Here is a 58,660-nt window from a genome sequence, read left to right as displayed (position 1 = left end):
TCCTTTCTGAATTGTTACATGTATTTTTGTGGTTGTCTTAAGCAGCCCACTGCCTCTGCTGGACCAGCACAAAAGGTTGTGGAACAACCTGCTGCTGCTTCTGGAACAGCAAAGAAGGCCATGGAGCAGAGTCAGCCTGGCCCCCAGTCCCATCTCCAGCCCCAGCCTCATCCCGACCCCCAGCCCCAGCCTACTGCACCTGTAGTAAGAAGAGCACCACATTTGCCAATGGTAAAAGAATTAAAACATTTTTTAAGCATTGAAGTATAAGTTCAGTTCAAATCTGAGGAAGTATAGAAAGTCAGAAGAAAAAAATAAAAGCAAGAAGATTAGAAGTGTTGGCTGTGACCTGCTAAATTTCACACCTTTTGAACAATGGGGGTAGCTGTAGTCTCCTGATTGGTCAGTTTGAATGTCTAAGATTTGGTTTTAGTCACATGGTCAAGGATAAAAGAATGTAACCTGTGTGCTTTCTCTCTTTCATCTTTGGCCTATACTTTTGGATTGTCCTCTCTTCCTCTCTAACTGAGCTCTGCCTGGGTTGAAGGTCACTGAGATAGACTCATGGCATCTCTCTCTATAGTTTTCATGTGTTAAAGCTACATTTTCTTTTTTCCATTCTCTATCTCAGGTAACATTCCACATATACACTGGCTGTTATTAAATTTTACACATTTTAATATTTATTCCATAATGCAAACACTTTGTATTTATTTTTAAGATTAACCTAGGTCAATACTGCTAATAAATAATAATTCCTCTTATAAGAACTACACTATCATTCAGAAAGTTTTTTTAAAGGCTCCATTTATTTAAAATAGTAATATTTTTTAAAATTATTAGTTTAAAATAGCTTTAGTTTCATAGATTTCTATGTAAATGATTTGTAAAATGTAATTTATTTAGTAATGTTCAGTATCATGACTACTTTTCCTATCCTATTCAAACACATTTTGTACTTTCACTAAAATGCCTATTTTCTTGACCCCTTTTTAGTTTACCAAACCAAGATTTACTGGTTCTCACATCGCTGCAGCAAAGCCAAATCTTAGTGTGGCTAGGAGACCTTCTCAGGTTGGACACCAGCCCAGCGCAGCAGTGTCTAGTGCCTCTACACCAAGCACCACTGTCACTGTAAGTAATGGCATAATTCACATTGTATTCTATGACGACACTTTCCATGTTCTGTCACATCCAAATTATTACACTTTAAAAAAATATTTTTTTAATATCACAAAACCATTTTAATGAAGAAAAGTGATATTATATAGAATAAACAGAATTCATACACACTACCATTCAAAAGTTTGGGGTCAGTAAGTGTTTTTGTTGTTGTTTTTAATAATACTTTTATTGAACAGGATGGCATTCTTCAAAAATCTCAGTAAAAACATTTAATGTTACAAAAAATTTCTGTTTGGCATTACAGTTTTTTACAGACGCTAGGACACATTTCTCAATACTTAGGTCACTTTTGCAAAACTCTTCACACAATTCTCCTAACCGACTTTCAGCTTGGCAAAGCAGTTCATTTCACATTCAAAATGCACTACAACTACCAAAACACTTTATTCAGGTCTCAAATAAACTCATTCTTCCAGAACACTAGCAAAGGTTGACAGCCGACAAACACACTTTGTCACTCACAAAACAATGAGCTAAAAAAACACTAACAACATGTAGCATTACACACTGTTTTCTTGTGTAAAACAAGAACACATCTGTTTATAATTGCAATATATATTGTTTATAACTGCAATATATGTTACTGAAATGAATCAGACATGATGCAGAATTTGTCAATATTTTATGTTGTTTATTTATTTTTATTTTTTTTGCACAAAATACAAGAATTTGTATACACACCATCCACTGATACAGATAAAATAGTACTGCTAATGTACTCGCATTTTTAGATTTGAAATATGTTTCAATAAAATATTGCTGTTGAATGTTGCTGTCTTATTCAGTTTTGCATTATGTTATTGTTTTGAACATGAGTTTAACAGTTTTGAAAACAGTATGTAAGCATGTGCAAAATGTCCTGTACGTACAAAGATTTTTGTCAGTTGTTGTGTCTGAGTGAGAAAAGAATTCATGAAATTTGAGAGATGTAGTCATTGAATGCATTTTGTGCCAAAACAATGATAATTGATCCTCAGTTTAGCTCACATAGACTTCTGTTGTGCTCACTGTGTGAAGAGTTTTGCAAAAGTGACCTAAGTATTGAGAAATGTGTCCTAGCATCTGTAAAAAAACTGTAATGCTGTCCTTCAAACTTAATTCTGAAAAACTCAAATGATGCAGTTTTATTAGGCATTAGCCATTTTCTTTCTTTTCTACTTCATTTTTGTTTATTGTGAACATTCATTTGAGTACAATCATATAGCATATTTCAAGCTATATGCAATGCTCGATGCAGCCATAGAGTATCTTTACAATATGTAGATATGTACAATTATTTATTTTAACTATAAATTATATTTTGTAAATATGTTTAAAAACAATATATTTAAAAAAAAAAAAGAAAAAGAGGGAGGTAACTATATATCCTATATATCTATATATCCTAATTTACTTTTATCCAGAACAACCTCAAATGAACTTCATTATGTACATAGATGCTGAGTACATGCATATTTGCAAACAAATATAAATATATAATCATCTTCTATTTATTTGTAACAACAAAATCAGACCTTCTTTATACATATTCAACCCATTTCCTCCACTTTCCCAGAAACACATCCTTCTTTAAATTAACCAAAAAAAAACTTTAAATCTTTCCATCATTTCCATCAAATAATGTAAGAAATCTTTTCCAATATCTTTTCGATCTATGGTCACATCTATCAATTATCTAAAGTTGGTCTCTCTTGTAACCATTTATGTGAAGCATTTTCAACTAATAGGAATAAATGTTTATTTTCATTAAAAATATTTTTTGAAGGATCATGTAACACTTAAGACTAGAATAATGCTGAAAATATGCTCTTGCCACGACAGAAATAAATTACATATATGTATACATTTATGTGTGCATTTAAGTTGCTGTAATGTTGTGTATTAAAAAAATCAATTATATTTCACTTCATGATTGTACAGACACAAGATCCTCACATTCCAGCCCCTGTCCACAAAGCCACTGCAGATGTGACCAGTGCCGCGGAGCCATGCAGTATTGTCTCAGTAAGTAGATTCATATTCTGTTGGTCTAAAAATGTCAATTAATCAGCTGTCACCAGCTAGGTGAAAAAAATCCTAACACTTTGGAAATAAATTTATTTATTCTGTTTTTTTCACTTAAAGTATGTCTAGAGATGTGAAAAGGCTCACATGCCCTGAATTTTTGAATATGACTTTTGGTTACACAAGGTGTCCTTGTTACACGTTACATGTATTTACTATTATAATAACAATTAATTACATGCAAGTGACCCTAAATCAAACCCTAACCCTATAGTAAATACATGTAGTTAATTTATATTACTTAGTACTTAAATGTGTAATTACACTGTAACAAGGATACCTTAAAATAAAGTGTAACTCTTTATTTTAAGGTGTCTTTGTTACAGTGTAATTATACATTTAAGTACCGAGTAATATAATATAGTTTCCTATATGTTCTTACTATATGTTAGGATTAGGGTTTGTTTTAGGGTTACTTGTTATTATAATAGTAAGTACATGTAACATGTGTCACAAGGACACCTTAAAATAAAGTGTTACCTGACTTTTTAACCAGTAGTTTCTTAAAACACATTCAAGCTGAAAAAACAACAACAATGAAACTATGGTAATAATGTCAATTGAGCTGACTTAATCCTAATTTACTAATGATAAACAATTTATAGATGTTAACATTCATGTGTCAAAATAAAGATAGATTGTTTGTAAAATGTATTCTTTTTATATATCAAGCAAGATTTCAGAATATTTTATATTTCATTCCTTTTTTTGGAAGACAGCAATGGGTAATATAAAGTTATCAGTTTCATTGTCATAATAATCATTGTAATACAAAAGGTATTTAAAAGAAAACAATAATTGTAATGATCATTTTATGTAAAAGTAGCCATGCCTAAATAAAATGCTTATTAAATCAATAAGCTTACTTGACTAAATGGTTTGTCTTTTTTCCTTTACAGACGGTTCCTTCTGGGACATTATTGCAAGCTCCATCTGCAGTTCCACTTCCTCGTTTGTGGTCAGAGACCTTGCCACCAGAAGATCACAAGTGGATTGGCAAAAGGCTTTTTAAAATGGGGTCCAAGGGAAAGCCAGAGCTCCGTGATGACCTCCAGCTCTGGTATTACCCACCACAGCCAGCACTTACCTACAATCAGGCTCCAGCTCCAGACAGATTCTTTTGTCATGCACTTCTGCTGTGGATGCCGTACAAGCTGTGGAGGGTCAAGATTCTCTGTCCCAATCCTGCCTGCGGACAGCATCAGCTGACAGGAGGTGGTCTGCACAAAAGGGCACGGCAGGTTCTGGACATCGACAGAATGTACAGCATGGTCACAGAAACCCTCATCTGTACCAAGTGTAGAGCCTCGCATGTGTCCTGGAGTCAGACAGTCCTGCAACAGCTAGATCTGGGTCATCGCTCTGAGTTTCGGGTCATCCTCACGCGGAAGTAAGCACACTTTCATTCTGCATCCTGTTGTTAGGCCATCATCACATACATATGCAAATACTTTACAAATCAAATAAGTAAAATATATGAATGTGTGCATTTTGCTTTTTCTAAGGTATGCCTGTGATATGCGGGTCATCCGGCTACTGCGTGAGCGTAGCTTAGGCAACAGCCCCACGCGAGTGATAAAGCAGCTGCGTGAAAACCACAGCGAGGAGTGGCTCCAGCGTCTGGCCCGATACACCACCCAGTGTGTTGACTTCCTAAATCGACCCGGAGTGTTGCCAGTAAAATTCCAGGAACCCCCACAGCCTACAGTGGTGCCAAGCTGCAAGTGGCTACTCACCGTGTACAGCCAAGACATCCTAACAAGGCTGGATGAAATCCATGCAAAGATAACATCCACCTATGGCTCTGTCTTGAAGATGGATTCTACTAAAAAGGTTAGTTGTGGATTTTTGTTTATTAATGCTGTTGTTTATACACACAACACAGCACTATATCTGTATTTTACATGGTGTGATGTTTGATTGCATTTTCAGCATGTTTCATATCATGTCTTATTACAGATAACCAAGAAGCTGGCTGGGACAGCGAGGGGAACGGGACTCTGGCTTACCTCTGTTGGCAATGAGTTTGGTCAGGTGCTCATAAGTGTGCTGACAGCCCAGGAAGGAGCAGGACTGGATATGATGGTAGACGGTCTGGTGAAGAGATACCAACAGGCTGGTGTGGATCCACCTGCTGTGTTGTACGTGGACTGTGGGTGCTGCACCGAGGTGGGCGAGACCAAGCTGAAAAACAGATTCAGAGGTTGGCCAGATCTCATGATACGCTTGGACATCTGGCATTTTATGCGCAGGATTGCCTTGGGGTGTACAACTGATGCCCATCAGCTGTACCCCATCTTCATGTCACGGCTATCAGCGTGCATCTTTGAATGGGATGCGGCTGATCTCTCTGTGCTTCGCAAAGCAAAGAGAGCTCTGTTGATGTCCCAGGGTTGGCCTTCGCTGGCAGATGAAGATGTCAACAAGCATCTTACCAGGGATGAGCTGGCTCTACATTGCCGGAGGAGGACCCGTGGAGAGGAGACTACCATCCTTCTCCTTGAACGGCTGTTTACAGAGCTCCTGAGCAGGAAGGGCAATGACTCCCTGGGTGTTCCTCTCCTGGACCAAAAAAGGATGGAGCACATCTGGAGTGTCCAGAAGAAGCATGTTAAGTGCATCCAAGACCCCCCTGGTGTTGTGCTCTATATAGAGACAGGGAGCTTGACCAAGGGAGGTGTGCTTCTAAAGACATACAGATGTGCCAGAGGCTCCACTTCTCTCGAGTCCTTTCACCTACACCTGAACCGTTTCATCCCAGGTATGTCTCTGTCACACTCACTGTGCATATATATATAAAAAGCATTACATGTCTTTGTGTGTTTCTTTAACACTCACCTTAACACTGTTGTGTCCATTTACAGGGACCAGTGCAAACAGTCTGAACTTTCAGATTTATCTGTTGGAGGGACTACACCGGTGGAACCAGGACAGGGAGTCTGCTTCATTGTCAGCAGAACCATCAGCTTTATGCAGCTACACAGGAGAACTTGTTCACTGTGTGAACAGCAACTATGAAAAGCTGTTTGGCAAGAAAGTGGTTCCAACATTTTGTTCCCCTGCATGCTACACCGGTAAGAAAAATTGTTATTGTTAATGAACTTAGAATTTCTGTGTAATCTCAGTCTATGTATTTAACTCTACAAAGTCTACTGTCATGATTGATATGCAAATTTCTAAGGCTTCTAAATTATCGACATTATCCAAACTTTATTGATAGTTTATACTTTTCATCAAAAAAGGCATTAAGAAAATCATGTTGCATGTAAGTATCGGATATGATACAATAGGTATTTGAGGAATATTTATTTGTACGTCTCTCAATTATCATTTGTATTGTATTGCATTATGTGTTTTTGCATATGTTTTTTCCTCCTCAATGATTCAACATTGTATTTAATTCCTGTTTGTTTATTATTTTTATTTCAGGTGAGCTCATTGGAGTCCAGTATCTGTTTCAGCAGACAGGTCAGGCACTGCAGGACATGAATCCAGACTCCGAGCAGAACGCAGAGCTCATTGAAGACCTCAGTGTGGAGGAGCGAGATGAAGATGAGGGCTTCTGTGACATCAGCGAGGATCAGACCATTACTGATCTGGAGGCTGACTTGTCACCACCCTCTTCCACACTGACACTTAGTGGTACTTCTGTACTGGGCTCTCCATCCCCTTCACCAGTCCCTGACCCCACACAAGGCCTCTCACAGTCTCCCACATCACCTGGACCCTCAGGGACTGCTGTCTCACCTGTCCCATCTGAAACATCTGTTTCACCTCTTCCCTCAGAGCCAGAGGATGCTGGTCAGGAAGATGATGAAGAGATGGTAAGTGCAAGATGAAACAACATTTAAAAGAATCAAAGTCATTAGTAAGCAGCAAATACACATCAAGTCAAGTCAGCTTTCTTTCCATTGTGCTTTATACTATAAAGAATGTGCCAAAGCAGCTTCACACTGATAAAAATTATAATAATCTGTTATGGAATTGTACATCAAACAAATATGATAATGTAATAATTGTACCACGTTTTGGTGTTTTTTAATAGGCCGTTGACAGCCAAAATGTCCCTGGTTATCAACATGTGGACAGATTGGCAGAATATCTGGTGGATCTCCGTGGTCACACAGCCCTCAGCCTGACCAACCAGGAAGCCAACACCATAATTGCACTTTGGCAGAACCTGGATGACCAGGACAAGCAACGGGTGGTGTATGCAGCTCGACATCAGAAGAGACTGCTGAGTGGACGCTTCAGAGTACCTAAGAGGCCCACTCAAACCCCTGGAGTAGAGAGCACCACCAGATGTGTGCTGGGTGCAAGCAGCGCACCTGCACAATGGCCTGACTGTTGCCGCCTGGTGGAGACCATCTTCATCAGGCTTTGCACTGCTCACCCAAGCCCCAAAAGAAAAGGCAAGGGAGCACTGTCAAGATGGTCTCTGATCCTTCAAGACTACAGAAGGATAAGGCAGCTTGTACTGGGCAACAGCTTGGTGATGGGAGGAACATCACTGCAGCTGGTGGAGGTTAACCAGAACACACTGATTCAGTGGCACAACAACAGACAGAAAAAGCAGGAGCTGTCTGTGCTGCTTCAGGGCATTCAGTTGCCTCAGCCCCTCCCTGAAGCTCAGGAGCCTCTCCAGGCTGCCAAACGTCTACGGACTGAGACAGAACAACCAGCGGAGCAGCACCAGTACAAGCTACCAGAGAGCACAGCAGGTCAGGCAAAGCAGAGGCAGACTTCTTTTGGACGACCCCCTCTCAGACCCAAGGCACCAGCACAGAGTCCTGTGTCAGTTACGCCATCAGCACCTGGAGTATCAGTGCAGATGGTACCCAACATAGTCGTATCAACAGGACCAAGTTTTCAGGGAGTGCCAATGCTTCAGGGTGTGCCAGTGCTACAGGGTCTGCAAGTGGTCCAAAGACTGCCAATGGTCCAGGGAATGGCGATGGTCCAGGGTATGCCGATGGTTCAGGGAATCCCATTGGTCCAGGGGATGCCAATAATTCAGCCTACAGTTGTGCAGGGTACCAGTTCACAACCTGCTGCACCAACTGCCAGTCCGCAAACCATGCCCAAGAGACCCTACAGGAGAACTGTAGAAGCAAACACTTGTAAGAAGTGTGGGCAATTTAAAACAAGTGCAACGGGGCATAGCCAGTACAGGGGCAGGGTGTACTGCCCACAGACTGAAACTGTTACAAAAGAACAGTGGCTGGAGGAAATGCGGAAAACCCTTCCCAAATAACGTACATATTTGTGTGTATGTGGTGTATATAGGGAAAAGAGTTCACTATTGTTAATATTTGTGTAAAAAAAAAAATTGTGTTTTCAACTTTTTATAGTTTTTTTTAACTATTATTTAATATTTTATTAAACTTTTTATTTCTTGTTTTTGAGAACTTAACTTTTCATTTAACTTATTTATTGGTTTTGAAAACTTAATATTTGTAATTTTATTTCCCTTTTAATTTATTGTTCTTTGAATACTTATTTAATATTTAATTTTATTTATTTAATATTCATTACCATTCTGTTGGCACAATTGCAAAATAAAAACAAATTGGCAAATGATTGCTTTTTGTTTTTTACTTTTATTTTCATTTTATTTGCCTTTGCATTTATTGTTGTTTGAAAACGTATTTAATATTTAATTTTATTTATGTAATATTCATTACAGTATTTTTGGAATAATTGCAAAATAAAAACAAACTGGGAAGTTATTGCTTTTTGTTTTTTACTTTTATTTTCATTTTATTTACCTTTTCATTTATTGTTGTTTAAAAACTTATTTAATATTTAATTTTATTTATTTAATATTCATTATTGTATTGTTGGAATAATTGCAAAATAAAAACAAACTGGGAAATGATTGCTTTTTGTTTTTTACTTTTATTTTCATTTTATTTCCCTTTTCATTTATTGTTCTTTGAATACTTTTTTATTTTTAATTTTATTTATTTACAGTTTTTTTCAGTCGCTAACAAGCGTTTGTCCAACCAGTTGTCACATTTTCAAAACTTTAAACACAATTAGCACAGCATCGGTCTTTTGTGGCCATACCATTCACACATTTCATGTCGTTTTCACCCAATATGCAGTCAGTGAACACCTTTTCACAATGCTTACATTTTCTTAACAGACAAGCTATACCTCCCAACAAAATTATGGATCATTTTTGTAGTATTTACGAATGTTACCACACAACATCCCACAATAGCAAAAACAATATTCCAAACTTTAGATACAGTATAAAAACCTCTGCTTCTGCAATGATATCAGTTCAAAAACAATATCAATATATCTCAGCTGATAATAAACAAACAATTGAATAATTGACACCCAGCTGATTTATGTTGGGTTAACTGGGCCAACCACAGCTGATTCCAGTCTGGACTTTGAGGAGTGATGTTTTTGGAAACAGAAACAGAAAAAGACAAATACTGTAATGTCTGGATGAGGAAGAGTAAGAGCAAGGGGCCCGGGGAGAAAAGCAGGCCCAGTGAGAGGAGCAGGAGCAGTGAGAGATGCAAGAGCAGTGAGAGATGCAGTGAGAGATGCAGGAGCAGTGAGAAATGCAGTGAGAGATGCAGGAGCAGTGAGAGATGCAGTGAGATATGCAGGGGCAGTGAGAGATGCAGTGAGAGATGCAGTGAGAGATGCAAGAGCAGTGAGAGATGCAGTGAGAGAAGCAGTGAGAGATGCAGTGAGAGATGCAGTGAGAGATGCAGTGAGAGATGCAGGAGCAGTGAGAGATGCAGTGAGAGATGCAGTGAGAGATGCAGTGAGAGGAGCAGGAGCAGTGAGAGATGTAAAACTGAAAATACAGTTAGCTACACTTGTTAGCAATTGAAAAAAACTGTAATATTCATTACTGTATTGTTGGAATAATTGCAAAATAAAAACAAACTTGGAATTTTGTTTTTGAAAGAGCAGTGAGAGATGCAGTGAGAGATGCAGTGAGAGATGCAAGAGCAGTGAGAGATGCAGTGAGAGATGCAGTGAGAGATGCAGTGAGAGATGCAGTGAGAGATGCAGGAGCAGTGAGAGATGCAGTGAGAGATGCAGTGAGAGATGCAGTGAGAGATGCAAGAGCAGTGAGAGATGCAGTGAGAGGAGCAGGAGCAGTGAGAGATGTAAAACTGAAAATACAGTTAGCTACACTTGTTAGCAATTGAAAAAAACTGTAATATTCATTACTGTATTGTTGGAATAATTGCAAAATAAAAACAAACTTGGAATTTTGTTTTTGAAAGAGCAGTGAGAGATGCAGTGAGAGATGCAGTGAGAGATGCAAGAGCAGTGAGAGATGCAGTGAGAGATGCAGTGAGAGATGCAGTGAGAGATGCAGTGAGAGATGCAGGAGCAGTGAGAGATGCAGTGAGAGATGCAGTGAGAGATGCAGTGAGAGATGCAGTGAGAGATGCAGGAGCAGTGAGAGATGCAGTGAGAGATGCAGTGAGAGATGCAGTGAGAGATGCAAGAGCAGTGAGAGATGCAGTGAGAGATGCAGTGAGAGATGCAGTGAGAGATGCAGTGAGAGATGCAAGAGCAGTGAGAGATGCAGTGAGAGATGCAGTGAGAGATGCAGTGAGAGATGCAGTGAGAGATGCAAGAGCAGTGAGAGATGCAGTGAGAGATGCAGTGAGAGATGCAGGAGCAGTGAGAGATGCAGTGAGAGATGCAAGAGCAGTGAGAGATGCAGTGAGAGGAGCAGGAGCAGTGAGAGATGTAAAACTGAAAATACAGTTAGCTACACTTGTTAGCAATTGAAAAAAACTGTAATATTCATTACTGTATTGTTGGAATAATTGCAAAATAAAAACAAACTTGGAAATGATTGCTTTTCTCCTGTTTCTCCTGTTAAAAACGTATTCAATATTTAATTTTACTTATGTAATATTCATTACTGTATTGTTGGAATAATTGTAAAATAAAAACAAACTGGGAAATTATTGCTTTTTGATTTTTACTTTTATTTTCATTTTATTTCCCTTTTAATTTATTGTTGTTTGAATACTTATTTAATATTTAATTTTATTTATGTAATATTCATTACTGTATTGTTGGAATAATTGCAAAATAAAAACAAACTGGGAAATGATTGCGTTTTGATTTTTACTTTTATTTTCATTTTATTTCCCTTTTCATTTATTATTCTTTGAAAACTTATTTAATAGTTAATATAATTGTATTTATTTAATATTCATTACTGTATTGTAAATCAAAATATTTCAGCATATTAATGACTATTTTATTCTAATTATCACTAATAATCTTTTTTCATTACAAATAACAGATTTGTAAATGTCTTGAATGAATGTAACATACAAAACTCCTAATCAGAATAAGTAATATCAATTAAACAAAGAATAATAATAATAATATGCTTAATCAGAATAAACAGTATTAATACAACAAATACAAAATAAGTAATAATAACAACAACATCAACAATACCACAGTTCCATTGGTATTCTTTATTTTTCATGAAAGAATTGTACATATGTACACTTTATTAACCTTAAAAATTGCATTTATTTAATTAAATTAACAATATAACAATAACAATACAAAAAGTTGCCTTTAGCTGGATTCGAACCCCGGTCTTGGTGAGCGCCTGCAATAGGAAACAGTGTAATATAAATGCGCGATTTTCACGCACAAAGAAACCGGAAAATGTATCGTAGCGCGCATTCTAATGAAGTATTATGTTTAAACGTCACATTTCACCCTTTCTTTTCATCATTTTTTCTCTTTCTTCTTCCCTTTCTCCTTTTCTTCCTTCCCCCTTTTCTTCCCTTCTTCCCCGTCTTTGACGGACTATTGTTCCCCAGCTTGAACGCAGCGCCTTAGACCGCTCGGCCATCCTGACACGCTTGCGTGGTGGGAGCTGACCCGTTACGGCTACACCCAGCTTGTGGTCTGAATCCCTAACGAAATGTTGATTCGATTCAAATATAGCTCCACATGTTCTGCCAAGCGCTGAAGACTGTAGCTGTTATCCGAAGCCAAAGGACAAAGGACAGTTCTGTCGGAAAAGTGGGATTCGCACCCACACCTCCAGAGGAGACTGCGACCTGAACGCAGCTTTTGGATCTACGCCCTGCAGGCAGGCACCGACACGCTAGCGCTTCGCATTTCAGACCGGTCATCCCGCCGGCCTCGTTGGCGCAGTTAGGCAGCGCGTCAGTCTCATAATCTGAAGGTCGTGCCTCACACGGGGCAGCGTGGTGCCTTTTGATAGCTGAGAGCGCTTACACGACAGAGCGGGCTTCTCTGTTCCCGTCCGCCTGCTTGTCTCCTTCGCCTGAGGGAAAAAGGCCACAGCTCATCTGAAGGGTGGACGACACGACATTGCGGGAGAAACTGTGAGTTTCCAGGTAAATTCCCTAAATACCATCCAGCGACATTGCATTCAGTCCTAGGCCACCCTTTGACATGCAATATAATCGAAATTCAGTGTTCACGCTGGGCTAATGCTGAATGAATGCAGGAATACCATCCCTGTCGTATTCATGTAACATGTGGCGGTGTTCTTGTGAGGTTTTCTTAAGGGTAATATCATGCTGGCATTGGAAATGAAATTCCCTATTAATGGGAAGGCAAGCTTTCGTGAACCTTAAAGCAATGTTGCCTTCATCTTAAGGAAATATTGACTCGATTCTATTACGACTTGACATAGTCTTTCAAGGCATTCTTTAAAAGTGCCTGCAACTTGGTATCGGGGAAGGAGTGATGTCGCACAAACGATAAAACGGAGTAATTCTCAAGTTTAACGGAACGCCCGTCGGCGTTACTGCCACTTTATACTAATTCTGACGTCGACTGAAATGTGGTGCTTTGGCAAAGTTAATGCCCTGACACAAGGCAAAGTTGGCAAAGTTACAGCCTTGCGGCTGAAGACCGTAGATGTTGTCCGTAGCCGAAACTTAAGTCTGTCAGAAGTGGGATTCGAACCCACGCCTCCAGGGGAGACTGCGACCTGAACGCAGCGCCTTAGACCGCTCGGCCATCCTGACACGCTTGCGTGGCGGTAGCTGACCCGTTGCGGCTACACCCAGCTTGTGGTCTGAATCCCTAACGAAATGTTGATTCGATTCAAATATAGCTCCACATGTTCTGCCAAGCGCTGAAGACTGTAGCTGTTATCCGAAGCCAAAGGACAAAGGACAGTTCTGTCGGAAAAGTGGGATTCGAACCCACACCTCCAGAGGAGACTGCGACCTGAACGCAGCTTTTGGATCTACGCCCTGCAGGCAGGCACCGACACGCTAGCGCTTCGCATTTCAGACCGGTCATCCCGCCGGCCTCGTTGGCGCAGTTAGGCAGCGCGTCAGTCTCATAATCTGAAGGTCGTGAGTTCGAGCCTCACACGGGGCAGCGTGGTGCCTTTTGATAGCTGAGAGCGCTTACACGACAGAGCGGGCTTCTCTGTTCCCGTCCGCCTGCTTGTCTCCTTCGCCTGAGGGAAAAAGGCCACAGCTCATCTGAAGGGTGGACGACACGACATTGCGGGAGAAACTGTGAGTTTCCAGGTAAATTCCCTAAATACCATCCAGCGACATTGCATTCAGTCCTAGGCCACCCTTTGACATGCAATATAATCGAAATTCAGTGTTCACGCTGGGCTAATGCTGAATGAATGCAGGAATACCATCCCTGTCGTATTCATGTAACATGTGGCGGTGTTCTTGTGAGGTTTTCTTAAGGGTAATATCATGCTGGCATTGGAAATGAAATTCCCTATTAATGGGAAGGCAAGCTTTCGTGAACCTTAAAGCAATGTTGCCTTCATCTTAAGGAAATATTGACTCAATTCTATTACGACTTGACATAGTCTTTCAAGGCATTCTTTAAAAGTGCCTGCAACTTGGTATCGGGGAAGGAGTGACGTCGCACAAACGATAAAACGGAGTAATTCTCAAGTTTAACGGAAGTTACTGCCACTTTATACTAATTCTGACGTCGACTGAAATGTGGTGCTTTGGCAAAGTTAATGCCCTGACACAAGGCAAAGTTGGCAAAGTTACAGCCTTGCGGCTGAAGACCGTAGCTGTTGTCCGTAGCAGAAACTTAAGTCTGTCAGAAGTGGGATTCGAACCCACGCCTCCAGGGGAGACTGCGACCTGAACGCAGCGCCTTAGACCGCTCGGCCATCCTGACACGCTTGCGTGGTGGGAGCTGACCCGTTGCGGCTACACCCAGCTTGTGGTCTGAATCCCTAACGAAATGTTGATTCGATTCAAATATAGCTCCACATGTTCTGCCAAGCGCTGAAGACTGTAGCTGTTATCCGAAGCCAAAGGACAAAGGACAGTTCTGTCGGAAAAGTGGGATTCGCACCCACACCTCCAGAGGAGACTGCGACCTGAACGCAGCTTTTGGATCTACGCCCTGCAGGCAGGCACCGACACGCTAGCGCTTCGCATTTCAGACCGGTCATCCCGCCGGCCTCGTTGGCGCAGTTAGGCAGCGCGTCAGTCTCATAATCTGAAGGTCGTGCCTCACACGGGGCAGCGTGGTGCCTTTTGATAGCTGAGAACGCTTACACGACAGAGCAGGCTTCTCTGTTCCCGTCCGCCGGCTTGTCTCCTTCGCCTGAGGGAAAAAGGCCACAGCTCATCTGAAGGGTGGACGACACGACATTGCGGGAGAAACTGTGAGTTTCCAGGTAAATTCCCTAAATACCATCCAGCGACATTGCATTCAGTCCTAGGCCACCCTTTGACATGCAATATAATCGAAATTCAGTGTTCACGCTGGGCTAATGCTGAAGGAATGCAGGAATACCATCCCTGTCGTATTCATGTAACATGTGGCGGTGTTCTTGTGAGGTTTTCTTAAGGGTAATATCATGCTGGCATTGGAAATGAAATTCCCTATTAATGGGAAGGCAAGCTTTCGTGAACCTTAAAGCAATGTTGCCTTCATCTTAAGGAAATATTGACTCGATTCTATTACGACTTGACATAGTCTTTCAAGGCATTCTTTAAAAGTGCCTGCAACTTGGTATCGGGGAAGGAGTGACGTCGCACAAACGATAAAACGGAGTAATTCTCAAGTTTAACGGAAGTTACTGCCACTTTATACTAATTCTGACGTCGACTGAAATGTGGTGCTTTGGCAAAGTTAATGCCCTGACACAAGGCAAAGTTGGCAAAGTTACAGCCTTGCGGCTGAAGACCGTAGCTGTTGTCCGTAGCAGAAACTTAAGTCTGTCAGAAGTGGGATTCGAACCCACGCCTCCAGGGGAGACTGCGACCTGAACGCAGCGCCTTAGACCGCTCGGCCAACCTGACACGCTTGCGTGGTGGGAGCTGACCCGTTGCGGCTACACCCAGCTTGTGGTCTGAATCCCTAACGAAATGTTGATTCGATTCAAATATAGCTCCACATGTTCTGCCAAGCGCTGAAGACTGTAGCTGTTATCCGAAGCCAAAGGACAAAGGACAGTTCTGTCGGAAAAGTGGGATTCGCACCCACACCTCCAGAGGAGACTGCGACCTGAACGCAGCTTTTGGATCTACGCCCTGCAGGCAGGCACCGACACGCTAGCGCTTCGCATTTCAGACCGGTCATCCCGCCGGCCTCGTTGGCGCAGTTAGGCAGCGCGTCAGTCTCATAATCTGAAGGTCGTGAGTTCGAGCCTCACACGGGGCAGCGTGGTGCCTTTTGATAGCTGAGAGCGCTTACACGACAGAGCGGGCTTCTCTGTTCCCGTCCGCCTGCTTGTCTCCTTCGCCTGAGGGAAAAAGGCCACAGCTCATCTGAAGGGTGGACGACGCGACATTGCGGGAGAAACTGTGAGTTTCCAGGTAAATTCCCTAAATACCATCCAGCGACATTGCATTCAGTCCTAGGCCACCCTTTGACATGCAATATAATCGAAATTCAGTGTTCACGCTGGGCTAATGCTGAATGAATGCAGGAATACCATCCCTGTCGTATTCATGTAACATGTGGCGGTGTTCTTGTGAGGTTTTCTTAAGGGTAATATCATGCTGGCATTGGAAATGAAATTCCCTATTAATGGGAAGGCAAGCTTTCGTGAACCTTAAAGCAATGTTGCCTTCATCTTAAGGAAATATTGACTCGATTCTATTACGACTTGACATAGTCTTTCAAGGCATTCTTTAAAAGTGCCTGCAACTTGGTATCGGGGAAGGAGTGACGTCGCACAAACGATACAAGGAGTAATTCTCAAGTTTAACGGAACGCCCGTCGGCGTTACTGCCACTTTATACTAATTCTGACGTCGACTGAAATGTGGTGCTTTGGCAAAGTTAATGCCCTGACACAAGGCAAAGTTGGCAAAGTTACAGCCTTGCGGCTGAAGACCGTAGCTGTTGTCTGTAGCCGAAACTTAAGTCTGTCAGAAGAGGGATTCGAACCAACGCCTCCAGGGGAGACTGCGATCTGAAAGCAGCGCCTTAGACCGCTCGGCCATCCTGACCCGTTGCGGCTACACCCAGCTTGTGGTCTGAATCCCTAACGAAATGTTGATTCGATTCAAACATAGCTCCACATGTTCTGCCAAGCGCTGAAGACTGTAGCTGTTATCCGAAGCCAAAGGACAAAGGACAGTTCTGTCGGAAAAGTGGGATTCGCACCCACACCTCCAGAGGAGACTGCGACCTGAACGCAGCTTTTGGATCTACGCCCTGCAGGCAGGCACCGACACGCTAGCGCTTCGCATTTCAGACCGGTCATCCCGTCGGCCTCGTTGGCGCAGTTAGGCAGCGCGTCAGTCTCATAATCTGAAGGTCGTGCCTCACACGGGGCAGCGTGGTGCCTTTTGATAGCTGAGAGCGCTTACACGACAGAGCGGGCTTCTCTGTTCCCGTCCGCCTGCTTGTCTCCTTCGCCTGAGGGAAAAAGGCCACAGCTCATCTGAAGGGTGGACGACACGACATTGCGGGAGAAACTGTGAGTTTCCAGGTAAATTCCCTAAATACCATCCAGCGACATTGCATTCAGTCCTAGGCCACCCTTTGACATGCAATATAATCGAAATTCAGTGTTCACGCTGGGCTAATGCTGAATGAATGCAGGAATACCATCCCTGTCGTATTCATGTAACATGTGGCGGTGTTCTTGTGAGGTTTTCTTAAGGGTAATATCATGCTGGCATTGGAAATGAAATTCCCTATTAATGGGAAGGCAAGCTTTCGTGAACCTTAAAGCAATGTTGCCTTCATCTTAAGGAAATATTGACTCGATTCTATTACGACTTGACATAGTCTTTCAAGGCATTCTTTAAAAGTGCCTGCAACTTGGTATCGGGGAAGGAGTGACGTCGCACAAACGATAAAACGGAGTAATTCTCAAGTTTAACGGAAGTTACTGCCACTTTATACTAATTCTGACGTCGACTGAAATGTGGTGCTTTGGCAAAGTTAATGCCCTGACACAAGGCAAAGTTGGCAAAGTTACAGCCTTGCGGCTGAAGACCGTAGCTGTTGTCCGTAGCAGAAACTTAAGTCTGTCAGAAGTGGGATTCGAACCCACGCCTCCAGGGGAGACTGCGACCTGAACGCAGCGCCTTAGACCGCTCGGCCATCCTGACACGCTTGCGTGGTGGGAGCTGACCCGTTGCGGCTACACCCAGCTTGTGGTCTGAATCCCTAACGAAATGTTGATTCGATTCAAATATAGCTCCACATGTTCTGCCAAGCGCTGAAGACTGTAGCTGTTATCCGAAGCCAAAGGACAAAGGACAGTTCTGTCGGAAAAGTGGGATTCGCACCCACACCTCCAGAGGAGACTGCGACCTGAACGCAGCTTTTGGATCTACGCCCTGCAGGCAGGCACCGACACGCTAGCGCTTCGCATTTCAGACCGGTCATCCCGCCGGCCTCGTTGGCGCAGTTAGGCAGCGCGTCAGTCTCATAATCTGAAGGTCGTGCCTCACACGGGGCAGCGTGGTGCCTTTTGATAGCTGAGAGCGCTTACACGACAGAGCGGGCTTCTCTGTTCCCGTCCGCCTGCTTGTCTCCTTCGCCTGAGGGAAAAAGGCCACAGCTCATCTGAAGGGTGGACGACACGACATTGCGGGAGAAACTGTGAGTTTCCAGGTAAATTCCCTAAATACCATCCAGCGACATTGCATTCAGTCCTAGGCCACCCTTTGACATGCAATATAATCGAAATTCAGTGTTCACGCTGGGCTAATGCTGAATGAATGCAGGAATACCATCCCTGTCGTATTCATGTAACATGTGGCGGTGTTCTTGTGAGGTTTTCTTAAGGGTAATATCATGCTGGCATTGGAAATGAAATTCCCTATTAATGGGAAGGCAAGCTTTCGTGAACCTTAAAGCAATGTTGCCTTCATCTTAAGGAAATATTGACTCGATTCTATTACGACTTGACATAGTCTTTCAAGGCATTCTTTAAAAGTGCCTGCAACTTGGTATCGGGGAAGGAGTGACGTCGCACAAACGATAAAACGGAGTAATTCTCAAGTTTAACGGAAGTTACTGCCACTTTATACTAATTCTGACGTCGACTGAAATGTGGTGCTTTGGCAAAGTTAATGCCCTGACACAAGGCAAAGTTACAGCCTTGCGGCTGAAGACCGTAGCTGTTGTCCGTAGCAGAAACTTAAGTCTGTCAGAAGTGGGATTCGAACCCACGCCTCCAGGGGAGACTGCGACCTGAACGCAGCGCCTTAGACCGCTCGGCCATCCTGACACGCTTGCGTGGTGGGAGCTGACCCGTTACGGCTACACCCAGCTTGTGGTCTGAATCCCTAACGAAATGTTGATTCGATTCAAATATAGCTCCACATGTTCTGCCAAGCGCTGAAGACTGTAGCTGTTATCCGAAGCCAAAGGACAAAGGACAGTTCTGTCGGAAAAGTGGGATTCGCACCCACACCTCCAGAGGAGACTGCGACCTGAACGCAGCTTTTGGATCTACGCCCTGCAGGCAGGCACCGACACGCTAGCGCTTCGCATTTCAGACCGGTCATCCCGCCGGCCTCGTTGGCGCAGTTAGGCAGCGCGTCAGTCTCATAATCTGAAGGTCGTGCCTCACACGGGGCAGCGTGGTGCCTTTTGATAGCTGAGAGCGCTTACACGACAGAGCGGGCTTCTCTGTTCCCGTCCGCCTGCTTGTCTCCTTCGCCTGAGGGAAAAAGGCCACAGCTCATCTGAAGGGTGGACGACACGACATTGCGGGAGAAACTGTGAGTTTCCAGGTAAATTCCCTAAATACCATCCAGCGACATTGCATTCAGTCCTAGGCCACCCTTTGACATGCAATATAATCGAAATTCAGTGTTCACGCTGGGCTAATGCTGAATGAATGCAGGAATACCATCCCTGTCGTATTCATGTAACATGTGGCGGTGTTCTTGTGAGGTTTTCTTAAGGGTAATATCATGCTGGCATTGGAAATGAAATTCCCTATTAATGGGAAGGCAAGCTTTCGTGAACCTTAAAGCAATGTTGCCTTCATCTTAAGGAAATATTGACTCGATTCTATTACGACTTGACATAGTCTTTCAAGGCATTCTTTAAAAGTGCCTGCAACTTGGTATCGGGGAAGGAGTGACGTCGCACAAACGATACAAGGAGTAATTCTCAAGTTTAACGGAACGCCCGTCGGCGTTACTGCCACTTTATACTAATTCTGACGTCGACTGAAATGTGGTGCTTTGGCAAAGTTAATGCCCTGACACAAGGCAAAGTTGGCAAAGTTACAGCCTTGCGGCTGAAGACCGTAGCTGTTGTCTGTAGCCGAAACTTAAGTCTGTCAGAAGAGGGATTCGAACCAACGCCTCCAGGGGAGACTGCGATCTGAAAGCAGCGCCTTAGACCGCTCGGCCATCCTGACCCGTTGCGGCTACACCCAGCTTGTGGTCTGAATCCCTAACGAAATGTTGATTCGATTCAAACATAGCTCCACATGTTCTGCCAAGCGCTGAAGACTGTAGCTGTTATCCGAAGCCAAAGGACAAAGGACAGTTCTGTCGGAAAAGTGGGATTCGCACCCACACCTCCAGAGGAGACTGCGACCTGAACGCAGCTTTTGGATCTACGCCCTGCAGGCAGGCACCGACACGCTAGCGCTTCGCATTTCAGACCGGTCATCCCGTCGGCCTCGTTGGCGCAGTTAGGCAGCGCGTCAGTCTCATAATCTGAAGGTCGTGCCTCACACGGGGCAGCGTGGTGCCTTTTGATAGCTGAGAGCGCTTACACGACAGAGCGGGCTTCTCTGTTCCCGTCCGCCTGCTTGTCTCCTTCGCCTGAGGGAAAAAGGCCACAGCTCATCTGAAGGGTGGACGACACGACATTGCGGGAGAAACTGTGAGTTTCCAGGTAAATTCCCTAAATACCATCCAGCGACATTGCATTCAGTCCTAGGCCACCCTTTGACATGCAATATAATCGAAATTCAGTGTTCACGCTGGGCTAATGCTGAATGAATGCAGGAATACCATCCCTGTCGTATTCATGTAACATGTGGCGGTGTTCTTGTGAGGTTTTCTTAAGGGTAATATCATGCTGGCATTGGAAATGAAATTCCCTATTAATGGGAAGGCAAGCTTTCGTGAACCTTAAAGCAATGTTGCCTTCATCTTAAGGAAATATTGACTCGATTCTATTACGACTTGACATAGTCTTTCAAGGCATTCTTTAAAAGTGCCTGCAACTTGGTATCGGGGAAGGAGTGATGTCGCACAAACGATAAAACGGAGTAATTCTCAAGTTTAACGGAACGCCCGTTGGCGTTACTGCCACTTTATACTAATTCTGACGTCGACTGAAATGTGGTGCTTTGGCAAAGTTAATGCCCTGACACAAGGCAAAGTTGGCAAAGTTACAGCCTTGCGGCTGAAGACCGTAGATGTTGTCCGTAGCCGAAACTTAAGTCTGTCAGAAGTGGGATTCGAACCCACGCCTCCAGGGGAGACTGCGACCTGAACGCAGCGCCTTAGACCGCTCGGCCATCCTGACACGCTTGCGTGGTGGGAGCTGACCCGTTGCGGCTACACCCAGCTTGTGGTCTGAATCCCTAACGAAATGTTGATTCGATTCAAATATAGCTCCACATGTTCTGCCAAGCGCTGAAGACTGTAGCTGTTATCCGAAGCCAAAGGACAAAGGACAGTTCTGTCGGAAAAGTGGGATTCGAACCCACACCTCCAGAGGAGACTGCGACCTGAACGCAGCTTTTGGATCTACGCCCTGCAGGCAGGCACCGACACGCTAGCGCTTCGCATTTCAGACCGGTCATCCCGCCGGCCTCGTTGGCGCAGTTAGGCAGCGCGTCAGTCTCATAATCTGAAGGTCGTGAGTTCGAGCCTCACACGGGGCAGCGTGGTGCCTTTTGATAGCTGAGAGCGCTTACACGACAGAGCGGGCTTCTCTGTTCCCGTCCGCCTGCTTGTCTCCTTCGCCTGAGGGAAAAAGGCCACAGCTCATCTGAAGGGTGGACGACACGACATTGCGGGAGAAACTGTGAGTTTCCAGGTAAATTCCCTAAATACCATCCAGCGACATTGCATTCAGTCCTAGGCCACCCTTTGACATGCAATATAATCTAAATTCAGTGTTCACGCTGGGCTAATGCTGAATGAATGCAGGAATACCATCCCTGTCATATTCATGTAACATGTGGCGGTGTTCTTGTGAGGTTTTCTTAAGGGTAATATCATGCTGGCATTGGAAATGAAATTCCCTATTAATGGGAAGGCAAGCTTTCGTGAACCTTAAAGCAATGTTGCCTTCATCTTAAGGAAATATTGACTCGATTCTATTACGACTTGACATAGTCTTTCAAGGCATTCTTTAAAAGTGCCTGCAACTTGGTATCGGGGAAGGAGTGACGTCGCACAAACGATAAAACGGAGTAATTCTCAAGTTTAACGGAAGTTACTGCCACTTTATACTAATTCTGACGTCGACTGAAATGTGGTGCTTTGGCAAAGTTAATGCCCTGACACAAGGCAAAGTTGGCAAAGTTACAGCCTTGCGGCTGAAGACCGTAGCTGTTGTCCGTAGCAGAAACTTAAGTCTGTCAGAAGTGGGATTCGAACCCACGCCTCCAGGGGAGACTGCGACCTGAACGCAGCGCCTTAGACCGCTCGGCCATCCTGACACGCTTGCGTGGTGGGAGCTGACCCGTTGCGGCTACACCCAGCTTGTGGTCTCAATCCCTAACGAAATGTTGATTCGATTCAAATATAGCTCCACATGTTCTGCCAAGCGCTGAAGACTGTAGCTGTTATCCGAAGCCAAAGGACAAAGGACAGTTCTGTCGGAAAAGTGGGATTCGCACCCACACCTCCAGAGGAGACTGCGACCTGAACGCAGCTTTTGGATCTACGCCCTGCAGGCAGGCACCGACACGCTAGCGCTTCGCATTTCAGACCGGTCATCCCGCCGGCCTCGTTGGCGCAGTTAGGCAGCGCGTCAGTCTCATAATCTGAAGGTCGTGCCTCACACGGGGCAGCGTGGTGCCTTTTGATAGCTGAGAGCGCTTACACGACAGAGCGGGCTTCTCTGTTCCCGTCCGCCTGCTTGTCTCCTTCGCCTGAGGGAAAAAGGCCACAGCTCATCTGAAGGGTGGACGACACGACATTGCGGGAGAAACTGTGAGTTTCCAGGTAAATTCCCTAAATACCATCCAGCGACATTGCATTCAGTCCTAGGCCACCCTTTGACATGCAATATAATCGAAATTCAGTGTTCACGCTGGGCTAATGCTGAATGAATGCAGGAATACCATCCCTGTCGTATTCATGTAACATGTGGCGGTGTTCTTGTGAGGTTTTCTTAAGGGTAATATCATGCTGGCATTGGAAATGAAATTCCCTATTAATGGGAAGGCAAGCTTTCGTGAACCTTAAAGCAATGTTGCCTTCATCTTAAGGAAATATTGACTCGATTCTATTACGACTTGACATAGTCTTTCAAGGCATTCTTTAAAAGTGCCTGCAACTTGGTATCGGGGAAGGAGTGATGTCGCACAAACGATAAAACGGAGTAATTCTCAAGTTTAACGGAACGCCCGTCGGCGTTACTGCCACTTTATACTAATTCTGACGTCGACTGAAATGTGGTGCTTTGGCAAAGTTAATGCCCTGACACAAGGCAAAGTTGGCAAAGTTACAGCCTTGCGGCTGAAGACCGTAGATGTTGTCCGTAGCCGAAACTTAAGTCCGTCAGAAGTGGGATTCGAACCCACGCCTCCAGGGGAGACTGCGACCTGAACGCAGCGCCTTAGACCGCTCGGCCATCCTGACACGCTTGCGTGGCGGTAGCTGACCCGTTGCGGCTACACCCAGCTTGTGGTCTGAATCCCTAACGAAATGTTGATTCGATTCAAATATAGCTCCACATGTTCTGCCAAGCGCTGAAGACTGTAGCTGTTATCCGAAGCCAAAGGACAAAGGACAGTTCTGTCGGAAAAGTGGGATTCGAACCCACACCTCCAGAGGAGACTGCGACCTGAACGCAGCTTTTGGATCTACGCCCTGCAGGCAGGCACCGACACGCTAGCGCTTCGCATTTCAGACCGGTCATCCCGCCGGCCTCGTTGGCGCAGTTAGGCAGCGCGTCAGTCTCATAATCTGAAGGTCGTGAGTTCGAGCCTCACACGGGGCAGCGTGGTGCCTTTTGATAGCTGAGAGCGCTTACACGACAGAGCGGGCTTCTCTGTTCCCGTCCGCCTGCTTGTCTCCTTCGCCTGAGGGAAAAAGGCCACAGCTCATCTGAAGGGTGGACGACACGACATTGCGGGAGAAACTGTGAGTTTCCAGGTAAATTCCCTAAATACCATCCAGCGACATTGCATTCAGTCCTAGGCCACCCTTTGACATGCAATATAATCGAAATTCAGTGTTCACGCTGGGCTAATGCTGAATGAATGCAGGAATACCATCCCTGTCGTATTCATGTAACATGTGGCGGTGTTCTTGTGAGGTTTTCTTAAGGGTAATATCATGCTGGCATTGGAAATGAAATTCCCTATTAATGGGAAGGCAAGCTTTCGTGAACCTTAAAGCAATGTTGCCTTCATCTTAAGGAAATATTGACTCGATTCTATTACGACTTGACATAGTCTTTCAAGGCATTCTTTAAAAGTGCCTGCAACTTGGTATCGGGGAAGGAGTGACGTCGCACAAACGATAAAACGGAGTAATTCTCAAGTTTAACGGAAGTTACTGCCACTTTATACTAATTCTGACGTCGACTGAAATGTGGTGCTTTGGCAAAGTTAATGCCCTGACACAAGGCAAAGTTGGCAAAGTTACAGCCTTGCGGCTGAAGACCGTAGCTGTTGTCCGTAGCAGAAACTTAAGTCTGTCAGAAGTGGGATTCGAACCCACGCCTCCAGGGGAGACTGCGACCTGAACGCAGCGCCTTAGACCGCTCGGCCATCCTGACACGCTTGCGTGGTGGGAGCTGACCCGTTGCGGCTACACCCAGCTTGTGGTCTGAATCCCTAACGAAATGTTGATTCGATTCAAATATAGCTCCACATGTTCTGCCAAGCGCTGAAGACTGTAGCTGTTATCCGAAGCCAAAGGACAAAGGACAGTTCTGTCGGAAAAGTGGGATTCGAACCCACACCTCCAGAGGAGACTGCGACCTGAACGCAGCTTTTGGATCTACGCCCTGCAGGCAGGCACCGACACGCTAGCGCTTCGCATTTCAGACCAGTCATCCCGCCGGCCTCGTTGGCACAGTTAGGCAGCGCGTCAGTCTCATAATCTGAAGGTCGTGAGTTTGAGCCTCACACGGGGCAGCGTGGTGCCTTTTGATAGCTGAGAGCGCTTACACGACAGAGCGGGCTTCTCTGTTCCCGTCCGCCTGCTTGTCTCCTTCGCCTGAGGGAAAAAGGCCACAGCTCATGTGAAGGGTGGACGACACGACATTGCGGGAGAAACTGTGAGTTTCCAGGTAAATTCCCTAAATCACATCCAGCGACATTGCATTCAGTCCTAGGCCACCCTTTGACATGCAATATAATCGAAATTCAGTGTTCACGCTGGGCTAATGCTGAATGAATGCAGGAATACCATCCCTGTCGTATTCATGTAACATGTGGCGGTGTTCTTGTGAGGTTTTCTTAAGGGTAATATCATGCTGGCATTGGAAATGAAATTCCCTATTAATGGGAAGGAAAGCTTTCGTGAACCTTAAAGCAATGTTGCCTTCATCTTAAGGAAATATTGACGCGATTCTATTACGACTTGACATAGTCTTTCAAGGCATTCTTTAAAAGTGCCTGCAACTTGGTATCGGGGAAGGAGTGACGTCGCACAAACGATAAAACGGAGTAATTCTCAAGTTTATCGGAACGCCCGTCGGCGTTACTGCCACTTTATACTAATTCTGACGTCGACTGAAATGTGGTGCTTTGGCAAAGTTAATGCCCTGACACAAGGCAAAGTTGGCAAAGTTACAGCCTTGCGGCTGAAGACCGTAGCTGTTGTCCGTAGCCGAAACTTAAGTCTGTCAGAAGTGGGATTTGAACCCACGCCTCCAGGGGAGACTGCGACCTGAATGCAGCGCCTTAGACCGCTCGGCCATCCTGACCCGCCTGCGTGGTGGGAGCTGACCCATTGCGGCTACACCTACAGGCAAGGACAGAGAAGCTAGTTCTTCGTTGTTCAGACCGGTCAACCCACCGGCCTCATTGACGCAGTTGGGCAGCGTGTCAGTCTCATAATCTGAAGGATCCCTTCCGCCTGATTGTCCCTTTTCTCCCGAGTCAAAAGGCCACAGCTCCTCTGGAGGGCGTGCGACATGATGTTTTGTGAGAAACTGTGAGGTTCCAGGTAAATTCCCTGACTCCCACCCAGTCCTAGACCAACCGTTGATATACAGTGTAATCGAAATTCAGTGTTGATGCTGGGCTAATGCTGAATGAATGCAGTAATAGCATTCATAATCATGTAACATGTGGCCGTGTCCTTGTGAGGCTTTCTTGAGGTTAGTATAATGCTGGCATTCGATGAAATGAAATTACATGTCATTGGGAAGACAAGCTTTCGTAAACCTAAAGGCCCGGACACACCAAGCCTAATAGTCTGTGGCCTTCATCCTGTAGTGCCACAAACTGTAAGCAGACAGAGAATGCACATTTTCTGCTGTCATGCAGGTGGCCCGGATAGCTCAGTCGGTAGAGCATCAGAGTTTTAATCTGAGGGTCCAGGGTGATAAGCTGTCAGTTTGCTGAGGCCTCCCCTCATGACCTGAATAAAGTAGCATACTTTGCAGGCATCCTATCATATGCACACTGCTGGTATGGATACAGTCAGTTTTGACTGCAAGAGATGAGGTAATTTGATGTCTTTGATTGTTTACGGCACTCCCATTTTCCTGTTTCAGCATAAAAGCGGCATTTTGCTTGTCAGAAATACATGCTCTGTTTTAATGTTACTTTAAATTGGGGTAGAACTAAATGAATGGCAAAGCTCAGCATTTTTTTGGCAACTCCCTTCCGTCACCTCGCATACCCCAGTTTGAGAACAAGTGCTATAGAGTGTCCCACAAAAGTGAGTACACCCCTCACACAAATTTAGTATATTGTCTTAAGGGATAATACTATAGAAATTTAACTTGGATATATTTTATAGTCAGTGTGCAGCTTGTATAGCAGTATAGATTTACTGTCCTATGAAAATAACTCAGCATACAGCCATTATTGTCAAAATAGCTGGCAACAAAAGTGAGTACACCCTAAGTGAACTTGTCAAAACTGTGTCCAAAGTGTCAATATTTTATGTTAGCACCATTGTTATCCAGCACTGCCTTAATCCTGCAAGGCATGGAATTGACCAGAGCTGCACAGGTTGTTGCTGGGATCCTCTTCCATATAATGGCATCACATAGCTGCAGTACATTAGACACATTGTGCTTCTCTACCTTCCATCTGAGGATGCCCCACAGGGTTCAGGTCTGGAGACAAACTTGGCCACTCATTCACCTTCAGCTTCCTCAGCAAGGCGGCTATCATTTTGGTGGTGTGATTGGGATCGTTATCATGGAAAACTGCCGATCTGCCTGGTTTCTGGAGGGAAGGCACCGTGTTCTGCTACAGAATGTACAGTACATAATGGACTCCATGTTTCCCTCAATGAACTGCAACTCCCCAGAACCAACAGCACTCATGCAGCCCCAGACCATGATGCTACCACCACCATGCTTGACTGTAGGCAAGACACAGTTTTCTTGGTACTCTTAACCAGGGCATCACCACACATGCTGGACACCATCTGAGTTGATCTTATAGTCTCATCAGACCGCAGAACATGGTTCCAGTAATTCATGCTCATGGACAGGTTGTCTTCAGCAAACTGTTTGCGGGCTTTCTTATGAGCCAGCTTCAGAAGAGGCTTTCATGTGGGATGACGCCTGTGCAAACTGACTTTTAGCACTGTGCAGCGTATGGTGTGAGCACTGACAAACTGACCTTTTACTTCTGCAACCTTTAAAGCAAAGCTGGCAGCACTCATGCATCTGTTTTTTTTTTTTTTTTTTTTTTTTTGAAGCCAGGTTCTGCACTTGATGCACAGAACAGTCAAGCAGACAAAAACATAAACATAATGAATAGGACATGTGGCTTTACATGGCTAAACAACATACTGCTGTTATCACTTAGGGTGTACTCACTTTTGTTGCCAGCTATTTTGGCAATAATGGCTGTATTTTTAGAGGACAGTAAATCTATCCTGCTATACAAGCTGGACACTGACTACTCTAAAATATATCCAAGTTTCATTTCTATAGTATTATCCCTTGGGAAGATATACTAAAATGGTTGCTGAAATGTAAGAGGTGTACTTACTTTTGTGAGATACTGTATGTTTCTCATCCCCCACCCAATTTTTGTATTATTGTTTGTTGACAATGAAACAGAAAAAGGGGGTTTGGAGCGTTTTGGGATTTTTAAAATCCAAATACTGGTTAATGGCTGGTAAGCAATATTTTGGCCTGTGCATTTTCTCAGTTCGGTTGCTGTTGGCAAGTGATTTTTTTGTAATCTTGTTTGCTTTCCTCCTGCTTTGTTGTTCATGTCTTACTTTCTTTAATCGTAAAGAAATGTTTTTTGAGGAAAACATTTCAGGATTTCTCTCCATATAGTGGACTTCTATGGTGCCCCCAAGTTTGAACTTCCAAAATGCAGTTTAAATGTGGCGTCAAAGGGCTTTTAATGATCCCAGCCAAGGAAGAAGTTTATTATCTAGCGAAACGATCAGATATATACTTTTTAATCTCAAATGCTTGTCTTGCTGAGCTAGACAAGACTTTGAGGTTAAAAAGTATATAAATTGTAATTTTTTTTTTTTTTTTTAGAAAATAACATTGTTTGCTAAATAAAACCCTTCTTTCCTTGGCTGCGATCATTTAGAGCCCTTTGAAGCTGCATTTTAGAAGTTCAAACCATATAAATCCTGAATGCTTTACTCAAAAAACATAATTTCCTTACGACTGAAGAAAGAAGGACATGAACATCTTGGATGACAAGTGTGTGAGTACATTATCTGTAAATTTTTGTTCTGAAATGTGCATTTCTCAAATCTCTCACAATTGTGATTTTCATGCTGCCCAAATGTGGTTTACATACATGACACTATTAATCTTAGTTAAAAATTACAGAAGTTTCCCCCAAAATCCCAAGCATACCTTTACGTCTATGTAATGCTGCATTTAAAAAAAAAAAAAACCTTGATTCCAAGTTTTCAATGAGGAATTAAAACAGTAGTCAAACATCAAACACTTCAAACATCCCCAGTAGAACACATTTTGATGTTTTCACATATCCAAGACTTTCTATAAATGTAAACTGGGGTGTCAAGCTCAGCTCTGCAGAGTTTAACTCCAATTCTAACTGAACACACCTGAATCATGGTCTTCAAGGTTAACTTATTAGAGGTGTGTTGGAGCTTTACTCTGCAGGACTGTGACTCCAGAATAAATGCCAGATCTGGGCCATTGTTGCACTCTGTTCTACTGTTGCTTTTAAACAGGGGTTAACTTGTATTTGTCTCTTTTTAGAACTGATGGTGCCGAGAATGGAGAGTGAAGTACTAGATGAAATACAAGATGAAGATCAGTATTTTATAACTGAATCAATTAGTTGCCCTCAGACAGAAAATACTTCAAGTAAAACTCATTTCACCTGCCAGTATTGTGGAAAGAGTTTCAGTCAACATGGAAACCTTATAGTCCACTTGAGGATTCACACTGGAGAAAAGCCTTTCTCCTGCCAACAGTGTGGAAAACATTTCAGTGAACATGGAAATCTTAAAGTCCACATGAGGATTCACACTGGAGAGAAGCCTTTCACCTGCCAAGAGTGTGGAAAATCTTTCACTAAAAAAGCAGCCCTCAAAAGCCACATAAATGTCCACACAGGTGAAAAGCCCTACACATGCCCTCTGTGTGGAAAACATTTCAGTCAACAAGGAAGCATTAACAGGCACATGAGAACTCACACTGGAGAGAAGCCGTACCTCCCCAGAGGAAAGGAAAATCAAACATGAGATCTCCTTCTCAACTCACATCTTTCTCCTAGACAGAAATGAGATCAAGTGAACATCAAACTGAGACATAAGGCTAAGTCTCCTGCTTCTCACATGTTTCTCCTGAGACAAAAAATGACATTCTTTCATGTTTGTCTCCTCTAAAGCTTCATAAGAGATCTCAGCTACATCACTCACTGTGCTCAGATTATTCTCCTTAGATAGAGACACTCACATTCTCACATTTATCTCCTCTAAAGCTTCATAAGAGATCTCAGATACATCACTCACTGTGCTCAGATTATTCTCCTTAGATAGAGACACTCAAATTCTCACATTTATCTCCTCTAAAGCTTCATAAGAGATCTCAGCTACATCACTCACTGTGCTCAGATTATTCTCCTTAACCAGAGGCACTCAAATTCTCACATTTATCTCCTCTAAAGCTTCATAAGAGATCTCAGCTACATCACTCACTGTGCTCAGATTATTCTCCTTAGATAGAGACACTCACATTCTCACATTTATCTCCTCTAAATCTTTATAAGAGATCTCAGCTACATCACTCACTGTGCTCAGATTATTCTCCTTAGATAGAGACACTCAAATTCTCACATTTATCTCCTCTAAAGCTTCATAAGAGATCTCGGCTACATCACTCACTGCGCTCAGATTATTCTCCTTAGATAGAGACACTCACATTCTCACATTTATCTCCTCTAAATCTTTATAAGAGATCTCAGCTACATCACTCACTGTGCTCAGATTATTCTCCTTAGATAGAGACACTCAAATTCTCACATTTATCTCCTCTAAAGCTTCATAAGAGATCTCGGCTACATCACTCACTGTGCTCAGATTATTCTCCTTAGATAGAGACACTCACATTCTCACATTTATCTCCTCTAAAGCTTCATAAGAGATCTCAGCTACATCACTCACTGCGCTCGGATTATTCTCCTTAACCAGAGGCACTCAAATTCTCACATTTATCTCCTCTAAATCTTCATAAGAGATCTCAGCTACATCACTCACTGTGCTCAGATTATTCTCCTTAACCAGAGGCACTCAAATTCTCACATTTATCTCCTCTAAAGCTTCATAAGAGATCTCAGCTACATCCCTCACTGTGCTCAGATTATTCTCCTTAGATAGAGACACTCACATTCTCACATTTATCTCCTCTAAAGCTTCATAAGAGATCTCGGCTACATCACTCACTGTGCTCAGATTATTCTCCTTAACCAGAGGCACTCAAATTCTCACATTTATCTCCTCTAAAGCTTCATAAGAGATCTCGGCTACATCACTCACTGTGCTCAGATTATTCTCCTTAGATAGAGACACTCAAATTCTCACATTTATCTCCTCTAAAGCTTCATAAGAGATCTCGGCTACATCACTCACTGTGCTCAGATTATTCTCCTTAGATAGAGACAATCACATTCTCACATTTATCTCCTCTAAATCTTTATAAGAGATCTCAGCTACATCACTCACTGTGCTCAGATTATTCTCCTTAGATAGAGACACTCAAATTCTCACATTTATCTCCTCTAAAGCTTCATAAGAGATCTCGGCTACATCACTCACTGTGCTCAGATTATTCTCCTTAGATAGAGACACTCACATTCTCACATTTATCTCCTCTAAAGCTTCATAAGAGATCTCGGCTACATCACTCACTGTGCTCAGATTATTCTCCCTAGATAGAGACACTCAAATTCTCACATTTATCTCCTCTAAAGCTTCATAAGAGATCTCAGCTACATCACTCACTGTGCTCAGATTATTCTCCTTAGATAGAGACACTCACATTCTCACATTTATCTCCTCTAAAGCTTCATAAGAGATCTCGGCTACATCACTCACTGTGCTCAGATTATTCTCCTTAGATAGAGACACTCACATTCTCACATTTATCTCCTCTAAAGCTTCATAAGAGATCTCGGCTACATCACTCACTGTGCTCAGATTATTCTCCTTAGATAGAGACACTCACATTCTCACATTTATCTCCTCTAAAGCTTCATAAGAGATCTCGGCTACATCACTCACTGTGCTCAGATTATTCTCCTTAACCAGAGGCACTCAAATTCTCACATTTATCTCCTCTAAAGCTTCATAAGAGATCTCAGCTACATCACTCACTGTGCTCAGATTATTCTCCTTAGATAGAGACACTCACATTCTCACATTTATCTCCTCTAAAGCTTCATAAGAGATCTCGGCTACATCACTCACTGTGCTCAGATTATTCTCCTTAGATAGAGACACACTCACATTCTCACATTTATCTCCTCTAAATCTTTATAAGAGATCTCAGCTACATCACTCACTGTGCTCAGATTATTCTCCTTAGATAGAGACACTCAAATTCTCACATTTATCTCCTCTAAAGCTTCATAAGAGATCTCGGCTACATCACTCACTGTGCTCAGATTATTCTCCTTAGATAGAGACACTCACATTCTCACATTTATCTCCTCTAAAGCTTCATAAGAGATCTCAGCTACATCACTCACTGTGCTCAGATTATTCTCCTTAACCAGAGGCACTCAAATTCTCACATTTATCTCCTCTAAAGCTTCATAAGAGATCTCGGCTACATCACTCACTGTGCTCAGATTATTCTCCTTAGATAGAGACACTCACATTCTCACATTTATCTCCTCTAAAGCTTCATAAGAGATCTCAGCTACATCACTCACTGTGCTCAGATTATTCTCCTTAACCAGAGGCACTCAAATTCTCACATTTATCTCCTCTAAAGCTTCATAAGAGATCTCGGCTACATCACTCACTGTGCTCAGATTATTCTCCTTAGATAGAGACACTCACATTCTCACATTTATCTCCTCTAAAGCTTCATAAGAGATCTCAGCTACATCACTCACTGTGCTCAGATTATTCTCCTTAGATAGAGACACTCACATTCTCACATTTATCTCCTCTAAAGCTTCATAAGAGATCTCAGCTACATCACTCACTGCACTCGGATTATTCTCCTTAGATAGAGACACTCACATTCTCACATTTATCTCCTCTAAAGCTTCATAAGAGATCTCAGCTACATCACTCACTGTGCTCGGATTATTCTCCTTAACCAGAGGCACTCAAATTCTCACATTTATCTCCTCTAAAGCTTCATAAGAGATCTCGGCTACATCACTCACTGTGCTCAGATTATTCTCCTTAGATAGAGACACTCACATTCTCACATTTATCTCCTCTAAAGCTTCATAAGAGATCTCAGCTACATCACTCACTGCGCTCGGATTATTCTCCTTAACCAGAGGCACTCAAATTCTCACATTTATCTCCTCTAAAGCTTCATAAGAGATCTCAGCTACATCACTCACTGTGCTCAGATTATTCTCCTTAGATAGAGGCACTCACATTCTCACATTTATCTCCTCTAAAGCTTCATAAGAGATCTCAGCTACATCACTCACTGCGCTCGGATTATTCTCCTTAGATAGAGACACTCACATTCTCACATTTATCTCCTCTAAAGCTTCATAAGAGATCTCAGCTACATCACTCACTGCGCTCGGATTATTCTCCTTAACCAGAGGCACACAAATTCTCACATTTATCTCCTCTAAATCTTCATAAGAGATCTCAGCTACATCACTCACTGTGCTCAGATTATTCTCCTTAACCAGAGGCACTCAAATTCTCACATTTATCTCCTCTAAAGCTTCATAAGAGATCTCAGCTACATCACTCACTGTGCTCAGATTATTCTCCTTAGATAGAGACACTCACATTCTCACATTTATCTCCTCTAAAGCTTCATAAGAGATCTCAGCTACATCACTCACTGCGCTCGGATTATTCTCCTTAACCAGAGGCACTCAAATTCTCACATTTATCTCCTCTAAATCTTCATAAGAGATCTCAGCTACATCACTCACTGTGCTCAGATTATTCTCCTTAACCAGAGGCACTCAAATTCTCACATTTATCTCCTCTAAAGCTTCATAAGAGATCTCAGCTACATCACTCACTGTGCTCAGATTATTCTCCTTAACCAGAGGCACTCAAATTCTCACATTTATCTCCTCTAAAGCTTCATAAGAGATCTTGGTAACATCTTGCACCATGCTGAGCCCTTACGAAACAATAATACATGGGAATATATTGAAAAATATATAATGTGACATATTACATAATACATTTTCAAATATTATACCCGATGCTAATATTTTCACTATACATCAATATATGGGCGTTTCTTCAACTAGGTGCACTTTTAGCCTTGAGAATTTTAAGAAAAAAAAATTTGTTCAAAAGTCACATAACAGTCTCATAAGTTTAAATAATTTGTCTAGTTTTAAGGTCTGTAAGAGGACAAACTTAGATTACAAGAGAAATAGTTAATATTTTACTTTTTATTTTTGACCTGCAATGAACAAATGTGCATCTCAATATACAGCTGTTATTTAAAAAATAGAATAACTTTGGTTTTTATATTAAGTAGAGCATGGTTCATAAATTGTGGATAATTTTTTTAATGTGTGATAAGAACCTTTTAAATATTTTTTTTAAAATGTGTGTGGAAATGACATGGTGGTGGTGGAAATGACAGCGTATTGTGGAAATGACAAGAAATTAAGGTAAATATAGAAAAGCTTTGTCCCTATGCTGGAAGATGACTGTTTCTGGATTGAAACATTTGCAGATCATGCAAATCTATTTTCACAATCCATATAAATTGTACTTTGTAACCATAAATGTCATTTCCACCACAGAGGGCAGTGTGGTGGAAATGACTGTGGTGGAAATGACATTTCTGTAGTTTTTTGTGAAAAAATGGAAGATAGCTTCACTGACTGGCTTTGAATTATTACTTAGCATTTTGTGTATGTAAAATAATCTTATTTAACTTAAAATTAAGTTAATTAAATTAACTTTTTAATAACACCCTTGATGGTACAGTATGTGTATGAAGGCAAATCAATGACATTAATAAACGAGCGCACCACTGATGCTGTCGCGCGCAGTAAATCACATACGCGAGAGGAAAACAGTTCTACGCACGGGGAAACGGGAACCGCGAGCTCGTTTCAAACCTGCGCGCGCACACGACATATTCTCTGAGCGCAAAACAAGTCCTCGCGCGCGCGCTATCTTTCCCACATCCTCGCGCTCGATATTCTCTCACCTGCTCGCGCGAACACTTTTATTTTTGTAAATCGTGGGGCGGGACTTGCTGATTTAATTTTAATCTCAAACGCCATTGGTTACCTCCTCTATTCCGGAAGTCAGTCACGTTAATATAGCCTTAAAAGCTTAATGTTGCATGAAATTTAAAATATAACTTTTAACCATGCCAATAACCGTAGAAAAGTGTCATTACAACCTAAGAAAAGGGTTTATGTCCTGGGTTTATGGGTTATTAGTTATTATAGAAATTAATACGATATTAAATGATTATATTAACAATATGCCATTTTGTGTACACGAGTCTGTGCCCGATGTAGCATTCAAAATAAGTTAATAATAAATATTACATGAAGTACATCAAATAAAATAAGCCTACAATAAACATGTCATGCATCCCACTAGGGCTGTGCAATATATCGAACGATATTGTGAGGCGCGTTTAGTCAATGAAGCCGGTGCTTTGATTAGTAGTAAATCTCCATCACGTGCGTTCCGCTCAGGTTCCGCTGTAGCACAGAGACGTAAATCTCTGACAAGCTACGCCATATCAAGCTAAATATATGGCGTAGCTTGTCAGAGATTTACGTCTCTGTGTATCAATTGCCGCTACAGCGGAACCTGAGCAGAACGCACGTGATGGAGATTTACTACTAATCTAAGCACCGGCTTCATTGACTAAACGCGCCTCACAATATCGTTCGATATATTGCACAGCCCTACATCCCACAGTCTTGTAAGTCCAATAACAAACACTCTTTTCTGTAATATTTGTATCATTCGTTTATATTCGTTATTTTTTCCTTCATTTCGATCTCTTTACTTAAAGTTTTGAATGTAAATGATACAGTAAATGATCGACATGCCAGTAAAGTTTTAATTATGCTATATGACTGGGATTTTTACTGGAATGCAGTTTAAAGGTGGAATTTAAAATATTAAATTTTATTTCGTCTAATTAATAACTATAAACTATAAATATGGTGTCTTATTGAAGAGTGAATTATTCACGTTTCATTTGTAAATAAAAACACTTGCATAAATACAATCATAAAGTCCAAACTTTATCGGCATAAATATTTTGTTTTGAGTTTAGAAATTATTATATAAATTATTATAGAAATTAATACATTATTAAATGATTATATTAACAACAGGGGATGCTGTATATGTGAATGCTGTCTGTGCCCGATGTAGACAGCATTCTAAAGAAGTTTATCATGAATAAATATTACCTAAATTATATCAAATAAAATAGGCCTACAAGACATTTTTATCCATCCTTCTATTCACTGATCGTCTTTTTTTCCACATTATTATTATTATTATTATTATTAGCCTATTATTATTGGTCATATTTTTATTTTCGTTTAAATTCGTTCCCCCCTTCATTTAATTCACTTTACTTAACGTTCTATATGTAAATGATACTGTAAATGCTCGACATATGTTATATGACTGTGATTTTTACTGGAATGCAGTTTAAAGGTTGAATTTAACATATTTGATTTTGTTGATTCACTGAGAAATTAATGATTTACGTAGTTTCATTTGTAAATTTGTAAATGAAAACATGCTTATTTATCGTCACACGGGCATGAATACTAATAAATATATAATATATACATAAATAATATTAATAATATGGAAAAAAGACGATCAGTTAATAGAAGGATGGATAAAAATGTCTATTGTTAAATTTCTATTAAATGGCCTATTTTATTTGATGTACTGTGACAATAAAATGATTTACAAATGAAACTACGTGAATAATTCACTCGTCAATGAAATACTATATTTATATAGGCTAGTCTATTAATTAGACGAAATAAAACTGAATATATGTGAAATTCAACCTTTAAACTGCATTCCAGTATAAATCACAGTCATATAGCATAATTAAAACTTTACTGGCATTTTGATCATTAACAGTATCATTTACATTCAAAGATAGAAATGAAGGAAAAAATAACGAATATAAACGAATGATAAAAGAGTGTTTGTTAATGGACTTACAAGATCGTGGGATGCATGACATGTTTATTGTAGGCTTATTTTATTTGATGTACTTCATGTAATATTTATTATTAAGTTATTTTGAATGCTGTCTACATCACGCACAGACTCGTGTAGACAGCATGGCATATTGTTAATATAATCATTTAATATCGTATTAATTTCTATAATAACTAATAACCCATAAACCCAGGACGCGCAGGTTTGAAATGAGCTCGCGGTTCCCGTTTCCCCGCGCGTAGAACTGTTTTCCTCTCACGTATGTGATTTATTAATGGCATTGATTTGCCTTCATATATGTGGTGGAAATGACGTAGAATAAATATATTCACTGATCAAGCAATATTTACTTAGATTTTTCTTCATTTGTTGTTGATGAAAATTTAAATTCCCTCCATGTCCAACATGTGCTCTGATGTCCCTGAACATTTCCATTGAAACCACCTAAAAAATCTTTCACACAAACTTTTTAAAGATACATTACAGTGCTGTGGTGGAAATGACACCAATACTGTGCCACAGCTATATTTTGTATAAAAAGAAATATTGATAGAGGTCTCACATTAAACACTATAATGTATTTTAATTATTTTACTAGTGCTTAATTCAGGTACATTAATAGTTACCAGATAAGTCATATTTTTAAACTCTATTTTCATTGTTGAAGTTTAAAAGTCTGGGTGTGCGACAAGGAGAAAACAGTGATTTTGACACCTATAAGAAGGTTGAAAAGTATGAAAAAATCATAATAGAAAGGTAGTAATTTTTTTAGGTTGGTTTTATTGTTAGCTTGACAAATAAAGAGGAATTTGTCCAAAATTGTATGTATTTTTAAAAATATGACCAAAGTACATAAAAGTGCCCATAGTCTAAGAATCACCCATATGCATTGCCAATATAGTATGTATTGAACATATAAATATATTTAGAATCAAAGACTGAAATAAATCTCAGATTTGATCTTTTAATGTGTAAATTGCATATAGAGGTTTCCACATAAATGTGAATTAATTTATACACATACATAGATATAGACTTATTCATGGAATGAGTCAATGCAGATTGCATGATTTGCATGAAAATGAATTTAGGGGGAGATCTGCTAGTATTTATTGTTGTATTACTTTGAATTTTAGAAGGCTTTGTGGTGCGTGTATATTCATGGAGTTACCATGGTGCTGAAGAGTAGAGTCTGTATATAGAATAACGATTGGACAAACACTTGTAAGATATGATATGTTTAAAAAGTAATGGCTGGACATTTCACAGTGATTCCCTAAGTGCTTTAGTATAAGCATGTGTGCTATTTTAAACTATATATGTTCGAAAATATAAAAAATGTATGCAACAGTTCGTAGAGATGGGAAGGAGGAGGCAGGAACTGGCGAACATTTAAAGACTTAAAATAAACAAACTGAAAATAATGCGGCAAGCCCCTCACGGACGACTGCCATGCGCACACGTAATAAAAGATAAACAAAACACAACACAACACAACTTCAAATCCAGGCCTGGTCCTCTCTCGTCCTTGACTGGTGTCGCTCGTCCTTATATGCCTCCAAGCTCCCTCATGAGAGGACTCAAGACTCCTGTTTAATTGCACTGCTTTTTTTTATAAATTAGCCAAACACATCTGACATTGTTAGCTAAAGTATTTTGCCTCACTGGGCAGTATAGGTGTTGCACTGATTACATCAGGTGTGCAGTTCACCTGTGAGCAATGATTGCCATGAATGTCACGGTGCGCTTAAGTAGGAGATGGTTCAAACCATAGATACAAATAACTATAAACACAACATTTATCTTGCCCATTTGAAAAAACTGTGCATTTTACCACCAAGTGTAATGGCACTAAACAGTGAGGGAAGCAGAAAGAGAAGGTAAGTAGCCCACAAAGTTTTTTTTTTTTTTATTAGGCATGGTTTATGGTACTGAGAATTTGTTTCTTATAATTTGGTCTTGTCCACAGAACAGAGATCAGTGTGATGGAGATACCTAAAAGAATCCGTTACCCAATCTGAAAAACAAAGGTCAGTGAGCCAGCCACTGCCCTACAAAATGAAGAACGAGAAGGTAAATAAGTTTAATAGTTTTGACAGTCAATTGTAGAGGGCAAGACAATTTTGGAGAAAAGTAAATTAAATGGAATACTAAGTAAGTTCCTAAATCCTTTTTATCAAATGTGTCAACTTCATGTTCCATACATTTAATCTAATGTTTGGTTAGTTATAGGCACAATGGGATTAAAAGTATAGTTACAGTATTTCTCTTGACCAGTTCATGTAACATTTCTCTTTTTTCCCCAATTGTAGCTCATGTTATGAGCTGCGGCAAATGTCATGGATGGAAACCAGTTGAAAAGTCAAAGCTGAAGAAAGCCCTTATAAACAAGTGTCGCATGAGATCAACTTAAATGTTTATGTAATTGTAGTGTTACATCAATGATGTTGTGTCATTTACTGGTCTTTTATTTTGCTGTTTCTGTATTTAAGTATCTATATGTAGCTGTGCTGCAGTCTAGTCTAGACATTTTTTTTAAATGCTGCTTATAAAGTGTAAAAAGAAAATGTATATATTTTAGTTTGATATTGTAGCAAATTTGCTTCTCTATGATTAAAATATGTTTCTTTACAGTGCTTGCAAAGTATGAACATAGCTCATGTGCAGAATCTAACACTATTTAATTTCTGTATATTTATTTATTTTAAGTGCCTTGTTAAAGATTTCCATATTTTCATATTTTCTTGCCATTGTATTAAGCGTGTAAAATGAAACTTGAAACCTACATGAGTAAAGAAAATGTAAACCTCATACTGAGCACAGTAAAAGCAGCCTAACTTCTGAGCAATAAAACTTTCTGCAAGACACTAAAGAGCTCTCCCATCTTCATTTTAATACAGTCTCATGGATGTCTTGTCTTCTCCAAATTTACTTTAGTCTCATTTATGTCTATTTGTATGTTCCCTGGGCAATTTTATGAGTAAAATGTGAAGTCAAATCTGAAACCTAAAGTGGACACATATGAGAATCACAACCATAAATGCTGAGCTTAGTAAGAGCAATCTCTGAGTGAAAACACTTTCTCTAATGAGTCTTGAAAGAGATTACAGCAAGACAATAAAGAGAGTTTTAGAAAAAACATCTGAGACACTGCTGATACTACAACAAGAGCTAAATAAGAATCTCAATTAAGTCTCAGATATTTCTCATGTCTCAGTTGTGACTACTCTTATTTCTCCTAATGGCTTTTAGGAGAAACATCTGAGACACTGCTGATACTACAACAAGAGCTAAATAAGAATCTCAATTAAGTCTCAGATGTTTCTCATGTCTCAGTTGTGTCTACTCTTATTTCTCCTAATGGAGTTTAGGAGAAACATCTGAGACACTGATGATACTACAACAAGAGCTAAATAAGAATCTCAGTTAAGTCTCAGATGTTTCTCATGTCTCAGTTGTGTCTACTCTTATTTCTCCTAATGGAGTTTAGGAGAAACATCTGAGACACTGATGATACTACAACAAGAGCTAAATAAGAATCTCAGTTAAGTCTCAGATGTTTCTCATGTCTCAGTTGTGTCTACTCTTATTTCTCCTAATGGCTTTTTAGGAGAAACATCTGAGACACTGCTGATACTACAACAAGAGCTAAATAAGAATCTCAGTTAAGTCTCAGATGTTTCTCATGTCTCAGTTGTGTCTACTCTTATTTCTCCTAATGGAGTTTAGGAGAAACATCTGAGACACTGCTGATACTACAACAAGAGCTAAATAAGAATCTCAATTAAGTCTCAGATGTTTCTCATGTCTCAGTTGTGTCTACTCTTATTTCTCCTAATGGAGTTTAGGAGAAACATCTGAGACACTGATGATACTACAACAAGAGCTAAATAAGAATCTCAGTTAAGTCTCAGATGTTTCTCATGTCTCAGTTGTGTCTACTCTTATTTCTCCTAATGGAGTTTAGGAGAAACATCTGAGACACTGATGATACTACAACAAGAGCTAAATAAGAATCTCAATTAAGTCTCAGATATTTCTCATGTCTCAGTTGTGTCTACTCTTATTTCTCCTAATGGATTTTAGGAGAAACATGGGAAGACAAAGCTGACACCTAATTTAGACAATAAAGAGATAATTCAAGCTTCTCTCACCACAATCTCAGTTTTGACTCTCTTAGACATTTCTCATTTGCGTCTATATTTGTTTCTCCTAAGGAATTTTAGGAGAAACATCTGATAAACAGCTGACACTTAATCAAGAAACATAGGAGAATCACAACTATGTCTCCTGAGCTTAGAAAAAGCAACCAATGAGCAAACAGTTTTTCCTCTGGGATGGCTCATTATAAGATTTCTAACAGTCACTCATTTTTTATGTTGGTATTTGACATGATGCCATGTTTTTAAACAAGACCTCCAGCAGAAATACTGGCCAACAACATCAAAACTACAGCAGTAAATTTCATTGTACACATGGGGAACTGTTTATCCCTGTGTTTACCAAACCCATCTTGAGTGTTTGCTGCTTAAAGCTCATTTCATCTGACCATAGAAGCCAGCCTCTTAAAGTTCCAGCCGTGTCTGATAACTGATTATGCTGGAATTTGTTTTGGGTGAGCAAGGAGAATTTTTCTTGAAACCCTCCCGAACAACATGGTGATGTAGCTACTGTTTTCCGATTAATTGCGATTGTTTTACGACTGTTTTTAAGGTTTTCTGACCCCGAGACTCAACTATTTTCTGCAATTCTCCAGCTGTGGTCCTTGGAGAGTCTTTAAGTCAAGTCAAGTCACCTTTATTTACATAGGGTTTTTAACAATTCAGGTTGTGTCAAAGCACTTAACTGACACTCTGTCCTCCAATTTGATACTGCTATGTATAATGAAAAGATTAAACACTCCATTTTCAGTTAAAGTACTAGAGACCTTTAATTTGGAGCAAGATAAATGGGAGAGTGACTTCTTTTTTTGTCAGATGTGTCATTTTTCTCACATCTGATTAGACCAATTTCAGTTTGAGATCTCTAACTCAGAACATACAAGTGCTGGTAATATCATTAGAATATCTTCAAAAAGATGATTTATTTCACTAATTCCATTTAAGCGAAACTTGTATAATGTATACATTACATTCATTCCACACAGACCGAGATATTTCAAGTGTTTATTTCTTTTCATTTTGATGATTGTAACTAACAACTAATGAAAACCCCAATTCAGTATCTTAGAAAATTAGTGTATTGTGAAAAGGTTCAGTATTGAAGACACCTGGTGCCACACTCTAATCAGCTAATTAACTCAAAACACCTGCAAAGGCCTTTAAATGGTCTCTCAGTCTAGTTCTGTAGGCTACACAATCATGGGGAAGACTGCTGATTTGACAGTTGTCCAAAAGATGACCATTGACTCCTTGCACAAGGAGGGCAAGACACAAAAGGTCATTGCAAAAAATACTGACTGTTCACAGAGCTCTGTGTCCAAACACATTAATTGAGAGGTGAAAGGAAGGAAAAGATGTGGTAGAAAAAAAAAGTGCACAAGCAATAGGGATAACCGCTACCTGGAGAGAACTGTGAAACAAGACCCATTCAAAAATGTGGGGGAGATTCACAAAGTGTGGACTGTAGCTGGAGTCAGTGCTTCAAGAACCACTACGCACAGACGCATGCAAGACATGGGTTTCAGCTGTCGCATTTCTTGTGTCAAGCCACTCTTGAACAACAGACAGCGTTAGAAGCGTCTCGCCTGGGCTAAAGACAAAAGGACTGGACTGCTGCTGAGTGGTCCAAAGTTATGTTCTCTGATGAAAGTATATTTTGCATTTACTTTGGAAATCACAGTCCCAGCGTCTGGAGGAAGAGAGAAGAGGCACAGAATCCACGTTGTTTGAGGTCCACTGTAAAGTTTCCACAGTCAGTGATGGTTTGGGGTGCCATGTCATCTGCTGGTGTTGGTCCACTGTGTTTTCTGAAATCCAAGGTCAACGCAGCTGTATACCAGGATGTTTTAGAGCACTTCATGCTTCCTGCTGCTGACCAACTTTATGGAGATGCAGATTTCATTTTCCAACAGGACTTGGCACCTGCACACAGTGCCAAAGCTACCAGTATCCGGTTTAAGGACCATGGTATCCCTGTTCCTAATTGGCCAGCAAACTTGCCTGAACTCAACCCCATAGAAAATCTATGGGGTATGTGAAGAGGTATATGCGATATGCCAGACCCAACAATGCAGAAGAGCTGAAGGCCACTATCAGAGCAACCTGGGCTCTCATAACACCTGAGCAGTGCCACAGACTGATTGACTCCATGCCACACCACATTGCTGCAGCAACTCAGGCAAAAGGAGCCCCAACCAAGTATTGAGTGCTGTACATGCTGCTCATACTTTTATACAGTTATAATCATCAAAATTAAAAGAAAGACTTGAAAAATATCAGTCTGTGTGGAAAGAATGTATACATTATACAAGTTTCACTTCTTAAATGGAATTAGTGAAATAAAACAACTTTTTGAAGATATTCTAATTATATGACCAGCACCTGTAGATTGATGTATGTTTTTCTCCGTTCACAAAAGCACTGCATGTGCGTGATGTGACCATGTGAATACTCAGGTTCAGTTGTTAATGCAGTTTTTTTTTTTTGTTGCTTGTATAAAATTAATACTTGGAAAACCAATGTAGGTATTTTAAATGGATCACAGTGTAGAGAATTAAGCTCAAAAGGAAAATTTATATAAATAATTACAATTAATTACGATTAACTACAATTATTTATATTAGTCGCCAGTAGTAACTGTAGCGGGATTAACTCGCCATCGACTATCCATTCGTCCAGCGAACATTCAGGGTAACTTCATATCAATTTCATATTGGCCACAGAAAAATAACATTCTTACAGTATTAATGCATTAGAGCATGTAGCTTAATCGTAAATCATAAAGGGACATTAATTTGCAAGGCAGAATCAGAGACTCATGTAATTCATGCACAAGAGTTTTATTAACGAAGGACTAACATATAACTAGTCTAAACGAACACGTACACATGCAAATCACACATACATGGTACCTAGGAAGGGCGAGAGGTGATGGCTAGAAACAGACAAGGAAAGGGGTATGAGGCTGAGTTGACCATCTGAAAGAACCATCAGTTTCTAACTCAAAGCACAGTATACGATAGCTTACACAAAACCTCTGTTTAGTAGAAGGAATGATACTTGCATTTGACTTAGCTGTTAAACTAGAGTCTCGTGAAGCCTCTGAAGTAGTTCTGGATGGTTCTATTAGATGGCCGAAGTTGCAATCAAGATTTTTCAGAAGAGACAGGCGGAACTGTGGAGCATGGTTCGAATGGTTGTGGCATTTTATATTCGGATTAAAGTACGAACACACATGGCATTCTATGAGGAGAAGGCGTATACCAAAGTGTGCATCATTAAATGCATTAATTTGATAGGAGACACATAGTTATAGGAGGGGTTACATTGACTAGTACTTCACACATTAAGCATGCATAAAAATTTTTTTAAAAAGTCAAGAGACATTATACAAGACATTTATAGTATGGTGGTGACAAAATGACCTAAAGGATATGTGTGTTCATTCAAATAAGTTTTTCTTTGAATTAGGGACAAGTCCATTTCTATGGGCATAAAGTCTTTCCTATAGGAAAGGAGTAGGAAGAGTGTTTCTGCCTGCATTCCTTTGGGTCGTAAAACTGTGATCAGATGGCTGCCCTGGCAACTGAGCTCCTTTTGGATGTTAGTTGCTTTCAGGGGTTGTTTCCAGAATTCCAACATACAGTATAGCTGGCTTGTTGGTTTTAAAAATTATTTGTTATAGGTAACAAATAGCCGCTTGTCTGATTGGTCCAAACACTACAACAGCCACATAATTTCATTTTAATTAATTAGAAAAATAACTTCACCTGTTTATGTATATTGCTAAATAAATAAATAATAAATTGTAAGTCATGAGTTTTAAGTACGCCTATAAAATTAAATAATAGTCTATATAATACAGTTTTGTTTCAAGCCTATGTATTTTGGACAATAGGTTAAATTATTAACGGAAACAGCTATGCAACAAGTGCTTTTTTTTTAGGGATATCGTCATCCCGCACACATTTTTTTATTGGTAAAAAGCCAGTTGGATGGAGACAGCAAATTTCAGTTTTTGTATGCATATTCTCTTTGTCGATCACAAAACATTGCAAAAAACTGGATGGAAACTTGCCTATTGGGCGACAAAGTTGTTGTCAGCTTAGTGTTAGCAGTAGTGTGTGACCCACTGTTGTGGATCATTTACATTGTGTCACGTAGTGTGAACAGCACAATGACCTAAAGAAAGACAGGAAGACATGTAGTTTGAACAGCACAGTGTTTCGCCGATTAAGTCGTAGGTATGCCTCAACTGTGAGAGACAAAACCTAAAAAAATTATTTACCTAAAATCTAATTTTATGATTTTTAAATAATTAATTTCCATTTTATAGCATGAAATAAGTATTTGATAACCTACCAACCAGCAAGAATTCTGGCTCTCACAAAACCTGATTGTTTGTCTTTAAGAAGCCCTCCTATCCTCCACTCATTACCTGTACTAATTGCACCTGTTGAACTTGTTACCTGTATAAAAGACACCTGTCCACTCACTCAGTCAGACTCCAACCTCTCCACTATGGGCAAGACCAAAGAGCTGTCTAAGGACACTAGGGACAATCAATGATCCTGAGAAAGGTGAGAGATCTCCCTAGAACTAAATGGTAGGACCTGGTCAATGACCTGAAGACAGCTGGGACCACCGTGTCAACATTTACCATTAGTAACACACTCCACGGTCATGGATTAAAATCCTGCAGCGCACGCAAGATCCCGCTGCTCAAGACAGCACATGTCCAAGCCTGTCTGAAGTTTGCCAAAGACCATTTGGATGATCCAGAGGAGGCATGGGAGAAGGTCATGTGGTCAGATGAGACCAAAATAGAACTTTTGGTAAAACATCCACTCGGCGTGTTTGGAGGAAGAAGGATAAGTACAATCCCAAGAAAACCACCCCAAACGTGAAGCATGGGGGTGCTTTTCTGCAAAGGGGACAGGACGACCGCACTGTATTGAGGGAAGGATGGATGGGGCCATGTATCACAAGATTTTGGGCAACAACCTCCTTCCCTCAGTAAGAGCCTGTTGTCCAGCTACAGTCCCAAAACCTGAAAGATCTGGAGAAGTCCTTTATGGAGGAGGGGGCCAAAATCCCTGCTGCAGTGTGTGCAAACCTGGTCAAGAACTACAGAAAACATCTGACCTCTGTAATTGTAAACCAAATATTAAGTTCTATTTTTCTAGTTTGTCAAAGACTTGTTTCATGCAATAAAATGGTAATTAATTATTTAAAAATCATACAATGTGACTGGATTTTTTTTTGTTGATATTCTGTCTCTCACAGTTGAGGTGTACCTACGATGAAAATCACAGATTTCACCATTCTTTGTAAGTGAGAAAACTTGAAAAATCGCCAGTTTATTAAATACTTATTTGCCCCACTGTACTTGTTGAAATTCATGCCAGACTTGTTAGCCCATCTTTTCTTGGCACAAGTGGACAGTTCAGTAAGAAGGAACTTGTACGTACACACAACATAACTCACTTGAGAATTTATATTTAATATTTGTCAACGTTTCAGTCAATAATTTCAGCCTTCAAAATTATTTTTGCTATTTCAGTCAAAAAAATTACTTTTTTTATTCTGGTGCCATTTTATACTGCAGAACTATTTGAAACTATTTACGTACAAAAAACAGAAATACGGTCTGGTACATACAAGTATATACATATAAAATTGCTCCTTCTAAACTTGTCAGTGTCTTTCCAGAATGCGTTTGCAAATGATCTGTCAGGTTTCTCTGATTGTGAAACTAAGGTTGCAGAAGGTCTGTCTCCAGTGTGAAGCTTCATGTGAGTGGTAAGGTTTCCTTTAAGTGTGAAACTCTTTCCACATGAAAGGCAGGTAAAAGGTTTTTCTTCGCTGTGAACTCTCATGTGAGCCCGAAGGTTTCCTCTAAATCTGAAAGTCTTTCCACAATAAGGGCAGATATAATCCTTCTCTCCAGTATGAATTCTCATGTGAAGATTTAAGTTTGTCTTGTTTGAGGAAGTCTTTCCACAGTGATTGCACATGAACGGCTTCTCTCCAGTGTGAGATGTTACATGATTTTTAAGGTGATCACTGTCTGAGAAACTCATTCCACACTGATGGCATATAAAACTGAGAGAGGGAGCTCTTGAGTGAACCACCATGTGCTTTTTAAGGGTTCCCTTATGACTGAACTTCTTTTCACACTGATCACATGCATACGGCTTCTCACCAGTGTGAATGTTCATGTGATACTCAAGGTTTGGTTTGGTTGTAAAACCTATTCCACAAAGTTTGCAGAGGTACGGCTTCTCTCCAGTGTGAGTTCTCATGTGCCTGTTAATGCTTCCTTGTTGACTGAAATGTTTTCCACACAGAGGGCATGTGTAGGGCTTTTCACCTGTGTGGACGTTCATGTGGCTTTTGAGGGCTGCTTTTTTAGTGAAAGACTTTCCACACTCTTGGCAGGTGAAAGGCTTCTCTCCAGTGTGAATCCTCATGTGGACTTTAAGATTTCCATGTTCACTGAAATGTTTTCCACACTGTTGGCAGGTAAAAGGCTTCTCTCCAGTGTGAATCCTCAAGTGGACTATAAGGTTTCCATGTTGACTGAAACTCTTTCCACAATACTGGCAGGTGAAATTAGTTTTACTTGAGGAAGTATTTTCTGTCTGAGAGCAACTAATTGATTCTCGTCCAGTTATAAAATACTGATCTTCATCTTGCATTTCATCTAGTACTTCACTCTCCATTCTCGGCACCATCAGTTCTAAAAAGAGACAAATACAAGTTAACCCCTGTTTAAAAGCAACAGAAGAACAGAGTGCAACAATGGCCCAAATCTGCCATTTATTCTGGAGAGCCACAGTCCTGCAGAGTTTAGCTCCAACACACCTCTAATAAGTTAACCTCACAAAAGTACACCTTTTACATTTCAGCAAACAATTTAAGTATATCTTCTCAAGGGACAATACTATAGAAATGAAATTTGGATATATTTTAGAGTAGTATAGCAGTATAGATTTACTGTCCTCTAAAAATACAGCCATTATTGAAAAATAGCTGGCAACAAAAGTGATAACAGCAGTATGTTGTTTTGCCATGTAAAGCCACATGTCCAATTCATTATGTTTATGTTATGGTCTGCTTGACTGTTCTGTGCATCAAGTGCAGAGCCTGGCTTAAAAAACAAAACAAAAAAACATATGCATGAGTTCTGCCAGCTTTGCTTTAAAGGTTGCAGAAGTAAAAGGTCAGTTTGTCAGTGCTCACACCATACGACTAAAAGTCGGTTTGCACAGGCGTCATCCCAGATGAAAGCCTCTTCTGAAGCTGGCTCATATGAAAGCCTGCAAACAGTTTGCTGAAGACAACCTGTCCATGAGCATGAATTACTGGAAGCATGTTCTGTGGTCTGATGAGACTATAAGATCAACTCAGATGGTGTCCAGCATGTGTGGTGATGCCCTGGTTAAGAGTACCAAGAAAACTGTGTCTTGCCTTCAGTCATCATGGTAGCATCATGGTCTGGGGCTGCATGAGTGCTGCTGGTTCTGGGGAGCTGCAGTTCATTGAGGGAAACATGGATTACATTATGTACTGTACATTCTGTAGCAGAACATGGTGACTTCCCTCTAGAAACTAAGCTGAATGGCAGTTTTCCAACATGATAACGATGAATGAGTGGCTAAGTTTGTCTCCAGACCTGAACCCTGTGGGGTATCCTCAGGTGTAAGGTAGAGAAGCACCATGTGTCTAATGTACTGCAGCTATGTGATGCCATTATATGGAAGAGGATCCCAGCAACAACCAGTGCAGCTCTGGTCAATTCCATGCCTAGCAGGATTAAGGCAGTGCTGGACAACAATGGTACTAACATAAAATATTGACACTTTGGACACAGTTTTGACAAGTTCACTTAGGGTGTACTCACTTTTGTTGCCAGCTATTTTGACAATAATGGCTGTATGCTGAGTTATTTTCAGAGGACAGTAAATCTATACTGCTTTACAAGCTGCTCACTGACTATAAAATATATCCAAGTTAAATTTCTATAGTATTATCCCTTCAGACAATATACTAAATTTGTGTGAGGGGTGTACTCTATAGCAGTTTTTCTCAAACTGGGGTATGCGAGGTGACGGAAGGGGGTTCGCGAACAAAATGCTGAGCTTTGCCATTAATTTGGTTCTACCCCAATTTAAAGTAGCATAAAACAGAGCATGCATTTCTGACAAGCAAAATGCCGCTTTTATGCTAAAACAGGAAAATGGGAGTGCCGTAAACAATCAAAGACATCAAATTGCCTCATCTCTTGCAGTCAAAACTGACTGTATCCATACCAGCAGTGTGCGTATGATAGGATGCCTGCAAAGTATGCTACTTTAGCAAACAGCGCTGCATGTACTTAAGTGTCTTTTAAGTATATTTGTAGCACTTAATAGCAAAGAACAAATATTGACACAGTCTGTACAAAGACTGATACAGAAACAACACTTTTCATGTTTAAAATATGAGTACTGATATGAGTCCTTACTGAATGAATGAAAGACGCTTCACTTATTAAGACCACTTACTGCCACCTACTGGCGATTTTAGTTATTTATTGCCAGCCTAGGCTGGTTGGTTGGTTTTAGAGGGATTTTGGCCATTTTTCCAGGCTGGTCTTAGCTGGTCAGGCTGGGAAACCAGCTACTTCCATCTTAAACCAGCTACAACCAGCCTAGGCTGGTTTTAGCTGTTTTTTTGTTTGTTTTTTTGTTTTTTTTTTCCAGCAGGGATGTTAGTATGTTTTTTTTTTTTTTTTAGTATACATTGCCCTGGACCCATACAATGTATTTTTGGCCATTGCTACAAATATAACTGTGCTACTTAAGACTGGCTTTGTGGTCCAGGGTCACATATTAATAATACACTTAATAGAATGTTAAGAATATGACATAAAAGATCCTTCTATAAAAGGTAAAAATTCATGTGTTAATCAATATAAAGGGGTAAATTATATCCCTTAATTATTGAGAGGTACTTAAAAGAATGTGAAATGCCCCACAGGGTACACCACTGTAAAAAGTTTGAGAACCTACTATACAGAAATTGATTAATCAATAAAAATAAAGCACAGCATAGAATTCAGAGAAAGTTATGAACAACATTCAGTGAAGACCAGTGTTGAGCAAGACTGACAGGAGACTGTATATATCAGCTTCATGATTTGACTGATTTAGATGTTATGTAGAAAGATCGACAGCTCAACGCATTAAAGGAAAGGAATATTCATGTTTTCATAACCACTGACCAAAAATAAAACTAAAAATAATAAATTTTTGATGAATTTTGCGAATAGGGAGGATTGGGTTCACTCACGTAGCTAGTCTAGTCTAGTTAATAAAATGTTATTAGTAAGAATTTTGAGCTTCTATATCACCTAAAAAAAAGTACAAAATATAGCAGCATGTATTGCATTGTTTTTAACAATCAAACTAAGAAATTAATCAAATAGTTCTCTGCTGCACATTAGTATGTGTCTGGTCATTTGATCTCAACATATTTTTGTCCAAATGAAGTTCCATTTTTAAATAAAACCACCGTAATAATGACACTCTTTATAATAAAAATATTATTAATGAGAATAAAAACAAACCTGTTTCTTCCTCGTCATCTTCTTGTTTCACAATGAATACTTCTTCAATCTTTATGTCTTCATCCTCCTCTTTAATAAGTGCCATCTTTATAACAGTGCCTCACGGGGATCTCAGTTGATTCAGCAGGAGTTTTTCTGTCTGTTTGGACAATCAGTCATAATTAAGATCAGAACAATTAACAGAAATTAATGCAAACTAAATCTGGGTTCATCTCAGTCAGAGTACAATAGTTAAAGGAGTAGTTCACTTCCAGAACAAAAATTTACAGATAATGTACTCACCCCCTTGTCATCCAAGATGTTCATGTCTTTCTTCATTTGTAAGGAAATTGTTTTTTGAGGAAAATATTTCAGGATTTCTCTTCAATTAATGGACTTCTATGGTGCCCCCAAGTTTGAACTTCCAAAATGCAGCTTAAATGCAGCTAAATGATCCCAGCTGATGAAGAAGGGTCTTATCTAGCGAAACGATCGGTTATTTTACAATTTACTTATTTTTTAATCTCTACACAGAGCTAGACAAGATGAGCATTTGAGGTTAAAAAGTACATAAATTGTCTTTTTTTTTTTAAAGAAAATAAACAATCGTTTTGCTAGATAAGACCCTTTTTTCATCAGCTGTGATCGTTTAGAGCCATTTAAAGCTGCATTTTAGAAGTTCAAACTACACTATATGGAGAAAAATCCTGAAATGGTTTCCTCAAAAAAAAAAAAAAATTCCTTACAACTAAAGACAGGAGAACATACATAACAAAAATCAGAACAATGTCTAAAAGCTGCTATTAAATAAAGGTGTACAGTAAACAAGCTAAAAACCACAGAACTGTGTTTTTATAAGCTGTCGACCTAAAAAAACAGAGTTTAAAAACAAGAACAAAAGTAGAGAGCAATGTGTCTTACTACTAATTGGTCAATGTCAGTGCACCTTTTCCTTACCTTGCTTTGTTGGAGAAACGATCCAACTGAATGGCCCAACATGAAATACCCTGACATCTACAACTATTTGTGTTTTTTAGGTCAAGAGCTTATAAAAACGTAGATTGTTTTTTAGCTTGTTTACGGTACACCTCGACTCAGAACAGCTTTTACACCTTGTTCAGTTTTTTGTTAGAAGTCAGAAATGACAAGGAGTCCTCTTCCCGCAATACAAAGTCAATGAGGAGCATGAGAATGATGGTGGTTTTCCAGGAAAAGGGAAACCAGCTAAAAACAGCTACTTCCATCTTAAGCCAGCCTACCAGCATAGGCTGGTTTTAGCTGTTTTTTTCAGCAGGGTAATCATTTCAGAAAATGTACAAATTTAGATCATTTTACAGACAATTTTTAAATTTTTACACTCATTTTGCCAGCACAGGTCCCATAAGACTACATTAACCCTTGTGTGATCTTATGGACATTTTTGTCCATTTCAGTTTTGTTTTTTGTCATAAGTGTGCCTGTGTTAATTCCATCTGCATACATTTTGGCTCAGGTGTTTATTTTTATTGAAATTTTAATACTTAACCATCATTTCCTTCAAAAAAATAAATTTTACTCTCTGTACCATACTCACACTCAGGACCTTAAGGACAAAAATGTCCACATTGAAACCCATTAAAACTGCAACTGTTTAACCCAGGGCCATTTGACTATAAAATTATGCTAATGTGCATTCATTCTATCGACAAGGCTTCACATTTAGAATTTAGAATCTAATAAGCAAAGAAAAAATTCTGCTCAGCATTTAGTACATGGAAATTACTATTTTTCATTTTTTCATAAAAAAAAAAACACCTGTGGCATTATGCAAACAAACCAGCATTTAAAGAGTTACAATACGGAAAATGAATGAATATTTGGTATCTATGGTTAGAACATATGTTGGTTAAAAAATAGACATAAGTGAAAGTGGAAAAAAATATTAATAAATCAAATTTATTATAACAGTTTTTGGACATGGACAGTTTTGTCCATTTTGCACCTATGTGTACATTTTTTTTAACTCACAAGGGTTAAATGTGAAGATATACCCAATTGTAGCAGTTTTTAGTAACGTGAACGCAATGCCTCAGAAAATCCCATCTGCCTGTTTACATGACAGTCGCATTGGCACATATCCGATTTATATCTGATTTATTTCCACATATGAATGAGGACTGAAACTGATCTCGAAATATCCGAATGCATGCGGTTTTCCCCGTTTACACATTTGCATGTTTAGTTTAAATTAATTCAGATATAGAGCGCGAAATGAGACGCAGCATCTCTATTTATCATGAGCAGAAGCGCTTCACTCGCGAAAATAACGTTCTTTAACCCTAGATGAAGTATTAAACTGCTATATTAGATAAAATGATTACTTTACAGTTATTTAAAAGCTGTAACATATACGGAAATATTTGCATCTATTTAAACACTTTGAATGTGGAAAAACACAAACCTTTCTAGAGTCAAATCACAACAGATGCACGAGCGCCGCGCAGACTCATGATGTCATCGTCAGATCAAATAAAAGTCATGCTGTCTAAAATCACTAAAGTGCAGAAAGAAAGGTAACCAGATTTCTCAAATGGAAACCATGGAGATTTCTTACTTGAGTGGTTAAAATATCCCTGAAATATCATTTGTTATCATCTATTTAACAAAACAAGGACAATATTTTTAATGTTTTCAATTGTTGTGATAAAGGTTACTATTTAAGTTAATAATTACTATGTTCAAGATTATTATTCATTTTTTAGTCTGGTTTTAACACAGATCAGCAAAAAACACACTATAAAAACAGTTAACTGCAGTAACCACTGTAAATAGCAAGCAATTCAAAACAATATTTTAACATGATTTACAAAAACCTTACAAAAATAAAATTAAATATGGAAAGAGTAATAAGTAAAAGTGCCTTTTCCAACTGTATTTAATATTTCAATACTTTTTTTATGTTGATGCTTGGAAATGACTATTACTATCCTTGATTAGGCTTATTATTTAGCATTTTTGGATTTTATTCACAGAGTATGTGTGCTCTGTAAATGTAATTGTTGCATGTAATTATTTAGGTTTTGTTTAATCATTTGTTCATATTGGGGTGTACCTTCATCACATGACATAGTTAAGAAATGAGTAACTTACTGTTGTGGTGTTAAAACTTGGGGATGTTTAAAAAATGTTTGCAAAAATCCCCTAAAGTTATTTTTCACAGGAATTTATATTTAAATATATTTAGTCTGCTGAAAATATTAAAAACTACAAATAAAAGAGTTTGAGATTCTATTAAAAGGGCAAAATTACAATGTTTGGGTGCAGAAACCATACCAGGATTCGGGAACCTTTTAGGAAAAAAAAATAGAAAATAATTTTTTTTCATATTTTTTTATTCTTCCTTATCTTTTTTTTTCTCCATTTTATTATTTTGTACAAGCGCAAAACGTACATGTTAGTATGTTTTTATTTATGCTGAAACATACAATTTAGATGTAATTCAATGTTTAAAACGGTACAAATCGCCAGAAAAGTAATTTATGCATATTTTATATCATTATGCATATGCATTTTTATCAATAAACGATTTAGATATTTAGATCCCTTAACCTACTCCCAAACCTAAACCTACCCATTTTATAGTGAATATAAAAAGATATAAAACGTTATTCACCCAAATATGCAGGAAATAACCATTTTAGTAACAATATGGCATAAATGGCTAATCCCACTCCTACATCTAAACCTAACCATAACTATCTCTGTACAATATGAGAAAAAAATGACAGGCAGATAAGGAAAGGAGGTGACATGAGGCCATGTTTGGTGACTAGGAATTTGTGCTCTGCATTTAACCTGTCCAAGTGCGCACACACACACACAGTAGTGAACACACACCCGGAGCAGTGGGCAGCCATTACTGCGGCGCCCGGGGAGCAGTTGGGGGTTTGGTGTCTTGCTCAAGGGACTCACCTCACTCATGGTATTGAGGGTGGAGATTCAATCCCCCCACCTACAATCCCTGCCAGACCTGAGACTTGAACTAGCAACCTTTGGGTTACAAAGTCCAACTCTCTAACCATTAGGCCACGGTGCAATCACAATCATGTATTTATTGCAAAAATGTCAAAATCAGTACCAAAAGTAATCCAAATGGCAGTTCGCTGCAGTCGCAGTCCTCTCTGGTGGAATACATAAGATTTGTGTGAGGTGCAGAGCAGAATTTAAGTTGTTAACACTCTGATCAATTTGACATTTTTTCTTAGTAACTGAGGTTCTTAAATCATGTTCTCTACATTTTATTTTGTAATTAAATTACACAATGCCATTACATGTAACTAGTTACTCCACAACACTGGTTAAAAATATATTTTTTGTGACCAGTTTTCACAGATGTGAAATAAATCTGCAATTTGCAGCTAAATTTTAGAATACTTTTTGTCAATGAACACACATGTAATTGAGAGAGCATAAAACATAACTTTGAAAAGCTATTATAAAAACGCAAGTGAGAATTCAACAGAGCAGAGCACTTTATATTGAAGATTCTTTATTTTCTGAAGTGACAGACTAAAACAGCATTTGTTGTCTCTTGCTCAGCGTAATACAAACATAAAGTCCTTTTTAAAATTTCACTTGTCAAACAGGGGAAATACAATTCCAAAGATGTACTTTATCGCATATATTTACTGTCTTCAGACAGATATCTGTAATTGATGAGGTTGAGTTGAATTACATGAAATTTCATGGACTTATTGGAGTCACAGTCATTATTTCTTGTCAAGATCAGTCTTTCCCGACCGTTTGCCTTTCCAAAAGGGTTCCGGTTTATATTCAGCTGCAGAGAGTAATTTCAGTGATGCTGTCTATGGCTTTGGCAGCAAGGGATGCACATGGCTGGCCACATCATTGAAGGAGAGCGGGAAATAGCTGGGAACATCTCCAGGGAAAGACACAAGCTGGGCACCCTGACGATTGACCTCCTCGTATAGCACCCAGACACCACCTTTCACTTTGTGGGAGGAAGCGATGTCACTGAAATCAATGTCTTGAAGACTGGTTTCTTTGCGTAGGGTCACGCTTCTTCCTTGATAGTTGACATGCTCAAACAGCTGGATTTCAGGGTTGTCCAGGTCATCTGTGATGATCTTGAGGGAAGAAAACCTTCCTTTGTCAAGAGTAGCATACTCTCCTTGTTGAAACACCCGCTGCTTTCCAGCAAAATTCTTGTCATAGTACGCTACCCATGGTGCACCAATAACTTTGATAGATGAGATGACATTGCTGAAGCCCTTTTCTTCTAAGTTGCGGACATTGTTTTCAAATTCAGCTCTTCTGCCCTGAAAGCCCTCTTCTGTAAAAACAACAATCTTGCTCAATTTGAACAATGACTGGAGCAGATTAGAGGCTGGAGATTGCAAGTGCTTCTTTATCAGCGTCTCGTGGCTCTGCCAGGAAAAGTGAGTGGAATGGTGTGCAGAGCTGCCTTTTTTAAACCACAATTACACCAAAGTGGGTGTTGACAAAGATATGCCAGTACATGTAGATCTGGCAGCTGAGAAACACAAGTTGCATGCAAAATCTATATGGTAAAAGCAAACAGATTTTTGATGTGGAAAGTTTACTAGCACATGTCAAGTCAAGTCAAGTCACCTTTATTTAAATAGCGCTTTTAACAATACAGGGTAGCATTGGGTAGTATACTGTGTCTGCGTTCTGTTATAGACTAGTCATAGCGCCCCTCCCCTACACACATACAAATTTAGGGGCCGTTCACATCTAGCGTCTTTTGCACGCTCAAATTCGTTATTTTAAATGTAGACGCGCGGCTTGCACGCGCATAATGGAAGCCACGCAGTGCGACGCGCTCGTTTTTTTCCAGGCGCGTCCACACCGCATCGAGATTCCGGAGCGCAAGCGCCCGAGAGAAGTGTCTGACACTTTTTTTTGTATTTCATAAATAAATAAATAAATAAAAAAAGGAAGTAGTGGTATTACAAATTAATTAGTTACACACACACACACACACACACACACACACTCTCTCTCTCTCTCTCCCTCTTTCTGCCGTTCATCTGAGTTTTTTTTTTTTAAAACCTTCTGCTGGTTCGAAGTAGTGGTATAAAAAAAACATGTTACAAATGAATTAGCTACACACACACACACACACACACACACACACACACACACACACACACACACACACACACACACACACACACACACACAAGAAAGAGAGACAGACTGGGAAAAGTGCAGATTAAAGAAAGATAAAAAGACAACAAATTCTAAGCTTTTATAAAAAATACACTTTTTTTCTTTTCTTTTTTTTTTTGAATGTTTAAATATGTATTTACAAAATATATATTACAAAGTTATGAGAAGTTGAAGCGTCAAAAAAAATTAAGTTAAAATTAAATGAGTCCAAACCATAGAGCAATGTTCAAAAACAATTTAGATCATCATCAATGTGTATTATTCATTAAAAAGTAATTTTTCATAAGTCACTTGCTGCCGTAGGTGAGTAATTGTGCAGTAAATGGGTAAAAAAGTACCAAAAATCCTTGAAAACAAAGCATAAATATAAAGTTGAGAAGTAAATGAAAAAATATATGTAATTTATATTATTTAAAATATATATTTCTTTATGCAATCACACTTTAAATCTTTGGAGTCTATATGACCCCTGGGAAGACGAACATAACCCTACTTACGGAGAGCTAAAGGGTGTTAAATAGTTCACCCCAAAAAAATTACATCTGATGTTAATTTACTCACCCTTAGGCCATCCAAAGATGTTGGTTAATTTTTCTTCTACAGTGCAGTAGTAAAGGAGTGAAGTAGTAACGAAGATTTTAAGCTGAAATCATGGTCCTTGATTTTTAACTGAAAATGTGATCATTGACAAAAATTCACAAAATGCAAGTCAGCGACTGACCCTCTTTGAGAAAAAAAAAAAAAAAAAGGGTCACACTTTATATTAGGTGGCCTTAACTACTATGTACTTACATCAAAAAATAAGTACAATGTACTTAATGTGGTCATATTGCATTGCAAAACACGTTTGCTTCTATTAAGGTGGGACATGGGTAAGGTTAGGGACAGGTTTGGTGGTATGGCTAGGTTTAAGGGTGGGTTAGGGTGTAAGGGATGGGTCAACAGTGGTAATTACAGAAAATACTTACAAATGTAATTACATATAGGTTTTTAAAAATATACAAGTACAATGTAAAAACATGTATGTACACAATAAGTACATAGTACCAAATGATTAATTAAAAATGTAATTACATAGTAGTTAAGGCCACCTAATGTAAAGTGGGACCAAAAAGAAACAGGCAGCGACTAACTTTCATTTTTTTAAGGACCATGTTCTTTTCAAGAAAAAAAAGTCACATACATCTTGGATGGCTTCAAAGTGAGCAAATGTTCATTTTTGGATGCATTATCATTTTAAAAGAAAGGGTTCAATTCATAGATATATGATGTTATATATATATATATATATATATATATATATATATATATATATATATATATATATATATATATTATAATATTTGCAACAGGACTAGAGAGAGTCCCAGCAATGGGCTTTCCTACATAGCCAGAGCTGTCCTTCCCCCATGAACCAGAGGAACTGGCCACATTCCCAACGGCCAACACCTGTTCACTTGTTATCAGAATCCAAGTAAAAAACACTTACTCAGATTTTAAAAGCTCCATGGAAATACGCATTGGTTATTAAGACCAGTTTGGGCTTCAGTAAACGTTTTTTTTTTTCTTAATCTACATGTTATGTTGATGTTTTAATACTAACAATTAGTTGGCATTAATATATATATATATATAGATTTTTTTTTTTTTTTTTTTTTACTGAATTGCACACAGTGCTGTTGCACTGTTCAAATATTCAAATGTTTTCAGAGTTTCACACAATAAACAAGCACAAATGTTTTAGATTGTCATGATTTCATTGAGTTGCACACATGAAATCACTGG

The 58,660-nt window shown here is 40.0% G+C and overlaps 1 protein-coding gene and 15 non-coding genes across 16 annotated transcripts; 5 read left to right on the top strand and 11 right to left on the bottom strand.

Annotated features, from left to right (window-relative positions):
- Positions 1-13,194: 13,194 nt before the first annotated feature.
- On the bottom strand, positions 13,195-13,277 carry trnal-cag (transfer RNA leucine (anticodon CAG)). The gene has a single exon. It is a non-coding gene; the product is annotated as a tRNA-Leu (tRNA).
- Positions 13,278-13,564: 287 nt separating this feature from the next.
- trnam-cau (transfer RNA methionine (anticodon CAU)) lies at positions 13,565-13,638 on the top strand. The gene has a single exon. It is a non-coding gene; the product is annotated as a tRNA-Met (tRNA).
- Positions 13,639-14,338: 700 nt separating this feature from the next.
- trnal-cag (transfer RNA leucine (anticodon CAG)) lies at positions 14,339-14,421 on the bottom strand. Its single transcript has one exon. It is a non-coding gene; the product is annotated as a tRNA-Leu (tRNA).
- A 1,053-nt stretch (positions 14,422-15,474) lies between these two features.
- Positions 15,475-15,557, bottom strand: trnal-cag (transfer RNA leucine (anticodon CAG)). The gene has a single exon. It is a non-coding gene; the product is annotated as a tRNA-Leu (tRNA).
- Positions 15,558-15,844: 287 nt separating this feature from the next.
- trnam-cau (transfer RNA methionine (anticodon CAU)) lies at positions 15,845-15,918 on the top strand. Its single transcript has one exon. It is a non-coding gene; the product is annotated as a tRNA-Met (tRNA).
- A 1,823-nt stretch (positions 15,919-17,741) lies between these two features.
- trnal-cag (transfer RNA leucine (anticodon CAG)) lies at positions 17,742-17,824 on the bottom strand. Its single transcript has one exon. It is a non-coding gene; the product is annotated as a tRNA-Leu (tRNA).
- A 1,044-nt stretch (positions 17,825-18,868) lies between these two features.
- trnal-cag (transfer RNA leucine (anticodon CAG)) lies at positions 18,869-18,951 on the bottom strand. The gene has a single exon. It is a non-coding gene; the product is annotated as a tRNA-Leu (tRNA).
- Positions 18,952-21,138: 2,187 nt separating this feature from the next.
- Positions 21,139-21,221, bottom strand: trnal-cag (transfer RNA leucine (anticodon CAG)). Its single transcript has one exon. It is a non-coding gene; the product is annotated as a tRNA-Leu (tRNA).
- Positions 21,222-21,508: 287 nt separating this feature from the next.
- trnam-cau (transfer RNA methionine (anticodon CAU)) lies at positions 21,509-21,582 on the top strand. Its single transcript has one exon. It is a non-coding gene; the product is annotated as a tRNA-Met (tRNA).
- A 700-nt stretch (positions 21,583-22,282) lies between these two features.
- On the bottom strand, positions 22,283-22,365 carry trnal-cag (transfer RNA leucine (anticodon CAG)). The gene has a single exon. It is a non-coding gene; the product is annotated as a tRNA-Leu (tRNA).
- Positions 22,366-23,429: 1,064 nt separating this feature from the next.
- Positions 23,430-23,512, bottom strand: trnal-cag (transfer RNA leucine (anticodon CAG)). Its single transcript has one exon. It is a non-coding gene; the product is annotated as a tRNA-Leu (tRNA).
- Positions 23,513-23,799: 287 nt separating this feature from the next.
- On the top strand, positions 23,800-23,873 carry trnam-cau (transfer RNA methionine (anticodon CAU)). Its single transcript has one exon. It is a non-coding gene; the product is annotated as a tRNA-Met (tRNA).
- A 700-nt stretch (positions 23,874-24,573) lies between these two features.
- trnal-cag (transfer RNA leucine (anticodon CAG)) lies at positions 24,574-24,656 on the bottom strand. Its single transcript has one exon. It is a non-coding gene; the product is annotated as a tRNA-Leu (tRNA).
- Positions 24,657-24,943: 287 nt separating this feature from the next.
- On the top strand, positions 24,944-25,017 carry trnam-cau (transfer RNA methionine (anticodon CAU)). Its single transcript has one exon. It is a non-coding gene; the product is annotated as a tRNA-Met (tRNA).
- A 711-nt stretch (positions 25,018-25,728) lies between these two features.
- trnal-cag (transfer RNA leucine (anticodon CAG)) lies at positions 25,729-25,811 on the bottom strand. Its single transcript has one exon. It is a non-coding gene; the product is annotated as a tRNA-Leu (tRNA).
- A 20,771-nt stretch (positions 25,812-46,582) lies between these two features.
- On the bottom strand, positions 46,583-53,170 carry LOC141298822 (uncharacterized). Its single transcript, XM_073829135.1, has 3 exons — positions 53,121-53,170; positions 50,702-50,840; positions 46,583-47,830 (listed from the first exon to the last, which is right to left on the bottom strand). Exons 2-3 carry the CDS (start codon positions 50,784-50,786, stop codon positions 46,713-46,715), a joined length of 1,203 nt encoding a protein of 400 aa, XP_073685236.1. The 5' UTR covers positions 50,787-50,840; positions 53,121-53,170; the 3' UTR covers positions 46,583-46,712.
- Positions 53,171-58,660: the final 5,490 nt, after the last annotated feature.

The sequence above is a fragment of the Garra rufa genome, chromosome 23, assembly GCF_049309525.1.
Source record: "Garra rufa chromosome 23, GarRuf1.0, whole genome shotgun sequence".
Lineage (NCBI taxonomy): Eukaryota > Metazoa > Chordata > Actinopteri > Cypriniformes > Cyprinidae > Garra > Garra rufa.
The sequence above is the reverse complement of the archived record's forward strand: the minus strand, read 5'-3'. Positions and strand labels throughout refer to the sequence as shown.

Excerpts from the sequence above, each read along its gene's own strand:
- LOC141298822 (XM_073829135.1), bottom strand. The coding sequence starts at position 50,786 with ATGGCACTTATTAAAGAGGAGGATGAAGACATAAAGATTGAAGAAGTA. Across the intron at positions 47,831-50,701 it reads AGATGACGAGGAAGAAACAG|AACTGATGGTGCCGAGAATG; the intron begins GTTTGTTTTTAT and ends GTCTCTTTTTAG.